The sequence below is a fragment of the Rhyacophila brunnea genome, unplaced genomic scaffold, assembly GCF_057557595.1.
Source record: "Rhyacophila brunnea isolate RB1 unplaced genomic scaffold, BYU_Rbru_1.0 scaffold_6, whole genome shotgun sequence".
In the NCBI taxonomy this organism is placed as follows: Eukaryota; Metazoa; Arthropoda; class Insecta; order Trichoptera; family Rhyacophilidae; genus Rhyacophila; species Rhyacophila brunnea.
Genome location: NW_028233276.1, coordinates 20,224,420 through 20,281,348, shown reverse-complemented (window position 1 = coordinate 20,281,348; position 56,929 = coordinate 20,224,420). Strand labels below are relative to the sequence as shown.

Genomic DNA, 56,929 nt, shown 5'->3' with positions numbered 1-56,929 from the left:
ACCGTAATTTGATAAGAAGTAATATGTTGACGAAAGTAAAATAACCTGAGAGGGTATACCTATGTAAATATTAAAATACACAGTACCAGAACTGAATGCCTCAGTTTACCCTCCATCCCCAATTTGTATTGCATCATTTAAGTTTAGGTCACTGGGTTGATTTCAAACAAATATTAAATTATTATTATTTTGGCTTGAGATTAAGTTTTCTTCTTCAGTCTGCTGACGTACCCATTTTTTTACATCCATTAGTCCTGTGTAGATTCGATTGTTTAGGACTTTAGGTAATATAAAAATATTTCAATGGAAACAAGAAATTATTATCAAACCATGGTTTCATTTTATTTGTATTTCAATATATCGAACGCTGTGTATTCAATACAATATATTGCAGAAGCGAAGGGGGTTGGCTGTTAAAATTCAACATAAATAGTGCAAACTAAATTTTGTCAGTCGTGGTTATTTGTTTTTATTGAACTAAGACTACAATGTATAGATAATGTCTGTTAGTCTTTAAAATTCAATTAAGTATATTCTTTTATCCATTAAATATCTACAATTATGCAATTAAACCGTACATAATTTTAGATATGTTATAGATAAGTAAGATAATATTTTTAATCGATTGTGGTTTGGTTTAGGCAGGGCTTAATGAATTTTATAATACTAACCAACACCATATATATATATATATATATATGTGTATTCTTAATTCAACGAAAACAAATAAATATGCACGAAAAACTGTGCACTATGTTTTTCGGGTCGCCCATAGCATATCAGTAAACTATTATGGTTTGATTTAGACAGGGCTTCATTGAATTTTAAAAACTGACCAGCACAATCTGCAAATTGTTTTCTTAGATCAATCAAAACAAATAAGTATGACTGACAAAGTTTAATGTGCATTATTTATGTCGAATCTAAACAGCCTACCTCTGCCCCTCGCCACTGATATATTATATTTTCTTGCCATTGATTTTACTGCGTCTTGTGTCTAGTATCCACACCTACATACTACATCATGTAAAGTAATTTATTTTCACTGTGAGAAAAGGTTCAACGACATCCGTTTAGTATGTTTAGTAAATCCAGCATAAGTTTGTTATTATTTTTAATGTCATAACTACGCCACTTAATACTCACATTTTAACTACATTAGTAGACATTATGTTTTTGTTCAATATATTGTGTAGATATTAATTTAACAACCAAGTTCAACTTTGAACTCATGAAGTGCAATTATTTATCTGTGTAGGTCTGTTATAGGTATATTTTGTTGAAACTAAAAATATATCCGTTGTTTTTTTTAATTAGAATAATTATTTAATTCTGTTTAGAATGACTTTTAGGTGACGTACGCCTTCATTAATGCAATATATTGCGCGTACAAAAAACTAAATATTGCCGTTGTTTAAATTTATTTTTGCAGAATAAATAGTTAAAATGGATATTATTTAGAGAAAAATAATTAAAAACATAATTTTGACAAATTTAATAGGATTTATTGTATAGGTACATTATTACTGCGCACAATTGCCATTTCAATCAATACTAATTAACAAAATATAATACGCATGGGTATATTCTCAGAGTATATTCAAAGATTTTGAAGAAAACCTCGTTCTGTAAAGATACCAAAAAATATATCAATATGAATGTAAAAAAATTACCTTTGGCCTACTAAAAATATGCATATGAACCATGAAGAGTTATAAAGGCATTCATTGTTTATTGCATAGAAATCGCACTACTGACAAACTAAAAATTGGAGAGGGATCAATATGTAAAAAAGGTTGTATTCAACATCGTTCGGTTAATAAATTATTAATCTAAATTACATAAAAAAGGTTATTTATTATACGTATATATACCATCAATATAATCTTCTATCTCCTATATATTATTATCCTAAGAGATTTTGGAAAACGCACCAACTGCTCATTTAAGCGACATTTTACCTACATAGCGATATTTTACATCTTCACTTCAATATGTGCGCTACCGAATTATCTACTGTTTGAATTTAACACATTTCAGAAATTTCCATGATTTTACAGGTTACACGTGACGTTTATATCCGATATTTTCTTACATACCGTATACAATCGCCATATTTACTGTTCACGCCTAACAAAATTACATCTTCGTCGCTTAATCTCCTATATATTATTATCCCAAGAGATTTTGGAGAACCCAATGGTATTTAAATACCATTTTGTTAATTATTAAAGGAATTCACTTAAATTTTTGGAGTCCGAATCTACTTCCATTTGAATCCGGCACAATCTGATAAAACTCGACACAATCACAGATAATATCGTTTTTAAATAGCGTTTTATATCTGTCACCATACATTTTCCCATGTTGCCGTCCATCTACCACAAATCAATTATAATGTCGCTTAATACCTTCTATATAATCGAAATTTCACAAATCTGAATTAATAACAGTAATGTGACATTTCAAATAGCATAGACATTTATTGCAATATTATATGTGTATTCATTGCCAATAGTAATAATGGAGAATTTTAATACTACTATCAATGAATAACAATTTCAGACACCTTGATTATCCTGATATATTATGTAATAGTATTCTTTTTACATTTAGGTAGGTAGGTAAATGAAATTCATGTCACGTTTATTACAAATAATATTTAATTCGCGATGTTATTAATAATTATTAAATTGCAATATTGTTTCTTCTTATTATTATTGTAAAAATGACATTACGTATCATTTATTCTTTATTACCCGTAACATCGCTTATATCTTATCGGTTATTGGCAAATAATATTCTAATAGTAGTCAATTATTACTATTTTACACCATAATTAGGTAGGTACTATAAGTAAGTAGCTACTACTTTTCCATTTTTGTACGTGAAAAAAATAATATCATTTTTATTTCCTCGCCCAGATAATTTGTTAAATAATAAATTAAGCATGTTGGGATTTATTCAGTAGTATTATTAAAAACCTACTAATTTTAAAATAAAATAGTATTTTTGCTCCAAAGCAAAGCATATGGACACACCCCTTCAGGGTGGTAATTACGAGTAGGTATATATCTTAAAAGACATTATGAGAAATAGATTTTACATTTTTTCAATCTAATGGGATCTTCCCCCATTGGATAAATAAAACGTATTGTAACGCAATAATGTAAATGTATGAAAAATTAGACTATCCGGCTGCGGCGATAAGTGGAGGTAGGGTGGATCCACCATAGATAGTACAGACTAAGCTTTGTCAGTTAGGCTTTACATTGAAATAAGATTACAATTTACAGATGGTGTTCGTTAGTTTTTCAAATTCAATTAAACCCTGGGAAAACCAAGTCATAATACGCATCTGTCTATTAAATATTAAAAATTATGCCATTAAATCATACATCATTTTGGATATTTAACTCATTCACCACTGAGTATTTAATTACTATTTTATTACTATTTAATTACGACATTTAAATAACATGATAATTATATCTAACGCAGACACAATAGATGTGCTGAAAGGATTTTAATAGATAGAATAATATTTTAAACTACTTTTGTTTGGTTTAGGCAGGGTTTAATAAAAAACTAACCAACAACATGTGGAATTATTCCATAGATAACATAATTGAATTCCAAATTTGATTTTTTTTAAATACTTCTTTGTGGTTGTTCACGCACTCTTTTTTTATTGAATAATTAATTACCTAGGCTACTAATTTCCATAGATTAATATAGTCATATTAAACTAATAAAGTTGCCATTGCAAACAATGAAAGAAATTAATACGAATTGTTATAGTAATCCAAATTTGTGATATAATATAATATCTACTTATTTTTATCGTCCTTATCATCATCAATCTGGACCTATCCACTGCTGGATGAAGGCCTCCTCAGCCTTATTGTACTCCTTACTTACACATGAATTGTGATATTTATCAAAATCAGTGATATTATATTATGTACCTATCTATATAAAATAATGCGTTATTTTCACGAGCCTCAATAAATCCACTGCTGGATGAAGGCCTCTCCACGTTGATTGTATTCTTGACAGTCTTGAATTTCTATATTTATTAAAAATGCTAATGTTATTTATCTACATATTCATATCGTCATCATCATCATCAATCCACTGCTGGATGAAGGGTTCCGTAACGTGATTCTACTACTATCGGTTGAACGAATTTGTGATATTATACCTATTTCTATCATCCTTATGATCATCGACCAGAACCAATCCACTGCTGGATAAAGGCCTCCCATAAGCCTGATTCTACTCCTTTCTGTCATGTGAATTGCTGTATTTATCAAAATCGGTGATATTATATTTATCTACATATTCATATCATCGTCATCATCATTAACCAAGATCAATCCACTGCTGGATGAAGGGTTCCGCAACCTGATTCTACTACTATCGGTTTAACGGATTTGTGATATTATACCTATTTCTGTCGTCCTTATCATCATCGACCTGAACCTATCTACTGCTGGATAAAGGCCTCCCTAGCCTGATTCTACTCCTTTCTGTCATATGAATTGCTGTATTTATCAAAATCGGTGATATTAAATTATATATATTTATATTGCCCATGAGTCTGTATCAATCCACTGGTGGATGAAGGCCTCTTTAAGTTGTTTGCATTTCTGTCGGTCATATGAATTGCTATATTTATCAAAATTGCTGATATTATATTTACCCATTCATAATATCGTCATTATCATCATCAACCAAGATCAATCCACTGCTGGATGTAGGTTATCCCAACATAATTCTACTCTTCTTCACCATGTAAACTGCTATTTTTTTTTTATTTGTGACTTAATATACCTACCCATTTATATCGTCATTATCGTCATCAACCTCTATCAATCGACTGCTGGATGAAGGCCTCTTTAAGCTGATTCCATATCTTTAGGTCTTATAAATTCCTATTCTTATCAGAATTTACTGACATTATTGAATAGACTCAGATATGATATGTATTGCTTTATTATTTATGAACTATCAGTCTCGATATGAATGTTCCGCACCGGGAAACTATATTGTTTAAGGTTAATTTTTAAATCAAAATATGATTCTTAAAATATTATTCTATGGCTCCAAGCATTTATTTTTTATAGACAATGAAACAAAATAATTCTTAAATTTATTTTTTATGCTGCTAACCTTTTTCTATTATGTAAATGGGACCCGAAAGAGATTAATATTCGCGAATTATAATAACACGATTGAGATGTATAATTATTTATCATATTATTTAAATGCACATACCTACACATATTTGTATTAAAATTAAAATGACAGTCGTAGCAATCGGTGATTGCCAGCTGTTCTGCTAGGCCTAGCATCCTGAAATTGTGTCAGATGATATTGAGAAGGTTTTTGTATTGGCAGTGACGACATGCAAATCATAAAACTGACAAATCAGCTAAATTTTCAACTATCTGACGTGGATAAAAATCCACCCCGAAGGGAAAACTATGGCGCAGTCTATACATACTTTACAATTATATTAAATTCCAACACCAAGTCATTATGACGAAAAGCTGTCTGCAAGACCTAGCGAGACAGACTGGCGAGAGCCAGCTGGCTCAGTTAGTAAACTAACTATTTTTATTCAAATGTTACTATGTACACATTGGCGCACTTAATTTTTTTGTGGTGAAAAAACCATAATTTTGGAACGATTCGAAATCCTCGCATAGTTTGCCAGCGCTGTCACTGGTTTAATTCCATAGATAACGTAATTGTATTCCAAATTTGATTTTTTTTTAAATACTTCTTTGTGGCTGTTCACAAACTATTTTTTTTATTGAATAATTACCTAAAGGCTACCAATTTCCATAGATTACAATATAGTCATATTAATATGGCAAATTTGAATCTGCTGAAGGAATGAAAGAAATTTACTTTTTTATTTTATTAATCAATCTGATATTACTACGTGAAAGACAGCATAACAACAGGTGATATAATTATTATAATATCTACATATTTATACTAATCCACTACGGGCTCCGCAACCTGATGCTACTCCTGTTAGATATACGAATTGTTTTAGTTATCAAAATTTGTGATATTGTATAATATCTACTATTTTCATCATCCTTATCATCATCAATCTGGATCTATCCACTGCTGGATGGAGGCCTCCTCAACCTTATTCTACTCCTTACTTACACAATATGAATTGTTATATTTATCAAATTTGGTGATATTATAATATTATTTACCTATCTGATAATGCAATTATTATAACGAGCCTCAATCAATCCACGGCTGGATGAAGGCCTCCATGGCTTAAATGGATTTCTATATTTATTAAAAATGCTAATGTTATTTATCTACATATTCATATCGTCGTCATCATCATCAACTAGGATCAATCCACTGCTGGATGAAGGGTTCCGTAACGTGATTCTACTACTACCGGTTTAACGAATTTATGATATTATACCTATTTCTATCATCCTTATGATCATCGACCAGAACCAATCCACTGCTGGATAAAGGCCTCCCATAAGCCTGATTCTACTCCTTTCTGTCATGTGAATTGCTGTATTTATCAAAATTGGTGATATTATATTATATCTATTTATAATGCCATTATCATCATGAACCTGAATCAATCCACTGGTGGATAAAGGCTTCTCTAAGTTGTTTGAATTTCTGTCGGTCATATGAATTGCTATATTTATAAAAATTGTTGATATCATATTTACCCATTCATAATATCGTCATTACCATCATCAAACAAGATCAATCTACTGCTGGATGAAGGTTATCTCAACCTAATTCTACTCTCCTTGGTTATATAAACTGTTATATTTGTTTTAATCTGTGATTTTATATACCTACCCATTTATAGCGTCACTATCGTCATCAACCTGTATCAATCCACTGCTGTATGAAGGTCTCTTTAAGCTGATTCGACATCTTTAGGTCTTATAAATTCCTATTCTTATCAGAATTGGTTTATTCCTCTCATATATAATATGTATTGCTTTATTATTTATCAACATTTGTCTCGATATGAATGTCCCGCACCAGGAAACTATATTGTTTAAGGTTAATTTTTAATTCAAAATTTGATTTTTAAATAATATTCTATGGCTGCAAGCATTTATTTTTAATAGACAATGAAACAAAATAATAAATTTATTTTTTACGCTGCTAACTTTTTTTTTTATCTAAATGGGACCCGAAAGAATTAATATTTACGTTATATTGGATCGCTATTTATATTAATCACATGTATTGCTGTATATTCAAATGATTGAGATGTATAATTATTTTTCATATTATTTAAATGCACACCTACATATAATGTATTAAAATTAAAATTTCAGTAGTAGCGATCGGCGATTGCCAGCTGATCTGCTAGTCCAAGCAGCCTGAGGTGGTGTCAGACGATATTGTGAAGGCCAAACTCCAGAATATACTACGCATATGACCCTAAATTTATATTGGCAGCGACGATTTTCAAATCGTAAAACTGACAAATCAGCGAAATGTCAAACTGTCTGAGGAGAATGAAAATTCATCCCGAAGGGAAAACTATGACGCCGTCTATGCACACACAATTATATTACTATCCAATACCGCCAAGCCGTCTGCAATACCTAGCGAGACAGACTGGCGACCACCAGCTGGCTCTGCTAGTATTTGATAAATATAATAATACACTAAAATTATTATTATCATTACTATTTTACCATGTCCAATCCTAATAACATCACATGTGCATCCACAGAGTAGAGGTTTTGTACAAACAGTTTGTTTTTGTTTTTACGTGAAATGGATGTTAGCCACTTGCGCAACCTATTAGGTCCATACTCTGACTCCAAATACAAATTGAAAAACAATATGTGTATTTTCCAGACCCAGGATTCGAACTTGGGACCCACGACCTTATAAGCCGACGTATATGCCGCTCGGCTATCTTGGGCGTTTACAACACATAATACTTAAATTACTACTAATTATTATATTTTTAAGTTTAACAACGTGAAAATCACTAATTAAAAATCATTAATTATATCACTTTATCCTGTTTTAATATAAAGTATAGATAAAATAAAATTATCTTAGTAACAGTGTTGCCAACCGTACTATAACTATTAATAGTAGTTGTACTATAATTTTGATCCGCGTACTATGTACGATATAAAAAGGGTATAGTACGCCCAAAATACTATAATTTTTAACAGGTATCGGAAAAAGTACCCTTTTTCTAATGATTTCGTTTCTATATTTTAAAAAATCGCCAAAACTACCATAATCTTGGTATTTCCGTACCATTTTGGTGCGAAGTACTTTAATTTCGTAATAGAGGAAAAAATTTATCCGAGAAAAGAAAATTTGTTTGAGAGGTAAAAAAAGTCCTCGAAACGAAAGAGATTTTTTCAGATTCGCCGGTAAAATTTGTTTGACCGAAAGAGATAAAAAAATATGACTCAAATTCCCCATTACGTTTTTGTGACAAACAAAAACCTATAAATGTTCAACCGAAGATTTAGATTTAGAAGATAATTTTTGGGACTGTGTACTATAATTCGGTGACAAACAGATGGCAACACTGCTTGGTAATGTAATTACAAAGTATTGAAATCCATGTTAGTTCATATTTATATGTCAGCCAGCAACATACAGTTAAATCCAATAAAAACTATTGCAGTAAAATATACGAAATAATATTCATATATTATTTTATTTGAAAAGTCAATCACCGGGATAAAAACAAGCATTTCGCAAATACCTAAAATTATGATATCGCAGTAGATCCTTGTCTACGTGAAGTAGACAAAATAATGTTGAGGTATATGGATTCTACAGCATTTAAGTTTACAACACCTAATAAGCATACCTATTAGAAAAAGTCTTGAAAAAATATGGCGCAGGACATCTAATTCTGACTGATGTGCTTTGACACCTGCCCCTTTCATTACAACAGAACTAAAAGCCATGTAACTGAAGCGCTTTACAATTTTCAATCAAGGTACAAATAGTAGATACTTACCTTGAGTGAACTTTACTTTCAGGATCTCTCCAAATTTTAGTCTGAACGTAGGCTCTGGCACTTGCTAATAAATTATTAACAGACAATTTTCAATTCAATGAATAATTCACGTGAGATTATTCTTAATTAAATATACATACTTTGGAAAACCTCACTAAGAAAAGGTCAGTTACATTCTCAAATCTTGTGTATTCGTTTCATTTATTTGTGTGCACGTAAAATATTCCTTAAATACAAACTTCTATATTGTCTTTCATACACTACAATATTTTAGGTAGGTACATAATTAGAATCAACACCTCAAAATGTACACTAATATTTTGGACAGTGATAGTTTATTCCATATTCCTATAATGCTTGCTGCTTATTATAATAATAAATAATATATATATAAATAATAAATTACTGCTGTAATAAGTTCTTGTTGCCTGGTTAAGGGTTAAGAGGCGGGGATTCAAGAACCTTTTAGCAACCCAAAGTGGCAGTATTTGTCTATGATCCGTGTTATCGTCCACATTATTCATGTAATTACATCTAGCTACCATTCTACACGGTAATTTACATAATAACGGACGTCACTGAATACTAAAAATAAAAGGACATCAAAGCATTTCAACACTACTTTATACATATTGTAAGATATATAAATACGCTGACACATAATGTAGAAATCGAATTAATATTAATAATTAAAATGACGTTTCTACATCGACATTGAAGAAGACCCTTTTCTATAGAGATAAAACCTAACTATATTAAATGGAAGCAAAAAATTAACCATAATAATATAAATTCCATACAAACTGTGAAAAAGAAAACACATTATGTGTTACAAGTTACATAGAGGTATAACAAACTTCAATTTCCCAGTGATACGAAAACCTCAGAGAGCTCCGTCTTCTACATGCAACATAGATTTTAGATGAAAATAATTAATTGTATAAATTTAGATTTATAAATTTAAGTAAAAAACTTTGTTTAAATTTATTATTTAATTGTATTCATAACAATTTTGAGCAAGGTGACAGCTGATCCTTTTGGTTAATGTCCAATCCAACCATTTGGCAAGAGACATCCCATAACTTTGCGGCTACTTCAGGATCCCTGGCTTCTTCGGATGGGGTTTGTGGAGTGCAGTCACTGTGAACCAAGAAATAAAACAATCATTAGGTACCTAATAAATAATATTATTTGGCGTAGATACAATGTAAATTAAATAACATGTCTATAAAATGCTATGTACGTTAAGGGGGGACATGCTCGTCGAAGGTCAAAATTGAGTTTTTATTGTATTTTCAAACCATGATCCTGGACACTCCTTAAACGTTGTAGATAATCTATTTAGATAAAAATTATCTCGTAATAAATTATACTAATGGTTTCATAAATGCGTTTAATAATTAATAAACGTAAAAAATCTTAACACCACTGCACAGTTATGTACCGAAATATGACTATATTCTAAAACATTAGAGCGAGAGGTTTAAAAGAATACTATTTTATGTAACAAAAATACTTTATGCAGCCATCAAATGTTTAAAATAACTATAAAGGATAATAAGGCTTCAAAATTATATAAATAGATTATCTACAACGTTTAAGGAGTGTCCAGGATCATCGTTAGAAAATACAATAAAAACTCAATTTTGACCTTCGACGAGCATGTCCCCCCTATGAATTTGGAAATTGTAATCAAAATTAACTTTCTTTATCTTTTACTTTAGAGATCTATATTTTCAACGCGTCTTTTGCGATATAAGTTGATCGATTATTATTCTATAAATAATTGTACGTAATAATAATAAATATTTTTAGTTTAGAGCGACATCTATCGCCAAATTTTTGATTGAAAAGCGTCCATAGTTATTAATAATTATCATTCAATCGAATATCGACCATAATATTATTTTCAATTTCAATTTTCAATTTTAATTTATTTTACATATTGTGGACATTACAAATTATAAGTTTAAGACGTTCACAACATGACATTTAGAAACAAAGAAATATTATTAAAACAGTATTATGTAATACTGTAATTATGCAATATTAAGTTATTCTACAGTATAAATATGTAAATACAAAAAATATGAAGTATATAGGTACAAGGAAGTACACCGGATGAGTTAAGCAGACCCTATTTTAAGAATTTATAAAATAACATCCACCTATACTCATTCTCACGTAGATGGAATATATCAACATCCGAAGCAATTTGGTTGAACAGAGTTATTGCCCTCCCAATTGGAATCACCAATGGCAGGTTAGTTCTGCTCCTCGGGAGAACAAACAACTGATGCTCCCGATTTCTAAGATAGTTATCAGGGGGACACAAGTCAATATTATCAAGAATGGCAGAGTTCTCATTCACACCACGTATTAGTCGAAAAAAATACGTGGCCAAATATTGATATCTTCTAGCACTTAAACTACAGTATGTAAGCATACCTAAGAGAAAGTCAGTTGGATAAAGCCACGGATAGTATCCATATAACCTCAAATAAAGGAGTCTCAAAAATTTCTTTTGAACTCGCTCCACCATAAGGTCATATTTCAACTGATGCGGGGCCCAAAAAATCGACCCACTCTGAAGCCGGCTTCTCACTAAGGAATTATAAAGAATTTTTAATACAGTAACATCCGAAAAGACCCGGGAAGTACGCAAAACGAAGCCCAACATTTGTAGCGCCTTTTTACAAATGATAGCTATATGACCACTAAATGATAGCTTACTGTCAAACGCAATGCCAAGATCCCTTACAGATGGTATTCGCGAAAGAACTCTGCCATGCATCGAATACTGGAAAAATAATACTCGCGAGGCTCTGGTAAATGATAAAATATTGCATTTTTCAATATTGAAGTCCAGTTTGCTACGCCTGCTCCAATCTAATATATTGTCTATATCAAGTTGGAGTTGACGACAATCGTCCAAGGTGACAACTTCCACGAAGAGTTTCAGGTCATCAGCGAACAACAAAAACATAGCATTTTAATGATCATTGCTATGTCATTTATAAAAATCGTAAACAGCAATGGCCCCAAGTTTGAGCCCTGAGGGACACCAGAAAATGTATTGAACGTCTGTGACTGATAGACGCCATACGATACGTATTGTTGACGATTCCTAAAATAGCTCCCGAATAGCTTCAGAAAACGATCGGACAATCCAATTAGTTGGAGTTTTTCCAACAGGATGTCGTGATCGACTCTGTCAAACGCTTTTGAGAAGTCATTGTAGGAACAGTCAACCTGTTGGCCTCTATCTAGTGCTGACAACACATAATCTACAAATACCATCATATTAGTTTCCGTTGATCGGCCAACTCTAAATCCATGCTGCTCATTCATTATAAATGACTCAATTTTTGGATAAATCATGTTATGCATGATCATCTCAAGAACTTTTGCGGGTGCCGAGAGAACAGCCACCGGCCTGTAGTTCTCCACTGATGACTCGGTACCACTCTTATGGATTGGAGTAACCTTTGACGTCTTCCACAATTCGGGAAAGATACCCGTCTCCATCACAAGATTACATATATATGAAAGCGGGCCTTTGACAAAGTCAATACACCCCTTTAAAAAAATGTTGGGAGATTATCCGGTCCTAAAGATCGTGTGTTCTTTAGCTTTTTAATGAACCTAAACACAATGGCAACATCAATCGGAAGGATATCAATAGATTGGGCACCGCGTGATGGTTTTCTTGACGTTGAGGCAACATCCAGATTCGGACTACTACTTGCGTAAACAGACCTAAAGTGACCAGCAAATGCCTCTGCCACTCCAGATCCGGTCACCTCTTCGCCTTTCCAACTCATTGAATTGGCAAACCCACCATCCCTTCTTAAAGATTTAACATAGTCCCAAAACGATTTAGAATTTTCGCGGATGCAATTTTCTACCGTTTCTATATGCGCTCGATAGGCCAGTCGAACAGCTTGCCGCACTCTTGAGCGATAAAGACTAAACATTTCATAGTCTTGCTGAATATGCTTAGTCTTCCAAGTTCTATGGTAATAATGTTTGACCTCAATGTCCCCAATAACTTCCCGAGAAAACCACCTCGGGTATCGCCTTCCACCACGACATTGCGACTTCCTTGTAAAACACTGGTCAAAAATATACATAATGTTGTAAAAGTGCTGTACCGCGTCATTTACGTCACAAATTTCATACAACTCACTCCAATCTACCTCACTCATTAATGAGTAAAGTAAATCGAAGTTTCCCCTTTCAAACTTCCACCCCCTCTGCAGATTTATTCTGTGTGAAGGAATGTTAGTCATCTGAAGGAGAGTTGGACGAAACTCGTGTATTTATAATAAAAACATTTGGGCAAACTTCATAGTAATTCTTTGGATAGGTATTATCGAAGCGTGATGACGAGCTGGCAGACGGTGGACGTCTTATAACCAATTTGGATATCGACGAGAGGAATACCTACCTGTTACGCATGCTATAAGGTAGAGCAGCCGCCATAAAATTGATTCCTAATATCAGGGCATAAAAGACGAAGAATAATTCAGCAATCGACTTACCAGTAATACAGTCCGGATTCCTTGGCGCACGACGCGTCCAGTGCGCAGTGCAGCGTGGTCTGTGCTCCAGATTTTGGTGACTTCAGCATGACGCATCCGACCATGTACCAAATTACATTGGCGCCCTTGACCAGAAGTTGGTCTACGTGCGGTCCAATTTTGCAGCGGAGGACGCCCGGGTGGACTGCGTGCACGACGACTTCCTCAATGTTGTTTGCCTAGAAAGAAAAGTTAATTCGTCTCACACATTTCTCATACATTTTATGTATGTGTTATAAGGGAAGACACTTAGTAAATGTCCACTATGTAGCCGTATCAATATATATATATATATATATATATATGGAAAATACAATGTACTCGGTGTAAAAGCTATAGTGTGGTGAATCTACTAAACAACAACCTGACAGAGAGAACAGTTTAAAGACAAATAACGTACAGTTTACAATAACTATTTAATATCATAATATATAATAATACCATTTTTATGTATGGGTAATAAGGGGAGATACTTATGTCCACTATGTAGCGGTGTAGCCGTATCAAAATATATATATATATATATGGAAAATACAATGTACTTGGTGTTAAAGCTATGGTGTGGTGAATCTAATAAACAACAACTTGCCGGAGAGAATAGTTTAAAGATTAAATAGCGTACAGTTTACAAACATTACGTTACATTTAATAGAAATAGGGGATTAAAATTCAGCGGTCTGCCCGGTGAAGGATGAGTTCTCAACTGAGATTACGATTTTTTATATTCTTCGAGATGTTGATATATTTTTTTTATTAAAGTTATAAAACGAGCAGACTATGTAGGTACTGTAAATTTCTGGGAAAAAAACTGTACAGATCCGACGGTCTCGATTTTTTTTGTTTTGCTTGAAAAATTGTCTTTTGCGAATGAAAAAAAATAAGAAAACCATTTTCTTTAGCTGTTTCATTCAAAGAATAATCTCAAAGAAATTTAAGAAATTTTAGAAACGACACCTTTTTGGTTTTCAACTCTTAAACTTTAAATTTTCTAACTTCATTCTTGAGAAACGAGAATCTTGAAATTTCTCTAAGAAAGTCTCGAGTAATGAGATTTTTTTTCTCATAGTATCTCGATAATTCTTGACACGAATAAATGACGATCACAACTCTATTGATGAATTGACGCAAGTGCGTTTTTTTGAGAAGTTTAATCTTAAAATCGGATCCTATTACCAAGCTAATATTAAGCTAAGCTAATAGTACTAATAATATATATAAGCTGTGAAAAATTCATCAACATTGGTCCAGTAATTGCTAGGTTTTGATATAATACCTACAACTAATTAATAATAGGTACGTTACCTGAAGTCGTCTAGCCAGCTCCTTTGAAAATAAAATAATGGCGAGTTTACTCTGCGCATAGGCCTTGAAGCAGCAGTATTCGGTGTTGTCATAATGAAGATCATTAAAATTAATGGCCCCAACTGAAAAAAATAAAAAAAGTGTTTTAAATAGTGTAAGTTTTCCTTGCACTATAATAAGTATGATCTATTAGTTTCATAATCGAGACAAACTCTTCATAGTTTGCATAAATAGTTTCTTATTATAAACATAGGTAATGAATTTACGCAATAAATATTTATTAAAAGCATTTTTTTAATTGGCAAATTATTTTATTCTTCATACTTCAAAATATCCATATTCCAAACCCAGTAAACAGCTGTGGCTGTTTGTCGCGTTATTTGAAAAAGTTATAGGTATGGATTATAAATTTTAAATGATAGAAGTAAATTTAATCACTAATGTATTTAAACACTTAAAATGACTGACATTTATTAATCTGCATATTTTAATCGTACCTGGAGAAAACAGGTATTCTTTGACACAGGTACAAATCATTATCATAGTAGAATTAATAGTATGCGGCATTACTTATATGATATGATAGAAGAATATTTTTTGTCTATTATGGTTTGGTTTCTTTTCTTTTGACCCTGTCTGATCGTAATACGGTCATATGGGTCTCTGCAGAGTAGAGGTTTGTATTGACATATTAATATCATTATTATTCGTTGAATAAAATAAATAGTTTATTAAATTATTAGCACGTGCAAGTACGTTATAAGAGTTATGTTATAACTGTAAGTAAATAAGTGTTCTGGACGTCGGTTAGTAATTAGGACAATTTATTGATTTAAAACACAAAAAACGATAGCCAAAATTAGGCAATTCTATAAGCATTTCATGCACCCATTAATTTTGTCGAAATTAGACAGTATGCCCGTAGCTTAATTGGTAAAACACATTGGCGCGAATCCAGTGATCACAGATTCCAGTCCCGTCGGGCGGCGTATGTGAGGTTTTTCAAATACGTTCGGTATTATTATATAGATAGTGACGTGGTGTATTTAGTAAAATTTTCTTCAAAAACGACATATGATTTATTATGCATTGCCATCACCATCAACAGCCTATCTAGGGTAGACCACGCTTCATAACATTGGTTTGAGGTTGCTCTCGTTGTGCAGTGCGTAAGGCTCTGGCCGTCTATCTGGGAGCTCTGGGTTCGATCCCGGTGATGATACAATATATTTATATGATTTTCTCAAAGACTGGGGGTTTATGATTGTTAAAAATTGCTAACAACCACCTTGTACGAAAAAGCAAGGACATGCTTATTAATAATAAAAAAAGTGGTTTGATAATAAGAGAACATAAGTTGATCAAAAGTAATAATACAAAGTACAAGTTTTAATATACCGGTTGTGTTTACGAGTATTTGAAGTTTTATTAATTTTACTTTTTATGTTAAGCCGACTGTAAACATGATTTTATTTTCTTGCTTAGTGTCCGAGTACTTACACAAAGCTTTAACACGCGTAGAACACTATTATTTTATCCAACCGATGTTCGATGACACTAAAGTTGTGATCAAATTGAGATGCATGTCACGTCACTGTAACGCTGTCACGGCGACAAATCTAGTCTGCGGTTTCGTCATTTTGCAGAATATTTTGAACGATCACCACCTCTCTAAATTCAAGTATAGAAAGTGCGAACTCTAATGTATTACTATTATGAAGTATTATTAATTATTCATGCTAATTTTAATTAATTTTAACAATTTCTACGTGTGCGTACTGTTACGCATTATGCTTATCTCAACCTTCATGTTCAAGGAAAACCGCAATCACATCCTTATCGCCTACCAATTAAAAATACTCAAGTAAACAGGATGCACGCCAAGACGCACGCATGATAAAATCCACATGTTGATAAATATATTTGATTAAATTATGAATTGTGGTTAATTGATTTCCGTTGATATATAAACTCCATACAACGCTGTTTCTTTGTCATTATCTATCGTAATTAGTTACTAAGCACTTGTCTGTATAATTATTATATTCAATAAAAGTTTTATATCTACAAAGTCTTTGAAGAGTTAAAGTGTTTGCCCATAATCTTCCTAACAAGGGTAGTTACCTGACGACCTACCCTTTTGCAACGAGATCGATATTATAAATAAATATCTGTTCTTATTGTCCCAATCAGATGTAAATGAAGTAATATTACAACATTATACATCTGATCAACTTTCATCAAAGTACAACTCTAAGATAAAGAACATAACTTGTTTCTTTTAATTTTATCTGTTGTCTGGGACGTAACAGTACGTTAAAATTACTTGTGATATTATATCCATAGATAATATTTTGAACAGAAACCAACCTGCAGACCATAGATAATAGACAATATTCTTATGGAAAATACATAGTGCCGAGCACTGAAAACAAAAAACATGATTTTGACATGAGTCGAAAATGTGTAGGCATCTATAAAATGATAAAAAACTTTCATTGAGTCGTTCAGGTGTAGATGCAGTGTGGCTCAACGTGAGGTAACCTCATTGTTGTTCTGGTGATTTCAGAAGATTTTGCTAACTGACAATGTTCGTTTTTAGGTTCTAAATGCGCTACAGGATGGGAGCATCAGTCTGATTTTAAACACTAAGAAAAACGACAATACACAGTTTCTTCCCGTATCGGCAGCTTACTGTGATGTCACGTGATAGTAGGCGACATGCACCATAATGTATTTTCGCGCTTAATAGTTAAATCGTTAATATATTAAATTTAAAATTCAATTCATCCAAGGGGGTGGCAAGGACTCCACGCCCGCCTGTGTATATGACATATGTTTATGCTTGGTATATTATTATAAATAATATTAAGTAATACTCACAAAAATGCACGCTTGATGTTATATTAATAATCCTCGCCGCTTTGGTCCTGACTAAAATCGGCAGAAGCGTCAGTGTAAAAAGAAAATGTCCCAAATAATTCACTCCGAAATGCGTTTCGAATCCATCGACCGTCTTTCCTTGAGGATACATCATGATGCCGGCATTATTCACCAGAATATGCACGTTGTTCTCGTTTGTCACGATTTCCTCACAACATTGACGGACGGAATCCAATGAACCGAGATCTAAGATGTAGTACACCAGTTTCCCAAGTCCTGTTAGAATGATGCACTTTTGTTCGATGTCAGTTATTGTAGATTCAGCTTCTGCGGTGGTAAGGCAGCACATTACAACACGTGCTCCTGTAAAAAATCATTTATTATTCGACTTATGTTTTCATACTGAATGACCACCCCTCTTCCCCTTGACTATCTTTCTGGATCCGTTAGTATAGTTAGTATAATTACCAGTGATGTAGTGAAGCCGGGGACCTTTTCATGCATTTTTCACCAATATTATGTTCTACGTAGTTTTGAGTCTCGTGAATAAAGAAAATTATTGTTATTGTTATTTTTAACTTCAAAACAATCGAAAACCATAAAATTAGGCGTAAAAATGCGAAAAAGCAATCAGTCAGTTCAATTAGTAAGTGATTATGGGAAAATGCATCCCATCGTTTCCATTTGATTAATCAATAATCGTTATCATTGCAGTTATAGTTGCATGTGCTTTAGAAAAATGGTGAATCGTAAGATTGGTAAGAGATTTTTGGGCTTTCACCGCGTGTTCTTCGTCCTTCTTTCCTCGGCGTCTCGGCCTCGTTGCAGATGCCGTCCTCAAGAGATAATTAGGATGTTTAAAAACTGAGACCTGGTTATTTTTATGTACCACTATACTACTGGTAATTACTTACATTATATGTACACGTATTAATTGAATCAACAGTGAATGTGCAAAGGTGTGTTAAACATTTACAGAAAAAGCCACTTTTGACTTTGGATTTTCCTAGGTTATGGGACTCCCTGCATTACGCGCTGATCCCCTTCATCTCTGGGACATAATCTATAGTATAGGCTTGGCAGTTTGCTCATCAAAATTTGAGCCGCGGTTGGGTGAAAAATTCCGAGAGTGTGTGTGCACACTCTCGACAAAAACCCAGCCGCTGTGAGTTTGATCTGAAAGGGAAGTAACAGTTATGGTCCGAGTCTTGAGTTCCTTGATGGATCTTTGTTTGTGCCGCTCTAGTCTTTTGGTCGCTATAGAAGCCCTCGCACGCTCGACTCTGGTTTTGAGGCTTGTGGTTTGAGTTAGACGGGTGTCTCTTGGCAGCTTGGGACTGACAGAAAAAAGTTTCTTGCCTCTTTTATAAAATTCTAACACTGTCTCTTTTCCAATCCCCGAAGTGCACCCGGTTACGATGGCAGTTTTTCTATCCAGTCGTGCATTGGTTTTACAAACTCCATTGAATAGCGGTCCGGATATCAGAGGAGATAAGAACCTGAATAACAAAATTACCTGTTACGTATTAGTTCAATAGAAGTATCAATTTAACCACAAATTTTATTACTTAATTTACAAACATATTATTTAGTGCGTATTATAGGGTGTATCACAGAGCTAATTTAATTTATTAATATAATATATTATTAGCTTAATTTTGCCACCATTTTACAATGGTGTCTCCATCCGTAATAGTTTCTTGGAGGAATAATTTGGAAATAAACATTACATATTTAACAGTTTATTTTAAAATTAAAAACTGAATGTTTAATAAAAATAATCAAAATATATTTTATGAACTACGTAGGTGTGGCGTTATATATATATATTTGAATTGTAATAAATTTGTATTTTCTTTATAAAGTATCTTGTATGTTTGTATGAATAATGTAATAATTTTAATCGTTTTCATTACATAGTTTTTGTATAATTTATTGAAATATTGTATTCCGTCTGCCCCGCTCCCAGAGTCTGCTGTTCACGCTGACATTTTCTGTGGTCTCCGGTTGAGAAATTCTAGCATAGAGGGTTATGGGATATTATTTGTGGAAAATTATACCTCACAACGGGTACAAATCGTAAAAAAATATTATTAAAATAATGGTTGAATTACAATAATTTTGCAGAAAAAATTACGTGATATTTTTGCGTGAAACCAAGTACCAGCTGTCAACAATCAACACAATAGAAGAACGCACCTAACGGGAAAATATAATGCTTGCAGTTTGATGATTGATTAAACATCCAAAATTATTTATGATAATATAAAGCATAATTTTATATATTTTATAGAATACTTTTTGACTATTATCTGTTATGATTTGGTATACATAGTGTTTAATGAATTTTAAAAACTAAGTAATACTATCTTCAATTTGTAGTATTAATACAATGAAAACAATTATTAATACGTATGACTGATAGACTAGTGTGCACTATTTATGTCATATCTTAACTACTTACCTCCACCGTTCGCCATTGTAGGATAGTCATTTCATGTAAGTAGATATATGGCATATTTCCAAAATAAGTTTCAAAATTGAGAAAATGTATTTATGTAGACAAAAGGTAATAATAATTAAAACAAAAATACTCCGCATTAGGTAGAGATTAAAAAACAATAAACAAAGATACAAAGATATCAGTTATATTTTAAGAAATTTTTATCAATTATTTAAATTATTATTAAATTAAAAAAATATAAATCTCAATAAAAGCTCACTTTTTGTATGATCCAAAATATCCCAGGACTTTCACGATGGATGAGGGGAGAAATATAATAGTCTGCAAAATCCCAAAACACCATAAGAATAAATCATAGCTGAAAAAAAAAAAAGAACAAGTTAAAGATTTCTCGAAATACATAGGTAAATGTATAATTAATTTCAATAACAGCTTTTTTCTTTGTAGATAGACATAATAATTCCATAAATAACAGATAGTTATTATAATTCACAGTTTCTGTGGCCCCCACTGTTAAGAATATTTTAAATGTCATTGTTATGTGAGTTATGTCCATCCAGCGATCATGCCTTCTGCCGTCAGCTTAACTGGTGGTATTGGGAGGCCCGTAGCGCCCTTCGCTTGGCGGGTTCATCGTTAAGTCGACCCCACTCTTCGACTTCGGATTCTTCTGGAGAACCGAAGAATTCTCTGGAGACATATTTTAAAAAGTCGGTCTTTTATGTCTTTCTTTTTCTTCCATTTTCGTCTTCTATGAAAGGTTGGCGCTCAAATTGCAGTACCAACATCTCCTTATCATGGGTCAGTCACTTCAGATTTCTAACCAGTGACATTCCGTGAGGCATTCAGATCATGCATTGCTTAGGGGCGGCAAATTAAGGAACGAATATGAATATTATAACTTCTGAGAGCAGTGGGTTTTCCATGAAGTTATGTTAGCAAGTGATGACATCTTAGTTAAAACAAGTATGCAAGTATACATAAATCTGGCAACCTATGTATTGTAATATGTACTTAAGGTGATGTCTCTAGGTAAAGTTGTTATCGAAAAATAGCTAGAAAAGTTTATTAATCGGTAAATATATATTCAAAAGTAATGAGAAAAATAAAATAAAAAATTAAGAAGTATCATGGAGTTCTATATACCAAAAATACGTGTCAAATTCGGTACATTTCTATCGGGTGGTAAGAATGAATGACATAAGATTTATTATCAGAATTACGATAAAAATGTATGTAAATCTATTACCCAGGGAAACCCTAAGCGAAAATTGGAATTTATTATATCCTTATATCTTTTTTTTCAAATTTAAAAAACATCGGTTTAGAGGTTAGAAAGCACGCAATTAAAATCGAAGAATCTCGGCTTAGATGCAATTTATCGCGAATAACGCTTAGCGTTTCTATTAAAAATATTATTTATTAATTTTTACGGCAGTTATTTAAATTTAATCTTGTATTTTTGTATATTAACGAATCGATAGAAATCGAAACCATAATAATTGCTCAAATTGGCAACATGTTGACAACACTTAGCCGACGCTTGGCTGTATGGTGCTGCCGTTGTGGAATTATTTGGAAACAAAATATCTCCATACAAAGCACACATACCATAACATGACGTTGAAAATGAAACTCACACATAGACAAGACAAAATAACCTTTCTCTGCATTTTGACAAAAATCAGTTTATCAGTTTGAGGCGAAATTGCCATATGAATAAAAATAACTTAATAATTGAAATTACAATATTAACTTAATTTACGTAGAAACCTGCCTATATTCAAAATTTGAAACTGCGAATTATTTTCAATTAGTATTTGCTTAAATTACAACTGTTTTTTATCATTATTTATGATAAAAATAATCAACAAAATAAACAAATCTCGCTTTTTAACATATGGTAGCATTCGTGCTCTCGATCGAAGATCGAATATCGGGTTTATGACAATTCTTCTTTATTTGGCCATTATTAGGTATATTGTTTGAAAACAGGAAGGAATCGACTCATCAGTAACATTTTTGTCAAGTAAGTAAACTTTTCAGTGTATAATAAATAATATTATTATCGTACAGCAAAATGACAAACTATGTCACGCAGTTTTGATTGTCAAACAAACATTCAAAAATTATTGAAAAGAGTTACATATACTGTATTTTCAATCACCATCATGCATTTATCATCAATATATATTATTTTAGGCGTAGACTCATCGTTTTCGTAGAATTATAAATACTTTACGTTAGTTTGAAGTTATGTTTATGACAAATGTCATCGAGCCCATCTTGTACGTTTTGTAAATTATCTAATAGATAGGTAGTGAATTTCTTTCATTCGCATAATATGATTGTAGAACCGAATTTAATAAAATAAAATTTTAATTTCATTCAAAATTACTGAAACTTGTCTCGAAAATGTATCTCATAATCATCATTATAATTATTCACAATGCTTATAAAATGTAACCAATGATTGATTATAATCAAATATTTTATGTGCTTTCAAACACGTGTCCGTGTTTTTAATACAACATAATCGTAAATTGAAAACGTTATCTACAGTGATAAACTGATATGTTTGACACGAGTATATGAATGTAATTAGGTTATGTTTTTTTGTTTACATATAGATAAATCTTTTAATACTGATGAACTCGACGAAATATTGGACGACAGACTGCGAAGTCGGCGACGGTTACGAGTCCGACAACAGCGACGACATTTACAACCTTCGACATCACAATCCAGGGTTCTTCCCTGGCTCACAAAATGGTAGGTTTACAATTTTCTTAATAATATATTTATTGGTTTTATATACCATCCGGTCATACACTAGATTCATTTTCATTACATGCTTTGGCATAAAAACAAGAATTCATTACATCTTGTACACATGATGTAGCGATTGTCTCGAATGAGGAGTTGACATATTATTGCCCATCATTATTTGTATTTTTACTGCTAAATACTTGAATTAATGAGGAAATATGGATTATGTAATAATATTTTTTTCCTATTGTTTCAGTATGCCGAATGCTGGTCCGGAATTGGAGGAAGATTTGTTGGTGAGAAGGCATGTTGCTGACAATGTCCTCAGCTCCTTTTTCGAATACTTCAACCTCACTCTCTTCGAAAAAATAGCTGAGCAGACAAATTTATATTCAGCACAAAAAAGGGACTTGTGGTCGGTGAATACGAATTCGAAATTCGTATTCACCGGCATCAAAATTATGATGGGTACATTAAGGTTTCCGCAGACTCGAATGTACTGGTGTTATGATCTAAGCATTCCAATCATTAATCAAGCAATGCCCAGAGACGGGTACTTCGAACTGCGGAATCACTTTCATTTTGCAGATAACACTGCTGACCGCACGGGCTGCATAGATAAACTTTGGAAGATTAGTCGCTTTTTAAGTGAGGTTCTAAAAAAATGCCATACTTTGCCCAGACCTGCTCATAACTCCATCGATGAGAAAATGATGCCGTTCACTGGCCGCTGTAGACACAGGCAATTTGTGCTTAACAAGCCAAATCCTGTAGGCCTTAAAAATTTTGTTCTCGCGGCCAGAGATGGATTAGTGATAGATTTTCACATATATGTAGGGAAGGGAACGGTATCAGATGGAGATATGAAGCAGTTCGGTCTGGGCGCAAGTGTGGTCAAGTTACTCTGCCGGACTCTCCCCAATCCTCCTGCATTGTCTATACGATCGTTTTTTCACTAGTTTGAAGCTCGCCAATTCGTTACTTCACGACAAAATGTTCTTAACTGGAACTGTCAGAAGTAATAGAATCGGCGATGTGATTAAGAAATTAAAAAAACGATAAGGCAATGCAGAGGGGAGATTGGGATGAGAAGGTTCGGTAGGATAACAAAGTTTGTGTAGTCAAGTGGAAAGAAAATAAATCCGTGTTATTATTTTCCACTGCGGTCGGCAGTACTCCTGTTGGTACCTGCATGCGATGGTCGAAGGAAGTAAAGAGGAAGATCAGTGCCACTCAGCCGGCCATTGTAAAGCACTACAATATGTCGATGGGTGGCATTGATCTTTGCGATCGGATAATTGCTTATTACAGGACTGGGATGAAGACATGCAAATGGCCTGTGAGGGTTTTTAACCACTTTGTGGACTTGGCGGTGGTAAACTGTTGGCTAATATATATGCGGAATTGTAAACTAGAAAATGTACCCCGAAAGGATATTATGGGACTGTTGTCGTACTGAATCAGATTAGCGAAAGCTGTTATTCGGTATGAAGATCGGGTAGCCAACATTTTAACACTGCCAGCACGAGGTCGGCCAAGAAACATGTCGACATCGCAGGTAGACACAGAGCCACCAGCTCGCAGGAGAACGGTTGTCCCCCAACCGATCGCTGAGGTATGTTTGGACAGCGTTGGCCACCATTCAGCATCCGTGTGCAGATACCCTGGATGCAAGTCCCGCACCAGGTATATTTGCATAAAATGCAATATATACGTGTGCACAAAATTTTGCTTTGAGCTGTATCACACAGTATAGGATGCAGCTCAAAGCAATTTTAAAGTACATATTTAGGGTTTTATTTCATAATTTTAACTAATTTTAAGTGTAAATATATTTAATTATCCTATTTATAATGTTTTTGTATTATTTTTATTGTGTAATGTTCTATTAAAATTGACCACTCCTATGAACAAGTTGTTTTCTTTACCTTCCCTAAGTTTATAGAGTAGGTAATATTCATCTGCAGTGTGACCTGGTATGTGCATATAGTATATTTTACTTTATAAAATAAAAATAAAAAATTTGTCAATAGACTAATACTTCTCTTCCATATTTTCATTCCTTTGGCCCTATATTGGCCTTTTGTATTCTAAATTTCTATTCAAAATGAAAAAAGAAGTTGGCAAGTATAAATTGATTTCAAACTTTTCTTTTAAATCATAAAAATGTCAATACGATATAATAAAATATTGTATTTATTTTAAAAAATTATAATTATTTGAATAGGTATATATATATATAATAATATTATAGTAGAATATATTATTATATTCTTATAATTTTTGTCTAGCGATTTTTTTCATCTGGCAATTTAATAATACTTGCAACTTATTATGGTAACTTACTGCCATCTGGTTAGAATTGACCAAAGTTTTTAGTAACAGATTTTTAGAAATTCATGGTAGATGCCTTTAAATATAAAAAGATGGCGTAAAAGTCACATTATATGTGTTATTTAGACCAAAGACATCGCCTTAATGGCGGATTATAGCACAGATTTTTTTTTACAAGGGGGGCCTTTATAACTATCAGCGCCCCAGACCTCCACGTATCTAGAAACATCGCTGTCTGCGAGTATATTTCGTGGAAATGCTCTAATCCTTAGTAGATAGATAATATTGTGTCTGTCTTTTTTTTAAGATTTTCAGATACATATGTATTAATTAATACAGTTGAAATTGTAAATTATCAAAAAATCTCAAATTGCAAGCTTCGTATTTTTCCGCTAGGTTCTCTGTTGGCATATAGGATCCCCCTTAAAGCTCTAAATAAATAACAAAATAGCTGGGTTGCTAATTAACAAATTTTCATAAAATTTAAGACTAAAAATTAGGCAGGTCACTATCTCCAACGCACAAGGTATGGAGGCTTCCTACCACAGAAAAAAAACAGTGCAGCCACACTCGATGTTTTTTTATTAATATTTATGATCTCGTTAATTATTTATTTAAGGTGAAGCCTTTGGCTCAATTTACGATGAAATGTGACTTCAACGCCATCTAAATGCGTCTTACCATGAATTTCTAAAAATGATTACTAAAAACTTTGGTCGATCGTAACCAGATGGCAACAAAATCTAAAATAAAATATTGAGTGTCGCCACATATTAAAAATCATAAGCTTGATAAAAATGCATTTAAATTTATTATATATTTACTTACCTATGTAAAAATATTTACAATTAATATTAACCCCATAAAATATTTACAATTCTTACATGTCTATTTGATTTGATTTAAAGTGTTTATGATTTTTTCATTTTGTTTACCGTAGTTTTTTTATACTGGCAATAAAGGGTAAGCTGTCCAGTCAATGAACCAGATTTTTTTACGTTGTCAATACTAATATAAATATTTTTCTACAGTAAAGTTTATTTATAGTAGTAAATGAACATTTAAGTTAAAATGTTTATAACATTGAGTTTAATCTTGAACAATTGACAATTACATCGAATTTCTAGCGGTGGAATAAAAAAAGGATATTAAATGAATAGCAAAACAAATGTCATTCGAAATATTATTAAACAAAATAAGGAATATACAGTCGTACTTGGTTATTACTAGGAAGGTTGGACCGCCTGAATTTGCTCGTTATAAGCGGTACTCGTTATATCAGAGAATAGGTATTTTTATTGTCGGCGAAAACAACAATTAGACACTTAACTAGTGTCATAAACGTAATCTGTCCCCGGCGGCATCTTGTCCGATCGGATTTTATTGCTTAGGGTCGAAATGTTTTTAAACGATCAACACATTATCAGTATTTTAGCTCGGTATATCCGATAAGTTTCTCGTTATAACAGTGAAAAAAATGTAAAGTAAAATGTAAATTCCTAGGTATCTACTATGATTGAAAAGTAGATCTTAATTTTTTGTATTTATGATTGCTTCGTAAAAAAAATCAATATTTACGGCTTTATGATGTGGCAGATAAATGAGCAACTAAATAGTGATCCAAATATTATGAAAAGTCCAACTATCAAGGCATCACGGCATAAAATTAGTAATACTTCGGTTATACACAATTTATTGTACCTACCTATTGTTATAATTTTCTTAGTTAATTTAATCGTTGTTTTAATTTAATTTATTTGAATTCAAATTCATCTCTTATGTGTTCATTCACTGAATTGTTTACCCTAGCGTAGCCCTAGCATAGCGTATATCTTTACTTTTTTTAGCATACTAAATTATCAACCTCCACTTTTTGATAGGACGACAGACAGTTATAAAAGGCATGTAGATAATAATTTTAATGCCGTAGACAGGAATGAACGTTCAATGGCCCAAATATAGTACAATAGTATGTATGTAATTAAAGTTAGGGTACAAGTCGGTTATCCTGGATACAGCGGCAAACACATTTTGAAAATAACCGATATACTAGATTATTTGTTAGGATTACCTTACCTAACCTAATCTAACTTAATCTAACCTAAACTAACCCAAACTAACAAATAATCCACATACTACGACGCATTTACATATTATACATTATTTATTATCAGAATGAGAAAACTTCTGTTTCCACCAGAGTGTCATACTTTAGTAAACCAATATTATGAAGGGGACAGCTATATTATAAGTAATATTATTTATTCATGATATATAATATACAATCGAAAAAAATGCTTAAAAATAAATACTAAGTGATAACTAAAACCACAATTATTTATAATATAATATGACAGAGGTATTTAAACTATGCGCTGAGAAGTCACAAGCAGTTTTAATGATAAAAATAAGATTAAAAAGACGGTATGTCACAAAATTATGCACATTTTAACCAATATTTTATTGATTTTCGTTATAGGTAATCTCTTTTGATACTATACCATGATAAATTACGATATTATTAGAAAGCTTTAGCCAAAAAAAAGCTCTCGTTAACAAAAACTTCCGATATCGATACATTTCTTTAGTTTCAATTTTTTATCATTAAATTTCATGCTGATTCTTGTTAGCATGGCCCCCACATCATGAAGCGGGACCCAGGCCAGGATCTTTGGTACCTCCTACATATCGCTAAGTCAGCTCTACAGTAGCGATGTTTGTATTTTTTAATACATCCACTTGAACATTACATCGCACAACCACATATTTCAAAATGTTAATACTTTTGAAGTACAATTAGAGCAAATTTGTGATGTCTCTCTTGATACGGATAGCAGCATTTATCGTATTTTTTTTCGATATGAAATCCTTAGATATACCCCAAATTGTACCAAAGTACCCAGCTAAAAAGAGTGGCGAGGTCACCGGGATTCAAACACCTGTTTGACAACCACATTAATGAAGTGTTCACCGCCGTTTGGGCCCACGCGGGGAATCCCACATTGCTACCACACAACAACAAACAATACAGCGTGCATGGCTATCAGATAACTAAATATAGCATCAAAAAACGATTTCAAACTAATTTATGACAACTTTTGAATGGAAAACTCACGGTCAGTATTGGCATTTTACAACAGATCTGCTTTCTTTGTGTGGTTTCTAAGTATGCCGATGACAACAATGACGGATATGAATAATATTTAACATGTGAATGTATGCTTAATGAATTTTCGGCAAATGTGCCGCAGATGCCGTCATGAGATTTTATAACTTTTTTTTAGACCAAACCAAACCTAACCTAACCTAACCTTACCTAACATAACACAACCTAACCCAACCTAATATAATCTAAGTTTGTGATAATGATGCATCAAAATAAATGAAAATTTAAATTCACAATTATTGGATCGAAAAGTCTATGCGCCGACAGAAAAAGGTATTTATTATAATTGTCTACATGGAATAAATTGTTTTCGTAAGAAATATATAAAAGCTCATGACGGCATCTCACCGAATTTGCAAATGTAAATTGAAAAAAGCTATTTTAAATGTCGTGAATATTGAGAAAGTATGGAATAATACTAAAATCTATAATGACAAAAACTAAACTAAACAGTGGTAATTATTGAAATTTCTGAAATACTAATCTAGATATTAACAAAATGAAGCAATCATTAAATCGCAAAGCAAGATTCGAATCTCGTAGTTACTCTGATAGACATCCGATAAAAACAATGAACAGTGAAACCTCGTTGTCACGATCAATAAAAAATATTATATTACGGACAGCGTTGCCAAATGTCCAGATTTTTGCGGGACGTTCTGCTTTTTCAGCAAAAATATATTGTCCTGCGCGGGACAGTTCAATTTATTCAAAAAATATAAATTTAGGAACGTTTAGGTTAAGGTTAAGGCCCTCCTCCCACGGAGCAACTGAAGTCCAACGGAACTGAAACTAAAATTCCAACCAGTATCTAGCCAATGTATTTCAATGGCGGCTCGCTGACGGTGAGACTGAAATCTCTCAGCTTCAAAACGGTCGCGAAGAGACGCGACATGCTAGTCGCGCGGTCTCTGAAGTTTCCAGTCACCGTAAAACAGTGGTACCAACATCATTAGATTCGGGGGAAAATCATATTTTCTTACCAAAATTGGTAGCACTGCGAACAAGTGTCATGCTATAAAAACCATTAACAACCCAAGACGTCAAAAGTGCAAAATTGAAATAACCTAATTGTATTCGAGTAAACGCAGCAGCGTGCGTGTTGTCGGTTTTTGTACAAAACAGCTGATGGTCCAGTTTGACAATTTGAGGTTATGTGATTTTTATTTCAAGTGCCTTCAGTAGCGCCGTGTGCGTAGCATCACATTGGTCAGTTTATGAGTACCATCACCAACCAGTTCTGCCAGATTTCAGTTGCGCCGTGGGAGGAGGGCCTTAGAGTCTTAAGACAAAAAAGCGCGATGGATGCGTGATGCACAAAATATTTTCAAGCTAATTTCATTTATTTCAAGCATACCGACGTCTAGTATCTATACCGCATAGGTATTTTCTTAGATGAATTTAAAATGGTCAGATGCAAGAGATAGAATATGCTCTATTGAGTTGATAACATCGGAATTACTAGTTCAATTCAACATGATATACTTATGTGCTGAAGCTTACCAATACATTCAGCAGCAGAAAGAAACTCTTCAGGAAGTAAAATATTAAGTACAAATAGGTGATTGTCAAGAAAAAATATTGTTTAATTTTATTATTTTGACAGTTAAAGAGTTACATGAGTCACATGGTTAAATCACGATTTGGTAAATTAATTATCTGGCAACGCTAATTACAGACTTGTCCTCGTCGAAGCGTTCTTAATGAAGAAGACGAAGACCAGCTAATAAATATAAAAGATGATTTGAAAAAAGTGGCACTTACTGTAATCGCTGGTGTCGTCAGCGGTCCCGTTGACAGTGCCGTCCGGCAGCAGCTGCAGGTGCCTGTTTTTGATGAAGAGGTGGATCTTCCGCGACGTCCCCGTGATGTGACTAAGGTTGGCGGAGCGCTGGGCGCGCGGCGCGGGCGGAGGCCTGGGAGCGGCCCCCGCCAGCGCGAAAATCGCCAACAGCGCCGCTAGCAGCCCCGCCCCCCAGCGCAGCGCCCACGCCGTCACGACGCCACGAGTGCCCTACGATGCAGCAGCACGCGCATCGCGGGACTTCCCGCGGGGCCAAAAGATGCCTGGAGCACGAGGACCGAGAGCGTAGGCCTTTAAGCGTTGGTCAAATCTGGAATCCTCCGTTTGGTTGCTCTTATACCATATGTGTTGTCAATTACAGAAAGTTTAGTCTTAGACCTTTAGTCAAATTTGACAGCTGTTTATTGTCAGGTTGCAAAACTAATTATGTTGACAAAAAATGTATCTTTTATTATCAACTGTCAGCCTTTCAGTATCTTAATTTGTCAAATAATGACTAGGAGAACATCTTGGATCTGTAGCCAACTTAGAAAGCTTCCATGAAGATTATTCCAATTGTTTAATATTATGGTATTTTATTTTGGGAGAATTTTATTGCCGATGTACAAACAACATGTATTCTGACCCTTATTCATTTAGCATTCATTGAATTTTCATTTGTCGTTTTTTGGATTATAGCGAGAAACTTTTCAAAGCTTTCTTATCTATACTTATATAAAAATGAAGATACGTTTTATTTTTTTATTATTTTGTACGAAAAATGTGTTACTTATCTGTATTTGATAATGAAGCGTAGTGTTAAAGTTTTGCACAAATATATTATAATATTTATTTGTTAGGCTAAATTTAAGCGCCGGAGTTAGTTAACTCTAGCGTTATAATTAAAGATTAGAACGACCTAAACACTATTCGTGGATGTTAAATAGAACTTCTTATAGAATAAGGTCACAGTTTTCTCAGTTACAGTAAGCCTAATCCACTTTAAAACACTAAACACTCAATCGATTTTTACACATAGACATTATATTTCACGACACTTTAATTCACTTTAACTATATGAAGCGACATTTAACCTGAAACACGAATAATTTAATTTTTGTAATAAGTTAAAATTAATTTTATGTATTTTTTTTTTACTTAAATGTGTTTTTTAGAAGACCATAACTATTATTACTTGCAATTTAAAAACGAACATTAAATATATGGTATTAAAGATTTTAGTACATTATTTATTTATTTTATATTTTAAATCGTAATTTTAATTAATGTAAAGTGTTATTGATAATTTTACTAAATTTTCGTTTTCTCCGCATTTAGTCGCTTTGATTTCTCGCTTTTTTAATTGCTTTTGACTTGCAGAATTGAAGGTGACTTCTTTGTAGTAGATCTGAAAGAAAAGAAAAATCAGTTTTTATAACATCTCATTGGAAAAACATAAAATAATAATAATAATAAACAGAAAATTTTGGCACGCGTACGTAAAAAGGTTCGTCAACCCTGGACACTGTTAAATTCATTTGTTTGTGGTAATTCTCCGTGCTTTTCTCTACCATGACACTTTTATTAAATTACGTCAATCAATAAACTCAGTCAAAGCTCACTTGACAGCATGACGATCTCAGTCTTGGGTATCTGGTCCTGAGCAACCAAATGTAGGGCCTTGTGATACGTTCGTTTAAGACCAAGTGTGGTGCGGGGCGGGTTAATTTGGAGGGGTCATTGTTTGTGTTATTAAAATCTTTATTGCATTGCACAATTATAATTATTATATATTTTTGTGAACAGTAAAACATTAAATTATTCTTTTAACCTACTTTAAATTATATTTATTATTAGTAGAATGAATGGGCATTCATTGTTAATTTTCTAATCAAGAAAAAAACAGTCATAAATAAAATTTTGTAATTTTCAATTAGACAAGATGATTTGAAATTATTTCATAAATATACGAGAGAGACGTAGATAAAATTCAATTATTATGATTTAATTGACCATGATAATTGATAACACAAATGACAACAATTTTCTATCAAATTACTTTGTTTACATTACATTTGTTTATAGATGGGTCAAAAGGGTAAATGTATTCAATTATACATTATGATAACAATGTATCAGTTATGGGAATGCACTTTGCAGTAGCTACCAAATAAGTATTTCTTAACATAAATATCATTGTTCTCTGATAAAAGTTTTAAAAATAATTAATTGTACAAGGTTAAGAATGATTTTATTTTTCCCTTATACGTAACAGTAGAACCTCGATATAACGGACTTTGCATTATAATGGACAATATATCCTGTCAAATGTGAAAAATTGTTGAAAACATACTGCAATGTTATACATGTTTAAATCCAAGTGTCTAGCAACATTTATCGACGCATTTTTGTAATTTTAGAGAGTCAATTATAAAAAAATTGCAAACTTCAAAAGTGCAAATAAAACTTGATTATTTTTTCGAAGCAGGATTACCAAAAGCTCCACTTCACAACGGGTATGTGGATATATCATCCGAAGACAAATAAATTGTGTTTTTATATAATAAACTTTTGGCTTTAACGAACACCCCCTCACCTAAATTAGTCCGTTATATCGAGGTCCTACTGTACCATCATATCAATCAGGTAATAATTATACATAAAAGACAAGTTGAGTTCACATCTTGTAAAAAGTACTCAACGATATTTTTCTGAGACATTAACACATTTATTGGCAGAATCTTAACGTCATTATGTCACGTATTTTGTTAACATCTATTTTACACACTATTTAGCATGCAGTCGCCGGAGGTCGATACTATAACATTCATATAATTTCCGCACTGGATCCGGACAGTCAATAGGGAAAGAAAAATGAGTATAAACTAGACCGGATGCAAAACTAAAATATTTTTAATAAGGCTTACCCATTTTACTATACATATTATTAAGGAAGCAGACAAGAGTACGCGATGTGATAGAGGAAGCTAAGCAGTTTCAATGGCAATGGGTTGAAATGTGAGGTACGCAAGTAGCACTAAACGACCACAGGGACATCCTAGAGACCGCTGGATAGACGGACTCATAAAGTTCCATGGGTGTACGTGACAGCGTGGAACTACGGACCGAGAAGAGTGGAGAAACCTATGGGGATACAGTAGTGGATCGACCACGGCTAATGATGACGGTGATGATATTATCTTTAAAATAGGTATTTAAATGTCATATTAATTGGAATTAAAAATCACATTAATATTTGTGGAAGATTTTAAATTTTCATATGCAATTAATTTTTATAAATAGTTAAATAATTATATAATGTTCATTAATAATTGGTTATGCAAAAGTATATTTTCGTTTGAGCTAGGCATTAAAATTAGTATTCACCATAACACTATTAATTTTTTTGAAGTGCATTTTTGTGTGCTTAGTGTTATGGGATATGCTATTACGTAAAATATTGATTACAAGAAATTGCATCTGGCTATTTTTTCATTATGAAATATGTTTGTATAAGAGTCTGAAAAAGTGATGAGTGGAATTTTCTAGTATATTAGACAGTAATAGTGTGCCGTGACGCGTGAAAGTCTGTAAAACACTATTCTAGTAGACGTTTGAGTGTATAAATTGTTTGAACAGACGTTTCCGCGATGTAATAAAATTAGTATCGGCACCTATGTTGATTTATCTCCTCGGCTATGGAGTTCATCCACGTGATACAGCGTGAAGTCGAATGATCCAGATGCACCCAGCCCCTTACATGAATATGATTATTGCCAATTAGTGTTGCCAAAATAAAAAATCGGCAACGTCTGTAGTGGTGAGTGCAGACCGGCTCTCGGCAAAAAGGGCAGGACGTCGCCCATTTATAAATCAAAATCGCAATACAACGTGACAAGATGTCGCTCACTGTATTCATTTCTTTCAGGATCAATTTCCTGCAGTCTTTCGATATGACTTTCACGATATATGAATATGTAATAACAATAACCTATAGATTGTTCGGTTCAACGGAACATACATTTGACTTAAATAAAATTCTCATTAATAAAAAAACAATCTTTAAAAATCAATTTAAATAAATGTAAATATTTAGTAGGTTTTAACAGTTAGTTTACAACATTGATTAAAAATGCATATATTTCTTTGATACGACGTGTTACTGTACAATACTGCAAGATGGCAGTAACTCGCAAAATTTGTGAAATTGAGTTATGAATGCCATCCATTAGGTAATTTTGAAAGCTGTCTACTTTAAAATCAGAATTATCACTAAAATACCGTTAAAGTCCTTAGTGAAAAATGGACATCTGCTAAAATAATACAAATTTCTTAGGAAAAAGCCAGTAATTGCACCTATTTATTGCAGCTACTGCTTGTTTATTATTACTTTATTTGTATTTTAACATCCTACTAATAAAAATTATCACCGTTTTTTTATTAATTCACAGAACTAAAGTTGGAAAAAAAACACATTATGTCATTTATCAGCTCGAAAGTGTATGAGAGTCAGTTACTGCCTTCTTCCTTGGAAGGTCAGAATAGTGAACGAATTTTAATAATTTCTTAAGCTCCAAAGTCCAGCAATGAATCTATCTATCTTGAATATCGTAATTTGATAGCTTAGTCAATCATTGACGAAAGTGGAATGGGAATCAATTAAAGCTCTTTAGATCCAATAGTACGGACAAGAAGAAAAAATATCTAATTGACGTAGCAAACAAAAATAAATTTATTTTTCTTCATTTTTAAATGGTTTCCGAAAGTAGGTGCTGTAGGAATCTGGCCCCAGATTTTACTAATCTTTCTCTTTTTTTAAATATTATTTTTAATTTTACTTATTTTAATACTGATAAGAATTGCGCAATGTATTGTAGGTATTCATGTGAATTTTCATTTTTGTTGATTTAATTCAATGAATAGGCTAGATAATATCAACTCCTGTAGGCAATCAGCCCCTGTGCCGCCCCCGAAAGAGGTGGGTGGATATGTTTAAGACGTATGCAGAGAGGCTGATTGTGATCGACTGGAAAGAGAGATAAGTTGGAACAGAGATTCCTGGAGGACGATTGTGCAGTCGACCATGGACCTGAATGGTCTGTAGCGCCAGCTTACGTAAGTGCGTTTATAATGTCAGTCCAGTCTAAATGTTTATTTGAATTTAAGAAATATACATATTTTGGTGAAACTCAAAAATAAAATTTATATTGTTTTATTATTAGTTGATATCATGGAACACAAAAATAATAGGAAGTGTGATGGCTTCTGGGTAAGGTTGTAACGAGTCTCGAGAGTGGAGAAATATGTAATAAGCTTAAACACGTGTGAAATAATATATTTTAAATATTTTGGTGTATCATTTCATATGCATTAAAGTTTATCACGTAAACGATTTTTAAGACACTCGGCGCTCTTCGTGTTTCTTCTGATTTATGGACTGACCGTCATAGAGTAATAAGCCGACTCCGACTTCAAAATTTTAGAACATGATAAACGGCTTTTAAATTTCCATTTTATTAATCTGTTATGTGGTTGAGATAGAGATATAATTTTGACATTTGCAAAAAGTATCTTCAAAAGAGTGGCCCTGAGTCCAAAAAAGTTTGGGAAACTATGTAAGTTTGTAGTAGAATAAATACTGCATACTTCAGACGAAGAATACTTGGCCATACTGATTGACGGCTCCTAGTAACTGGTTGATGTAATAATAATAATAAAATGGTGGTATCAAAAATGTGCAATGTGAACGAACCGCAAGGCCGGAGACAAGTGCACTCCGCTTGCGGTATTAGGGTCAGAGTTTGGTACCATTCGTACCTTTGGTGCCCACTTGTTGCCTGCTACCGGAGCGATGCCAATTATTGTTGCCGGCGAAATTGAAAGCTGACATTATAGCTCAGGGGAAGCCAATCCACGACTCGACAGCTGATATAATCTAATTATTTTACTATTATCGCTAACAGTAATTCACTTTACTTGGGAGTATATTATGAAACCGCGTTTTGACAATGTTCAGTATATTATTTACATTTAGTTTACAGGTGCTAATGCGGTGATAACTTATATTATTCCAATTTGGAGGCGATCCGGCACTCTAAAGAAATGGTCGCTACTACCCCTACCACGTTATATATATATATATATATATAAAAAAGATATAGCTGTGAAAGCCAGACGCCATAGGCGAAGACTTTGAAGCCAATTTAGACTTGCATGGTGATCAGGTCGTAAAATACAATACATACAAAGTCTGCTGTATGACCTCAAATAGTACACAAACGTTAATGCATATTATTATTATACAGACGTAAATAAATTATTCTTTAAAACTGTCATGTTTAAGTTAATTCCGTATTGATACTATATACTGAAGAATCGTACCTTCTTACAGTCAAACACAAAAAGGAACCCACTTCAGGTATGTATGTAATCTCTGCCCTATCAATATATGCTAATATAAATAAAATGCACAACACGTTAAGTCTACACTAATATTAAGTGCATGTACTATTGTATTTCATTTAGAGTATTACTTACTTAAAACGAGGCCCTGACTCAAATTTCTATTTATATTATTGAGTTACCTAGGGTCGTATGCATGACATTCCCAAATACTTTATAGGCTATATACTGCTCATTTGTATGCATGAGTGCAAATGTAATTCGTTGTTTAGCGACGTCACGATGAGACGTCATAATATGTCATAGCGTTCAAATAATGGCAAACTTATAAAATTTCATTCCCCGACTATTATTTTAAATTTTGAAATTGTAAATGTGCCTGAAAGTGTGCGAACGGTACCATATAAATTCAATAATTATACATGAATAATTATTATGAGCTTTAAATAATTTATCAGTTATTTTATCACATTTATTTTACAATTCTACTGTACGAAATGATAGAGTATTGCCAGTAAACATTTCCATTTGGTGGCAATACATACATATTATGATTAACTTCAGTTCAATCACTTCTATTAAGAGATGTCAAAACAGAATAAGAATAAATGACAGAAATGCAAATGGATTTAGATAATAATATGTAATGATCTCTGTATAATATTATCATTTATACCAATCACCGTATGACACTATTGATGTTACCAGTGTAATGATACTGCATTTGTAAGCGAAATACGAGGTATTTTATCAGTTACGTACTATCTAGATTATAGACTATGGATCAAAATTATACGTATTTTGTAAACAACACGACTAGGAACTGTTTTTAAAGTTCGAAAATGTTTTACAGAGTCTACAAAATGAACGAGGGTCTCAAGAAAACGTGTGTTGTAATGAATGCATTATTAAAATTACATTTGAAAGTGACAGATGAAGCAGCCATTTTGAATGACGTGTGACGTCAGATTGCTTAGGTCACAAACAGTGCTATACGCTATATGGTGGAACATCGGTTAAATAGCTTATAAAGAATTTGGTAATTAAACAATCAGGAAGCTCTATTTCTCAATGTGTGCTGTGTGTTTGCAGCCGTAGGAGTATTATGTATATATATATATATATATTTTTTAAATAATGTAAATCGACTCACTCACTCATCAATATTCAAGGGAGTGCAATACGTTTCTTCTAATTATAAAAAAAACTGTTCTGGTGGTTTTTTGCGATTATCTTAAAACTCGATGTTTGGAATATTATGTGAGTTATGACTCTAGGCAGCTCAATTGCAATATTTTTTTTATTCAATCTTTACGTATGCATGCATGCATGCAGTGTAATTATTTGTTAAATTTAAAATATGTGATGTACCAACATAACGCATACTTCGTAGTCCAGTGCGTAAGACGCTGGCCTTTCATCTGAGGGCTTCGGGTTCGATTGCCTGTAAGGTCACCATTATATGTAATTTTCTCGAAGCCTGGTTAATTGTGATTGTTTTGCGTATATTACTAATTACACTACTCTGTCATTGGGTCTCACTTATTCACTTGTCACAATATATAAAACATATCTCGTACTTAACATCGGTAGCTAATCAAGTAAGTATGTATTCTTTACGTTTATTATGTTAAATATAAAAATAACGAACCCTTATACAGAAGTGGAATATAGCGATATGTGAGGCATTTTGATTAAATATAGCTATTTATCACAAAATTGGTATAGCCAATGGCAGGATAGATAAAAGAATAATAGAATATAAGTCTCTATGAAATATAGAGATATAAGATTAAAACTAATTATAACGTCGTAAAATAAACTCGAATCGTAGAGTTTGGTAGTCTAATTTTACCATAACAATCAGTGACGTCCCGTGGGGGTAGGCATATTGAGCGTCGCTTGGGGGCGGCAGTTACCTGAAGGGCGGCAAATCGAGGAGAATCATTTAGAATACATAGAAATAGCCACCTAAATTAAGTAATAACGAAAATATCTTTCCATTAAAAAAATCAGCTTACTGGTTTTATCGGGTTCGCGATATCTAGTTTACTTCCGTTGCCCTTCGACGTCCTTCATGACCAGAAAGGACACGTGCAGATTTGCGAATAATTAGTCTAATATTTTGTTAGTAATGTATCCATATAACACATTTATTAGATATTGGACTCATGAAAGGATGATAAAAATACTGTATAAAAATGAGGCGGCATTTTGGCGCTGGCTAGGGGCGGCATTTTATCTAGGGACGTCACTGATAATAATATATCAGAAGAAAATGTGTTATGTACGAGTATGTTGGTATATTGGGACGCCGCAAAAGGTAATTTGCATTTAATTTATTAATTTAACCAATTCAATGTTGAATGATATCAATTCAATACTTTTATAATGCAAATAATTCTTTAAATCACTGTAGTCAGGGGTGAATTAGCTACCAAAGCCTTAAATTATTTGTTATGGATTAGCTTTATTTAATGCTATTTGCTATTTACTGTTATAATATTGCTTTTCTCGTCTCACTATATTAATTAATTACTAAGCGCCATGTACACACAATCGATAACCGAAGAAAAAAAACATTATTTTGAATTATCTCTACAGAGACGGTTTACTGTAATAATTATTATTTATATATAAAATATTATTATTGATAAAGATACTTAGACACAGACCACTGCATATTTAATTTATCACATTTTTATATGTTATTAATAAAAAATATAAGCTTAGTTATAATTTAAATGATGAATGAAACAGTATTTTTTCAACTTATGAGTAAATTTAAATCAAATTAAGAATATTTAGTTGTCAGATTGACCATAAAGGTATGTCATTATAAATAATATATTACGTATGTATTGTATTGTTATAGTTTATTGTATTAAGTATATTAAAGTGCTAATTATTATAGAGAAGTGTCAAAACGTCTGTTTCTCAAGCCATTGGTCGCAGGTTGGTATTTTAGTTAGTAGAGGATAGATAACTTAGACTATGGTAGGATTAGATTTATGGTAGACTAGAGGTTGTGATCGAGGAATTTCATCTCGAGAATTCTCGATAAATAAATATAAACGGCCAATCTCGAATCTCGAGAAATTATTTTTTCCAAAATTACGAGAATTCTCATCTCTCGAGAAATCATCAACGAGACATCTGCCGACCGCAGCCGGAATATTTTCTTAAATTTCCCGGTTATTTTTTTTAGTTTCCGGCTTAAAGCTCTCGACTTTTTAAAGGAATCGACGTTTAACTGAACGGAACTTCTTAAATTCGTCGATAAATTTGTGAGTATTTTTTTTTTGAAAAAAAGGCAATTTCATAATAATGTCGATTTCTGGAGAAATTATAAAACCAATTTAAAATTCTCGAGAAAATAAATATTCTTAATTTCGCAAATTCTCGAATCCCGATAAATAATGAAAGATGTTGAGAAATCACAAGCTTTAGTTAAGGTTATGTTATATCTAGTGTGTATAATAATAATATGTCAAAAAACTGACACAATCAAATTCAAATGGACAGTGTTAAAAACAACAGACTAACAGAGCCTATACGTAATTGTGTAGCGAATGGAAAATATAATACAACACGAAAATAATTATTTACTTTACAATAATATACATTTTTTATTAAGCCACGTGTAATGATGGTAACAAAATTGTTGCGAAATGAAAAAATACTGAATATTATTATAACAATATAAACATTTAATATTTACATTTTATTGTCTACAACTCTACAATGTCGCATATGACCGGAGAATGCCTGCGTATTTTTTCTAAATTGAGAAATTACCAGTATAAAAATGTTCAATTTCATACAAGTGTTATTATTTATACCTACACTCACCTACTTAAAGATATCTGAGAAACGCAAAAAAGATATTAGTATTTGCTTAATTAATTCTTTGATAAAAAAATATCATAAAAAGATAAGTTTTGTTTCAATAAAATGTGCATGCGACCGCCTTTTGGGGTCAATGACCGAAAACGCAAATTTACTATTTATTTTATTGTGTCAATATTCTGATTCTAATTTCAGAGAACTATATTATCGCCGAAAACAAAATGCATACCAATTAATTAGCCGTGGTTTTTTTAATAACAAATTAATTTAAAAAAAAACTCTGGTTAGGTATGGATTATATAATATAAAATCTTTAGAAAACTTGTTTTCATATAATTTTTAGACGTAGTTGATTGCATGGCTATAATGACTAATTTAATAATTTGTATGCTTTTAATATAATATGGTGAGCGAGACGTTGTCATATTTATCAGTTTCTAAGCGTCTCAAATGTGCAATACATACTATCTGTAAGGGTTTCACACCACTTTTGAGTGGGATGATGATCTATCAGTAAATCTGGAAATGGAAGGGTTGATGAAAGATCAAAAGCGGTACAGTTCGGTTATGAGGAATACAGCGGAAAACACATTTTGAAAATACCCGATATACTGGATTATTTGTTAGTATAGGTTAGTTTAGATTAAGTTAGGTTGGGTTAGGTTAAGTTAGGTTTGGTTAGGTTAACTTAATAAATAATCCAGTATATCGGCTATTTTCAAAATGTATTTGCCGCTGTATTCCTCATAACCGAACTGTACCTCAAAAGCTAATATAAATGAGAAACCGTGCTATTTAGAATGAGATCTATGTGTTTCTGATAATGATAGCATTAGTTGTTTTTTCTCTCGAGACCTAACTAATCATTGATGATATTAATAAAAATGGTTATATGTAACCAGATCGTTGATATTATATTCCACTATCGTGAGAGTGCTCACGTTGTATTTGTATTATGACGCTGAAGCAGACGGTAATATGCAACAGCGTTCGAAAGGTCGACTTTGGAAGGTTATTGTTATAAACACGGCCATTAGTTTCGTATCTTTTCTTCTTGGTCGGTGCACTCATGGCTGAGGATCGTTACCACATTTAAATTTTGCCATCCTTTGAGCGACCAAGACTTTCCATCCTTCTCGATCTTCCGCTTCTTTCAGGGCAGAATGGATGGTGCCCTCAGTCAGCTCTTTCACTTGGTCGCTCTTCCTCTGCTTCGACTATGATAGTAAAATAATCTACTATTTGTTGACATCAGTGTGCAAAGTACAGAAGACTATAAAAGATTGCTTGAAACAGTAAAGGTTCATTTAAGAATTGCGTCAGGTTAGTTCGATTCATGTACCTACATAAAATGCCCGAGGAGTAGCCAAAAAATCAAATTATGAATAAATATATTATACTCATGGCAAAAGAAAATTCGGGCAGCCAAAACTCAAATGGCTTGACTGCGTTACAAGAGATTCAAAAGTGCTCGGCCAAAATAATTGAAACGTTGTGGCGCTGGATTATCTAGGATATATTATTATTACGATTATACAAAAATACCAAAACCAAGCAATGGTTGTAGAACCATGAGTGATGAGCAAGGTTTCACCTTGGGCTGTAGAGTTACAATGGTGATGACTATTAATGAATAATAGTTCCAATGTGTTTTATTATAAAACACACAATTTGTTCACACTTCAATTTTTTCAGCTTAAAAGTTTCGTTCTCTGAACTATGCATACAGAAATTCTTTGGATATCAATATAGTAATAGTATTTAAATTTCTTCGTCGGGCGATTGTTACTTTTTTACTACACTGTTTCTTATTATGTGTAGAGTCAGTTATTCATTCTTAATACCATCTATTGATTCATTGCAATAATATTTCTGTGAAATAAAAAAAATCCACCTAGTACACAATACTAATTCAGTAGACCAGCGGTTCTCAATATTTTCATGAATGCGTCTTACTACAAAAACCATATTTTTGTTCTACCATCAACAAAATATATCAAATGAAAATATGAATAATATTAAAAATGAGCACATTTTTTTAATAGGGAAATTTATATATTTCACAGATTATTCACATACATCTGTCTTCTCTCTCTTACTACGAGGAACGTGTAATTTTTAATTCGTTTTTTTGTTTGCTATTTTAGGTATTTTATGAATTATTATATTTCATCAATTTTAAATATAAATTTTAAAATAAAAAGGGTTTCAAGTAATAAACGATTATATTTATATAAAAATCGTTATGATCGTTATAATTAATAAATATAAAATTAATAATATTAATACTATCGCTACTCGCCAAAGGTAAACACACACACTGACAACACGTGAGCAACGCCTGAAGATGCCGAAAGGCGAAACCCGGGTCGCAAAAAACGACTTAAATGGAATAGTTCACAGCTTGAATCCATTAGAATTTAAATATAAAATTGTTAAAACTATGAATTAGTCAAAAATCTCTTAGGCAAAACTTAATAAAATAAATATGATTATAAAATATATGTAATAATAAGATGGAATCTTTTGACAAATTCACACTTTATAACATTTTTTTACAATTGTAAGTTTATCTTTGACTTTAAATAAAAATATTTTTCTTTTTAATGTTTTCAGATACATATTTATTAATTAATACAGTTTTAATTATAAATTATCAAAAAAATGTCCGCTAGGTGCCTCTGATATATAGAAGTATCGCCTTATTTTCATTTTTTTGTAGAATAGATTTTTCGAATCGAACATCCGTACGCGCTCCAGTTGAGAACCGCTGCAGTAGATAATGTTGGGAGAAATCCAACGCAATTCCACAAGTCCCACGTACAAAATAATAATGTTACGCCTTCGTGTGTTTGTTTTATTTTTACTTAGACTCGTAAATTAAATGTAATATAAGAGTATTTTCTTTCAGCAGCTGATGCGCTACGTAATACGACGTGCGTAGAGGAAAATGTACTCTTAGATTTCACAATTATTTATCCGCGACAATTCTATTTATATTTGTAATTTTAATAATAATCTACAAATTTTAAACACACAAATCTTTGGTGGTAAAAAAATGCTACAAGATAAGTTCTTCTGGTTTAAGAACGTTCAATTTTTTTCTACGGCGTAGAGGCCGGCGCGATAATAAAAATTAAAAGAAAATCAGAAAAACGCTTGCGATATAACATAAGACGTGGGACTTTGAAATTACCCATATCATTACGAGTTAGATATACACGTCCGTATATAATACGATATGGGTATATATATATATATATATAGTAAATAATTTACCACATTTGCTCTCGTGGAGGTTGCATTAACACACCCTTTACAATGAAATAGCCATTTGTCAAACCCATTGGCTCATTGCAATAGATCGTACTAGCGTTGCTCTTACTAACTTGCAAATTTTAAATCCAGTGTGTCGCATATAATCTAGCATTTGTCGACATCACAAAATAGTTAATTAATATGAAATAAATATTTCACCAGATGTCCTTACAAATAAACATCATTACCGTTTGTACGCATTTTACTCTTAAAGTAAATGATTCGTACGACAGATTAGTCATGACCAAATTTTATATATTCAATGGTTTTTTTACTGTATGTTTGTAAAACAATAAATTCTTCTTCTATCATTCTGCTGTTTTTATAGAAACCATGGTAATTCTATCTGAAATATTTTTGTAAGACAATTAATTGACAACGATGGATCGTATACTCATTAAAAGATAACATGCTTTGATTTGGCTAAGCGCGTGTATGCACTCACGGCTTCGTATTTATACTAAGACGGCTGCTTTACCAACTAGGCCAACAAATTTGCCATAAAGTAAATAGAATAAGAAAAAATATAATTGCCTCAACAATATGAAATACATGTGGCAAATATCAGGAAAAATAGAGACACTGCAGGTACCCTCTCGACCCTTTGGGTTTCCCGCGGCAACGCCAACGCAACTGGTGCATTGCCTATCAGGTGGCCATTAGATATAATTAACATGCTATTTAAATGTGGTAATTAAATATCTATTACAGGATTGGAATTCATCATCCCAGATTCCATTCCTATCACGACGCCAAAATTCTTCAAATTCCTTCTAAAATCCTTTAATCAGATCCTCTTCTGTTGTCAAGAAAGGTTTTTATATACCTATGTTGATATAAGTATCGTATATAATATATAATGAGAACTATTAGAAAGATGATTTCAGACTCAGGTGTACGATGACACCCAGTTTTGTTTTCTACAATCTATTCTGGTCATCATAATAATATTTATTTATTTATTTATTTATTTATTTATTTATTGTCTCAAAAAAATTGAATAGGTAGCTTTGTTCTACTTTTTTGATTTATTGAAAAAAATTTTTGTTTATGTTGTAAATTATCAGGCTGTTGGCGGTGTGTTTATAATTTCATTACAGGGGAGCATACGTTCCTGAAATTCAGTAGCAGCTGTTATTTGAATTTATTTTAACACGAAAGCATTATTTGACTCATTGAAAAATTTCTTGCGCAAGTCAAACTGTTCCTCACATTATTACATTTTCATTTACAGTGGTTAACATACATCAACATGTTTTTACGCAATCATTTTCTAACATTAAAATCTATTGTAATTAAAAGCGGACTGTAATTTTGAAATATTTACATTTTGATCATGGTTTTTACTATTTGACTAACGGGAAAAAAATCTGTCTGTTTGTTTATTCAGTTATGACTCCAAATACTACTGAACTAATATTAATGAAACTGGCACAGCCAAATGCGTACAGAGAAGAATGGTATAGGATCCATTTCAAAAAAATATCCATATACACTTTATTATTGATTTTTCAAGGTGGCGGGAGAGGGTGTGATTAACAAAATCGAGCAGATGCCAATGACTTTCACATTTACTCCGCCTACTACTTATAGCTTCTTGTCACTTCAAACACAGAGCTCCGTACTTTTCCAGGTACATACCACATACTCAGACACTTCATACTAGGTACTTTGAGTTTAGATATGAACATCTGGCATGCAGCCACGGGCCACAGCCTAATATTTATTATGACCTGTCGTATCCACAAGTGATTATCAAATGCTGGTGGCTTGACGGTCATAATTATTAGAATCGTTAGTACCAGTTTGTATTGTCCGCGTTGTTTGCTATTTTTGTTACGTAGTATAATTCCAGCTTGCTATTTCAAAAGGTTACAACATGTCATTATTTATGAATGCAACATTCTTTATTGCATATATATAATTTGGGATAAACTCAAGAAACTTAGAATTCTAGAAAAATATTTGTACCAAATGGTACACGAACTCAAACCAATCGCTTTTTACATAGTGAGCTTTATTAATTAAGTTACCAGTTCTGTATATTATAATATGAAATTACAATTTATTTAAAATCGACACATCCTACAAGATAAAGTATGATCCGTCAATCTTTGCCGATGGTCAAAAATGGTTATTGCTGATATTCAATGATTTGAATAGTAAATATTTTATAAGGGCAACATTAATACAGAATTTTCACTTACAAGTTTGTAGCAAGCATTGTAAGTAGATACCAAACGAAACATTACTTCAGATCAATGACTGGAATTCAGACTCACGTAAATTGAACATTAATAGTATGTAAATCACAACGACTATGGAAATTATGTTGGTTGCGGAATGGGACACGAGTCAGTTGTTTTTTAAAATCACTAAATAGTTATAATTTTCTAAATAATATCAAACTTGAATACAAAAATAGTTTAAATGTTAAGAGATGAATTTTGAGCATATAAAAACACAAACATTATATTTTGTTAATTATAGAAACGTTTAATAAAATGTATCTCAAATTTGGAATTCATCACATATTAAAAATATTTAATACTCGTACGATACGTGTTTCGTTCGGATAGTAAAATTATGTCGAGTACAAGTATCAACATATTGTTATGTTTAAGTTTATATAATATGACTATAATTAGCTGAATAATGTAAAATAGAGTGAGCTAATATTTTGTTGAAGTTATTGTGAAACAATTATTACTGCTGTCTATATTTATATGAATTATAAATATTTCATCCTCCTGCGTATATATTCTATACACAATACTGCTATCGGCCGCTATCAGCGGCTATCGAGGGTAGTTTTTAATATTTTTGTATTGAGGTATTATAATATTCACAATACGTGCTATGTTTTAACAGCACCTCTTTTGGCTGTGCCAAATTTTAGAGCGAGATAGACTGTTTTTACTGTTTAGACGGCTAACTTATAGTAATAATTATAATACCTCAATACAAACATATGATAAACTATCCTTGATAACTGCCGATAGCGGCCAATAGCAGTCTTGTATATAGAATATAATGATAGAGGATTTTAATATTTCTTTCTTTATTCAGTGATGGTTATTTTCGATGAGGTTCTTTTAGACACTTTAATTATTATTCCATTGTACAACCTGTATTTCGTAAATGTGTGTAATCTTTGGCATGTGTAATCTCAATGAAAGCATATTATTATATCAAAATTATTTTTATGTGACACTGTGTAAATCAAATCATTAAATGTGTATTATAAAAAATAAACAATGAACTGACAAATTTATACTTTATTTTATTTTCTCATGACCGGAAACAAAACGAATAACCACTGCCGGCTACATGTGTATTATTTTATTGCAATAAAAATATATGACATCAAGGTCGCACCTTGCAATGAAACCGCTCTGAGATTTTCATTTTAATTTGTGTTACATTTCCATCAACATGACGCTAAAGCGCTCATTACTTTTTTGAATTTAGAACTAGAAAAACATTATGCAACGGGCTTTTTTAACTGTCAAAATAGTTTTTTTTATTCTCTATGAATATTTTAGTAGTGCAGCGGAAGATTTATTTACGGCTCGCATTATTTTAATCTGGCAAGACTGCTTTTTTCTCAAGGACGTCTTTCTGACAGTAATATATATTTTATTGTTTGTAGAAAATGCTTGCATCTAATTAGAACTTACGTGACCTTTGCGGTTTTATTATTTTCCTGACATACTTTTACAGTTACCGACATCTGAGCGATTATTTATTGGTTATGCTATTTTATTTATTTTTTAAACCCCTACAGATAAAACAAAATATGTGAAACAAATAACATCAGATAATTATGGATATGTACTTGTACCATATTATAAAATATAGTATAAATGGTGCGCTTTTCATAATACCTATCATTTTTTCGTATTTTTTGTGATAAATAGTAATAAGTATATGGCAGTATTCACCACGATCACAGAAAGACGCGCAACATTGTAAGATGGTTGTGTAGGTACGTTCAGTATTATTAATAATAATTAATTATATCGTCATCATCCACCGGGGTCGATCCACAACTAAATGAAGGCCTCCCTTAGCTTCCTACACGCTTCTTGGTTCCTAGTTCTTTGCTTCCCCGTACATCTACCGAACTTTATGAGTTCGTGTATCCAGCGGGTTTTAGGGTGCCCCTTGGGTACCACTCGCCGAGCGACATGTCCGACATATGGCCATTTCATTTACTTAACGACCTCTATCACATCGCGTACTCTTGTCTTTTTCTTTATCCATTGGTTTATTTTGTGATCTTTTTGCGTTATGTCCAACATGCATATTTCTATGCCTCGTTGTGCTACTCATAATTTTTGGATCTTTCTTTCATTAAGAGTCTATGTTTCATTTATTATATATTATTATTAGATATGATAGTTTTTATATTTAGTTCTTCATACCTTTGCTGTGTTTACATATTAGTATGAGCTTCTCTTGAGAATAGCCTATATAATAAGCCGAAAGATCAACGAAAAAAGAACATGATATGGCGACAGCTCAAGTACTAAAAAAAATACTATTGATAAACCATATAGGGCTCAATAACAATGGAGCCGTGTAAAAATATATTTTATAACAACTGGTCATTCTCTCAGCCTTTCATTACAGTCAAAATGTAATAAAATCACAAATACATGTTTATTTTATAATTTTAACAATTTTATATAATAAAATGTGTATTTATGTGATTTTTTTTTTGTGATTTTACCGAGGCTTTGACTGTGACTCGCTGTCATATCGCCTCTTCTCTTCTAGAAGGGGATCCGTCGATCAGGTCCTCACTCCTATTCTGTTAAATAACTTTACAATTTTGCCTAGCTCTTCCGTCTTACCCACCGCCAGGACACCCTTCAATTCGTCGACATTCTCATAGATATCTGCAATTCGCAGCTGTACTCTGTGAATTTCATATTTGGGGCATTGCAGTGCTATATGTACAATGTCCTCTAAAACATGACATTCATCGCAGAGCTGCGATTCGCTTCTTCCCATGAGGACATCAAATCTTTTGCCCATGGTGTGCCCTGTTCTTAGCCTCAGTATTAACTTAAGCTCATTCCTCGTCAAAAAAGACTCTACAAACCAGGGCACCTCTCGTGGTGATGGTAGAATTGACTTACTCCATTTCCCCTTTTCTAATGATGCCCTATGGTGAAAATCTATCCACATACTATGGCACATTTTTTTTATAGCCTCATTCCAGTCCAGGTTTTCTGGTATCCACTGATGTGGTACCCCTGAATGGCCGGCTTCCTTTGCCAAATCATCTGCCCTTTCATTTCCCTCAATGCCCATGTGCGATGGGATCCATTGAAGGCATAGATCTCCTGTATTTATGTGATCTACACAGAACTTGAACCCAAAATTACCGTACATCTGTGCACTATATTACCGCTGTGCTACCGGTGGATCTACAATGAGTGTCATCAATCAGATGTAAAATAAAAACACGAAAAAAAACTCGAAAATTTAAGAATAAACAAACGTATTTATTCAAGTCATTGGCCATTACTAATACTTTTGTGATTGGCACGTTTCCCACTGTATATCGTCAGTATATCGGCTATTTTCAAAATTTGTTTGCCGTTGTATCCAGGATAAACATATAGAACAAAAGTTAGTGAAGTGGAAGTTTGTCGAGGCTGTTTTGATCGGGTTAATTAAATTTGTCTTTGAATAATATTGTGACTAGAAATTTTAACAATTCTTATTATTTTTAACATTGTATATTGTTCATAATTTTCGCGACTACCACGTGAATAGACGTTTTTTTACTTATAACATTTTAAACACTTAACATAAATATGGATAAATTGTACAGTTACTAGACAAAGATTAAATTTGATGTGTGTCAGAAGTATCTTAGGCATTTTCGCTCGTATGCTTTCTTTATATTATTTTGAAACTATATTTATTTTAAAATCGCTTTATAAAAGGTAGGTACGTCAAAACAGTAATAAATATCTGAAATAATTACACAACACTATTTCAAAAAGTGGAGATTGATATATGGTCGTCCATTGTGACATGCTCCAATATCGCAAACAGAATATATTATTGACAGAGCGCAGACCTATTGACAGAGCGTACCTGACGAACCTTTATTTTCAATGCATGTGTGTGTGTGTATTTTTAAATCTATGTAGGTATTGTTTCAAAAATGGTTAGATTTATTTCCGCGTTAGCAGCACATGTCGATCAAGTCTTGTCAAATATTCATTTTATTTACAATCGATTCGTTAATATACAAAAATACAAGATTAAATTTAAATAACTAGCCTAAAAATTAATAAATAATATTTTTAATAGAAACGTTAAACGTTTTTTGCGATTAATTGCGTCTAAACCGAGATATTTCGATTTTAATAGCATGCTTTCTAACCTCTAAATCTATGTTTTTTAAATTTGAAAAAAAAGATATAAGAATATAATAAATTCCAATTTCCGCTTAGGGTTTCCCTAGGTAATAGATTTACGTACATTTTTATTGTAATTTTGATAATAAATCTTATGTCATTCATTCTTACCACCCGATAGAAATGTACCGAATTTGACACGTATTTTTGGTATATAGAACTCCACGATACTTCTTAATTTTTTATTTTATTTTTCTCATTACTTTTGAATATATATTTACCGATTAATATACTTTTCTAGCTATTTTTCGATAACAACTTTACCTAGAGACATCACCGTAAGAACGGAAATATTCATCCTCTACTATCCATGGAGTCGATACAATCGACATCGCCATCGAAAGAAGGCATCGATCAATTTTATTGCAGTAAATAAATAAAAACGGAAATAATAATAGTAGGTAATTGTGTCATTTTCTTTACTAACTTTAAATTAAAAAAAAAACTAATTGATACAACGCCAACATTTTTTGTCTGATTGACACATACAAATTTTTTGAATCAAGTCGATAACGGTATGGTATACCTACACAGTCAGATAATAAATTGTTAATAATATTTTTTGCGATTAGTTTTTCATATAAAAAAACACCTAAGTACATCATTATAAAATGTGTATAATTATTCAATTGATCTCCAGTAAAGTTGAATAATAATGTGCAATTTAAATACTGAACGGTTTGTAACACTTGTTAGGTAGGTACCTTACAAAAAAATTGTATGAAATTATAGCCATCAAAATAATTATAGTGCGCATAATTATGTAGGGATCAGGGAATCTCTGATAGAATAACACATTTTATCTGCAACTAAAATACATAAAAACATTTAAAACCCTTATTTTACCTTATATTGCAGATAGGTTATTTACAAAAAAATGGCGGTATACATGACATACATACCTGTCAATCCTCTCCATGTGGGGACCATTCCTCACTTTATATGTATTTTATTTAATATATTCTGTACCAATGAAATTGTATGTACGTAGCCGATACAACAGCTCTGCCGTTGTTTTTTATGTACTACGTGATATTTTCGCTTAGATACCTACACGAAATTTGATAAAATGAGAACCTATAACTCATCTTTATAATATAATATATTATCACGTCATCGAAATGTCATTTTCCCTAAGGCCTTCCGCTCAAGATAATACTCATAAAAGAAGAGACTGAAACTAAAATTCCAGCCAGTATCTAGCTAATATATTTCAATGGCGGCTCGCTCACGGCAAGACTGGAATCTCTCCGGTAGATTCGATGAAAAATCATATTTTCTTACCAAAATTGGTAGCACTGAACTGAACTGAACAAGCAATAACAAGTCAAGACGTCAAAGACTGGCGAACCGATTTTTAATTAAAAAATTGTGGAAGAGGTCGAGAAATACCCCCCTGCCTGTATAGTTACAGGCTGCCAGAATATTTTTGTTTATATGTTGTGTAATATATATTATAATATTTTATAATTTTGACAGTTTGAGGTTATGAGATTATTATTTCAAGTGGGTTTCAGTAGCACCGTGTGCAAAGCGTCAGTCATTGGCCAGTTTATGAGTTCCATCAGCATTCAGTTCATCGGATGGGTTGTTAAACCATTGATGATAACCAACTTCATTAGTTTATTATTAATTTATTAAGCATACGTATTTTGGGACAATATCGACCCTTAATCGGCAGAACAACGTAAGCGACAATTCATAAATTTTAGAGGAGAAGGTTTTTTTTAAATTATTCCCGTAATTAGTTCTAAAAATGAATTCTGTTAATATGGTTAATAATAATTGGTTACTGCCTATACGGAAATTATAAAACAATTGTATTAGTGCTTTTAGTTTTCGAGATAGTGGCGGTAACGCTGTTTTGCTTATGTCTATGACGCAATATTTTTTCCAGGCCTGTCGCTTACGCTATTTGGCGTAGTCGTTTTTATTTATAAATTTCATGCTAATTATCATGACAGGGCATTAATAATTAAGTATTAAAATAAATAACATAAGTACCCATTTATTTTACGAAAGGGGGCGTTGTTAAATAAATTAAAAATACTTTGACTTTTTAAATTAATATTTTTGCTTGTAGATACTTAATCACATATAAGTAAAATAAAAATAAATGATTGGTATTTTTAAGGTTTCGCTTATATTATTAATATTATCAAGTATTGTTATTTTTCAAAATGAAATAGGTACGTATCTACTCGTACATAATTAAATATGGGGACCTACTAATTATGATAAAATAAAATTCAACTATTCAGTTTTACAAAAAAATTATTGTCCCACATTTTTTAAGCAGTAATCGCTGTATTATCCTCATTCACATCTTCCTGATCGGATTCCGGTAAAGTATCTTCCACTGATAATCCATGTGGCAGTTTCATAAACTCATCCGTCATCTCTGAGGGAATTACATTTAACACAGAGACTTTTAAGATCGTTATACTCGATCTCCGATATTGGTGATTTAGCACTATACAGCAAGGGTGGCTGCGCTTAAAGCATCACAGCACTTGATCGGGTTCTGATGACATTTTCTAGGTCTAACAGTTTAGTCCTACTGTCACCAGAGTAGGTACAATATTTGGTAAGTTTTTTAAATTATGCCTTTCGTAATTCACCAAATTTAATTTTGAACTTTGAAGGAATGCAAGTAGCAGCGAAAGATTTCCAGTCACGGAATTCTGCATATGACATGATGACCTAGCGTTGGAAATGATAGTAGGTCATTCTGATAGTGCCCAAACTACTCTGAATATAAATGACTCAATTGTCGCATGAATGGAATCGACCGGCATCGTAGTACGACCAGAATCTTCTTGACTTTTCTCGATCTGTGTCCATTTCTTAGTTAAAGCATAATATGAACACCGAATCCCTGTCGCTCACCAGTCTTGCATCTTCCCAGGTCATCCCATCATCCATAGTCCTGTCCTATGGATCATAGATAATATACGTAAACTGTGGATGGTATTTTTAGCGGTCTCCCGGGATGCCAGAATCCGATAGGGGCAGGTCATGTTGATGCAATCTGTCGCACTGTTAGAACTTGCGAGTGCAAGCTTCCCGGTCGAGATGACGTCATATGACATCATTATGACGTACTACCGGAGTGATAATAGCATTCGAGAAAATAGCGAGTGGTCAGACAGCGGCGCTATTCATTGTCACCATACACATATAGGTGTATCATAATACAATTTTCTATGGTTATTCTGTGCGCGGTCGGCATGCCTCGAGCGTGACGTCACAATTACGTCATCTCGTCTGGTGCCACACGAGACGAGAGTTAGGAAATCGCGGTGCTGTGGGTCTATTCTATACTTATCGACCGCTAAAGTGATAGATATTATCAAACTTAGGGTAGGTTTATATAGAAGTGTTAGTACTTATTACAACAATTACAATCAACGTATTGTAATTGTTACAATACGTGCTAATTCTATAATACAAACCTACCCTAAGTTTGATAATATTTATCACTTTATCACTTTAGCGGTCGATAAATTACAGATTAGACCCACTGGTAATAGAAAATGTATTTATATCAATTCAATGAAAGTTGAATTTTTCAAAAAATAAGATAGCATACCCAGTGTTGCCCGGTTCTTATTCTGACCAATCACAGTATAATAATTCCTTGATTTTTTCCCGCTTTGTCAGTCCTGTCCAAAGATTTGTGCATGATTGCGGAGATCTCATTACTGCCACGTTTACCATCAGTTTCACCCCATAAAAAGCAGTATCCATTATTTGTTCCACTTTCGTAGATACTTTCATTATAGTATGCGTATTTCGACTAGGGAGTGTTTAGCACCTTCTCGAGGTCAAAACTTGCGCACAAAACGTCATTGTGATTTTTACTTTTGGCCAGATCATTAAAGAACATCTCCTTGCATTTATCCTTTACGGTAAGGGGACATTTGTAAGTATCCGTTTCAATTAGCCGAAGTCTCTCTTCACCAGACATATTTATTACTTTCTCGCAAAAAGAACACTATTATCGTTTTTGGTAGATGAAAACCCAAGTTGAACTTACTGTCTATTAAATACGTTTCTGAAAACATTCCGAATCACGACATTAGTGGATTCATTCAAATAATCCAAATTTTCAGTATAAATTTTATATACATTTTTAACATTTCAAAAATCTACAGGAAGATACTATTCTTCGTAGATTATTCCGACAGTAGTGAGATGGAACGGCGGGTAATTATTGTTTAATAAACTCTATTACCAGGTTTATTTTATCTCAGCCAGTTTAACTGGACGGCGCGAGCTTTGCTCCCAAATCGGTTTTCGAACAACTCACTACCAGACGGACCACCGAATAAACCGTACCGTAGCTTACACTATCAAATAACGTAGGTTACGTTGTTTTGCTCTACTTTATAATGCGATACAAGTTGAAACGCTAAAAGGCACAGACCCTAAAAAAATGTCACGCGATTGAGATCGGGCTCTAATATTTTTGTCACTTACGCGCTAGGTGATATTGAACAGTTCTCAATTTAAAACGCAATTTACCAAAAAGTGTCGCTTACGTTGTTCTGCCGATTAAGGGTCGATATATTTGGCTACATCCCTTAAATAATAACCACAAATTGTTTTTTCACCTTTCTGGTAATCGGTATGTATCAAGGAGTTCTCCAAGATTTTATAGAATGTCTCAAGTGTTTCACCATGCAAAAAAAGGTTGGGAATCACCGCAGCTTAAAACATTAAATCTCAATAATGTATGCGGCGGTAAAATCTTTTAAAGGCATTAAACAAACCATTAAGGCGGAATGCATGAAAACAAAATGTTTTAATTATAAATTGTAATGTATGTAATGACGTGATTCTTGACCCCATCGTTAAAGAAAAACTATGCAGTTGATGGAATTCAAATAAATCACTCTACGTATTTTTTATACAACATTGTCTGTGTGGACGGATACCAGGAAACAATACTTTTATATGTTATAATAAATAAAATTCGATTAATTATAAATGTAAGTAGATCTAAAGTTTGGTCAAATTGACCAGAATCGCGAGATTCTCGACAAATGCAATGATTCAATGACACCCAATGTTCACTAAATGATCATCCAAAAATCCGAAAGATCGACGAACTCGACGAATTATTCAGCGGCGTAGAACTAGAGACGAGAAGAGTGGAAGGAGCATTGGCAATTTATAAAGTGATATAGTATAAACAAAAACTCAAACATTAATATGTGTACTGTTAATATGTGACAAAAAAGCGTTATATCAAATAATTGTATAGTTATGTGAATTTTTTTTCACGGAATACTTTTTACCTAGAGATTGCAATACCGGTATTCTAAAACCGGTATTCCAGTATTTATCAATACCGAAATACCGGTTTTAAAAATCCAAAATACCGAAATTTTCGGTATTAAGAAACCACACTCGTTTACGTTTTTGATGATGAATTTAATGTTATTTCTTCATTAGTTTGTACTGTATTACTATTCAATTGAGTTTTTAAGCTATGTGCTGATAAAATACAAAATATTGACTGAATCTAACATAGGTGAATTAACAATAAAACACGATTCATTAAATATACATATAAATATATTTATAAAATTGTCTCAATAAATAATTAACATACCTATTGATATTATTTCGAAATAAAAAACATCCATGAAAAATGTTCAATTATTCTATAATAACATTATTGATGATTGTACAAGTGTTGAATTGCAGAAGTTTTTCCTGCAGCCCTGCTTATTTATACTTAATGCTATCAATATTGGCTTTATTGGCTTTTATTGAAATTATCAATATATTCAAATTATTTTTTTAAATCACCAATAATTTTACAATATTGTGACTAATACATCTTTTTAAATGTCACCATAATAAATGTAGTTAGGTAGGTTTTTTTCTATAAACTGATATTTTTAAAGAGATTGTAATTTACCGATAAGTACTTATGTTTTAACAAATACCGGTATTGATATTTTCAATCGGTATTGCAATCCCTATTTGTACCTGAAAGAAAATCTGTGGTTATAGTTTAATTTTATTTATAGTTTCAAAGTTTACACAGACATCAATAAAAGACAATATTTATGTGCAATATACAACACTTATTTTTGAGTTTCCAGTGTTTTACATTTTTTAAATCGTGAAAAAATATCAGATAATATATACGAAGGTATTTTGGGGTAGGTACGTATTCAATGTTTGTTACAATTGCAGGGATTTTTATAATAATAATTACTCTTAAATTTCTATATTACACTAATATTTTATCTAAATGCCACTTTTTAAACTCTTTTACCTTTGAATCGAGTATATTCATAAATAAATTGATATTTTCAGAAATATTTTCAAAATAGTGTTTCATTTCCGACAAGACACTTCTTTGTACCTTTCCGCTAATTTATCACATATCACAATTATTATTCTCGCATGCCATTTAAATCTTAAAACAATGAACTAGTAGAGAATAAAAAAATGGATATTCCCTCACTCATTACTACAAAAATATAATTTGATTTACACTGAACTGAACAATAAGAAGAAGAAGATAAATATTTATTTCTGAAGAAAATGTTTTACTTGATTTTTTACCTGTTTTCACCGTCGGA

At 32.5% G+C, this 56,929-nt stretch overlaps 1 protein-coding gene and 1 long non-coding RNA gene across 2 annotated transcripts; one reads left to right on the top strand and one right to left on the bottom strand.

Annotated features, from left to right (window-relative positions):
- Positions 1 to 9,880: 9,880 nt before the first annotated feature.
- LOC147065372 (retinol dehydrogenase 12-like) lies at positions 9,881 to 19,483 on the bottom strand. The gene is made up of 6 exons (XM_085956972.1): positions 19,470 to 19,483; positions 18,940 to 19,295; positions 17,797 to 18,159; positions 14,914 to 15,035; positions 13,573 to 13,790; positions 9,881 to 10,168 (listed from the first exon to the last, which is right to left on the bottom strand). The coding sequence occupies exons 1-6, from the start codon at positions 19,481 to 19,483 to the stop codon at positions 10,030 to 10,032; spliced, it is 1,212 nt and encodes a 403-aa protein (XP_085813098.1). The 3' UTR covers positions 9,881 to 10,029.
- Positions 19,484 to 22,167: 2,684 nt separating this feature from the next.
- On the top strand, positions 22,168 to 24,938 carry LOC147065371 (uncharacterized). Its single transcript, XR_015071810.1, has 3 exons — positions 22,168 to 22,289; positions 22,891 to 23,032; positions 23,286 to 24,938. It is a non-coding gene; the product is annotated as an uncharacterized LOC147065371 (long non-coding RNA).
- The last annotated feature ends 31,991 nt before the right edge of the window (positions 24,939 to 56,929 follow it).

What these genes read in the sequence shown, in the direction of transcription:
- LOC147065372 (XM_085956972.1), bottom strand. An exon ending in CGGCTGGGTTTTTGTCGAGA is followed by an intron (nt 18,160 to 18,939) that starts GTGTGCACACAC and finishes GATTTTTTACAG; the next exon opens with GAGCACGTGTTGTAATGTGC. An exon ending in AGCTGGCTAGACGACTTCAG is followed by an intron (nt 13,791 to 14,913) that starts GTAACGTACCTA and finishes TTTTCTTTCTAG; the next exon opens with GCAAACAACATTGAGGAAGT.